General features: G+C 41.4%; 1 protein-coding gene across 1 annotated transcript; it reads right to left on the bottom strand.

Moving 5' to 3' along the window:
• Positions 1-2,684: 2,684 nt before the first annotated feature.
• Positions 2,685-38,453, bottom strand: LOC141116707 (high affinity immunoglobulin gamma Fc receptor I-like). Its single transcript, XM_073609099.1, is given in 10 exon segments — positions 2,685-3,046; positions 3,677-3,967; positions 4,060-4,323; positions 6,278-6,298; positions 9,897-9,947; positions 32,493-32,783; positions 32,867-33,088; positions 33,091-33,129; positions 36,079-36,099; positions 38,423-38,453. Coding segments are annotated over 10 exon segments (1,593 nt in total).
• Between the last annotated feature and the right edge of the window lie 19,979 nt (positions 38,454-58,432).

Here is a 58,432-nt window from a genome sequence, read left to right as displayed (position 1 = left end):
AATACTTCAATTTTAGCTGCCTTGGAGGGGACAGGGAGGGGGGCGGGACAAGTGCCATCAGATTACATACAGTGAGAATCTCCTGTTTACTTGGCAGCCTCTGTAATAGGAAGTCCTGTCTCCTGGGCTGCCATTGGACCACTGTTCTGCCTATCATAGGAGATTCTCACTGTATGTAAACTGTCGGCACTCGTCCCGCCCCCCTCCCTGTCTCCTCTAGGCTGCAGATGGGCATTGTTCAGGCTGCACTGATGGCAATGGTGAGGCTGCATTGATGTGGACTGATAAGGCTGCATTGATGGCACTTGTGAGGCTGCAGACGGGCATTGATCAGGCTGCATTGATGGCAATGGTGAGGCTGCAGATGGGCTGCAGATGGGCACTGACCCTTATTTTGCTTCAAATTTTTTAAAAATTTAAGTTTTTTTCCTACAACTTCCCTCCTAAAATGAATGTGCGTGTTATACGCCTGTGCGTGTTATATGCCGATAAATACGGTATATATATATATATATATATATATATATATATATATATATATATATATACACAACAATAAATATTAATAAATTAATATTAAGTATTTTAAAAGAAATACAGAAGCCAATGTTAGATCATATGGCAAAAAGTGTGCTCCGGATTCAAACGGAGATACAAAGTTGTAGAGGAAAAATACATTGTTTTTCAATAAATACAGATTTCCCCAAATCTCATGGCAGAAGAAAAAACAAGTATTGAACAATGGGGTTATTAAAACTCAGACGCAAATCTACACCACCCCTCCAAAAGTGTCACAGATGTGGGGAGGGTATTGAATTGGAACAGTATTGTGACAGAAGTAAGCCATCCCATACTCTACTTATTTAGTGGGGAAAGGCAATGCAAAAAGTATTATTTTACTGAAAGGGTAGTTGATGCTTGGAATAAACTACCAGCAGAGGTAGTGAGACAGTCAACAGTAAATACTACAAACATGCTTGGGATAAACATAGATCTATAGTCAGACAACAAAGATAACGAAAAAAAAAATTAAAACAAAACAAAAAACCCCCAAAACACCCCCCCCCAAAAAAAAAAATTGTCAGACTCGATGGACTACTCTGTCTTCTTCTGCTGTTACTTTTCTATGTTTCTATGTAATACACATCCAACTCAACTACATTAGCTAGGCTTCACTCTCACTGAGAGCAAACCTATGTCCATCACATCCTTCTCCTTATGCTGTAATTGTCAGCCTAAGAGCCATATGAACTATACAAAGAGAAGTAAGAAACAGAGAAAGGAACGGTTAGGAAAGAAAATAGGGGAGTAAAGTGCACCCTATCTGGAAGAAATAAGGGCAGTATCTTTTTTTTTTTTTTCCAGCGAAGCAGGCAGCAGGTACCCTCATGGGGATTTGCACAGGAGGAATTACCAACATCGGTTTATTAATGTCAACATTTGAGTGGGGCTCAGCCCGCCTTTCTCAAGATATGTGTTAATGTAATGCCCTGTACACACGATAGGATTTTCCGACAACAAATGTTGGATGTGAGCTTGTTGTTGGAAAGTCCAACCATGTGTAGGCTCCATAGAACATTTGATGTCGGAATTTCCACTAACAAATGTTTGAGAGCAGGTTCTGTTGTCGGAAATTCCGATCGTGTGTACATAAGTCTGACGCACAAAAGTCCACGCATGCTCGGAATCAAGCAGAAGGAGCCTCACTGGCTATTGAACTTCATTTTTCTCATCGCGTCGTACGTGTTGTACGTCACCGCGTTCTTGACGTTCGGAATTTCTGACAACATTTGTGTGACCGTATGTATGCAAGACAAGTTTGAGCCAACATCCTTTGGAAAAAAATCCACGGTTTTGTTGTCGGAAAATCCTGGGTACAGGGCATTACAGTTTGAAAACAGCACTTCTGATTTAGCATTGACAACATATTGATCAACAACCAAGGAGATAAAAATATATCTATTCAAATATGCTACTAGTTTTAGCAGTGACAGTAATCACATTTGCAACTCAATGTGGAAAGTTTTAAATATTCTCAAATTTGTAGAACGTTACAATTGTGTGGATGATTTTGAACGTTGTTGCAATGTGCTGAAGGCAACGAAAGAGCAACATTGATATGCTGCAAGGACCTTTTATGACTAGCAGGACTAGTAATAACATTGGTACCTGTTATAGTTATTGACTGGCTATGCTTTGGACATAGGCAAGGATAAGAACGCCATTTATTTCTGTATTTCCAGATGAGGACAGCAGAGACGGTCAAAATCAATAGAATCCCAACTATGGCCATGGGAAGTATTCTCAGAAGAAATTCTGTTTGTAGCAAAACAAGAAAAACATTAGTGAGTCTGTATGCCTAAATTAAAGCATGCCTATAAGGAGGTACGAAGACTATATGCCGGAACTTGCTTCAGAAGATCTGATGTAACTCATCGTTTGGGGTATGGAAGTTCCTCTATTTGTTTAGACTGAATCACCAAAGTGTCAGGGGTTTAACTCTCAAGCCTCAACAAGTTTTGGGTAGACTGACAACATCGAGTCACTATGCCTCTCTCTTGTTTTATCAGTGGCTGCAGCTGTCACTGTGCCCCCTTCTCTTTCTTTTTCAATGGCTGCAACTGTCACTGTTCATTACAGTGTGTAAAAATAAATATATTAATTTAAACATTTACAAACATTGACTAAAAAATTACACTACATTTTTGTTCATTTATCAGGTTAAAAAAAAAACATAAGGGTAAGATCAATTTTAGGCACTTACCTTTAATTATCTGGATATGGAACCCATTGCTCCTCTTCCTCACAGTGTCAGACGCCGTTCTCACTTCACAGGTATAATTTCCAGAATCCTCCAGCTCAGCTGACCGCACTCTGTATGTATCAGATACACTAAAATCCTGCACAGTCCGTCCATCTCTGTAGAAGGCAAAGTGCAGCTCTGTGCTGCCTCTGAGAGGATCCAGTCTGGTTTCACATGTCACTGTCATGTTATCTCCTTGTATTACCCAGTATGAGGCTTTTATTTCTGGAGGATAGAAGAGCTCTGCAAAGGGTAAGAACAAAGACAATGATGAATTATTGGATATGGGCAGCTGCGTGCTAGCTGAAGTTCCTCCAAAAGCACCTCACACAGTACATAGGACCACATCACTCTGTGCCCCACTAGAACCTTTATGGTCCAACATATGAATGGACACATCTTCCACCTATGAAGTCACTTAACATATTTTAATGTTATTGAATTGTGACACTTGGAAGTAACTCATACCAAACCAAAAAGGAACATACAAATGGCATACAGTTCATTACCCAAGTAGAACTAAACCCAAGGCCTTCGTACTATGAGATATGGGAAAACTTTTTTGTTTTGGATGGAGGCTTAGAAGCCCTGTTAGCTTGTTTTTTTGGTCTATGACCAAGTTGGGTAGACCCAACCTTTTTATATGTTTAAGAATCCACTGTCACCAAGAAAGAAATTTAGAAATTCCAAAATGTTGAGTTGTCATCAGAACAACAGGTGAAGTAAATCCACTAATGGGCACTTTGTAGAGATTTCCTCTTCTCTTCTTCAGGATTGAAAGTGAAGTGAGATCTTTCCAATGAGACAATGGGATTTGTCCTCTCTACTCTATAAAAAAAATGGATATGCATAGACTTTAAGCAGCTTACGTACCTTTCACAATGACTTTTAATGCATCTGATAAATTAAACATGGAATGGTCCTTCCCATGTATTACCACTTCATTACAGTTGTACCCCCCTACTGATTTTATATCTACTTCAGGACTATGGAGCTTAGAGTACTCAGTTTTCTCAGTTTTGGAGTCAGAGCAGAATGACTGTATCTCTGTGTCATCCTTATAAAATGTTGTGTTGAGCAGAATAAACCCGTAAGAATGGTGACATCTGAGAATCAGGAGGTCTCCTTCAAAAATGGAGGTAGGTTCCTGCAGAATTTCAAAGCCTAAAATTAAAAAATAACATGTACAAATATACATTTGTTATTATCTTTACAAACAAGAACTCATTATACTAGAAATAAGATTATTAGCTCACCCTCTAAAACATATATAGTGATGGGATCGCTGATATCACTGGAAATTATCTGGCACTGGTAATCTCCACTGTCCTTCACTGATGAAGATGTTATTTGAAGGGTCTGCTGACCTCCTTCTATCAGTGTCTTGTCTTTGTACCAGCTATAGTTCCAGTGGGTCCCTGGTGTAGTAGATGACACATTACATTTTAGAGTCATAGGGTCACCTGCCAGTATATTCCCGCAGTTGGATGTGAGGGTCACCACCGGTCTGGTGGCACCTCCTGCAGAAGACAAGAAAAGAAAGGAGCTTGCACAGTACAACATTAGTGTATGTTCAACTAAACGTTTTCTTAGTTTTAAATGGAGTTGGTAGGGGTTAGATCCCATACTAGGTTTTCATTGCTATCCAGGACTCTGTCGGAAAAAATTCCCTTTACCTCCTGTCCTGCGGAGAATGTTTTGAATTGCCTAGAATTTGGTATAAAGGTCAGGCAGCACAGATTTACTTAAGGTTCTACAAGAGCACTGCAGATAAGAATCAGATAATACAAGAATGTAGTATTGCATCCAAGATAGGAGTCCATATCCATATCCAAATTTACAGGTTTAAAGGGAACATATACTTGTGGAGAAAATACAGATTCCCTGGATCCCTACCCCCACTAAAACCTTCCAATCTGCACCATACATGAGGACAACACATTTCAGTTGTCAGGATATCATCATCGGGGCTCGGAAGACTGACAACATTGTAGAAAGGACTGTCAGAGTGCTTTAGGAGGAGAATGTACAGTGTACATTGGTGTTGCGCGCTCATTAGACGCTGGTTAAAATGGACCAATATGGTTTCAGCCACTTTTATTGTATTAATTTTTTACATAATTTTTTAAACCGATGTTTTATGTCTGCTTTCATAAATTATATATACCGTATTTATCGGCGTATAACACGCACAGGCGTATAACACGCACATTCGCTTTAAGAGGGAAGTTTCAGGAAAAAACTTACATTTTAAATAAGGAACTTTGAAGCACAATAAGGGTCAGTGTCCATCTACAGCCTCACTATTGCCATCAATGCCCATCTGCAGCCTCACCATTGCCATCAATGCAGCAGCCTCGCCATTGCCATCAATGCAGCAGCCTCACCACTGCCTTCAATGCAGCAGCCTCACCACTGCCTTCAATGCAGCAGCCTCACCACTGCCTTTAATGTAGCAGCCTCACCATTGCCATCAGTGCAGCCTGATTGATGTCCATCTGCAGCCTAGAGGGGACAGAGAGAGGGGCGGGACAAGCATCGACAGATTACATACAGTGAGAATCTCCTATGATAGACACAACAGTGGTCCAATGGAGGCCCAGGAGACGAGACTTCCTATTACAGAGGCCACCAAGCAAACAGGAGATTCTCACTGTATATAATCTGATGGCGCTCATCCCCCCCTCCCTGTCCCCTCTGAGGCAGCTAAAATTGAAGTACTGGCGTATAACACGCACACGCTATTTGCACCCGATTTTCATGGTGAAAAAGTGAGTGTTATACGCCAATAAATACAGTATATAGATATATATCTATATATATTTGTAATTTTTTTGTAAAACCATTTGCTTTTTAGATATTATTATGCTATATATACCCGTATATCTCTATCTATCTATCTATCTATCTATCTATCTATCTATCTATCTATCTATCTATCTATCTATCTATCTCTCTATCTCTCTATAGAGAGATAGAGAGATAGATAGATAGATAGATAGATAGATAGATAGATAGATAGATAGATAGATAGATAGATAGATAGATATTCCCCTATGGGTTAACCAAACAGAGAGAGAGAGAATAAACGTAGCTGTCTGTTTCAGACACTCTGGGGGGTGATTTACTAAAACTGGAAAGTGCAAAATCTGGTGCAGCTGTGCATGGTAGCCAATCAGCTTCTAAACTCAGCTTGTTCAATCAATCTTTGACAAAAAATTCTGGATGCTGATTGGTTTCTATGGAAAACTACACCAGATTTTGCACTCCCCAATTTTAGTAAATAACCCCCACTGTCTCTGAAAGCTCAAATAAGGCTGTAGGGAAGGGGGGATAAAGGGAGAGGGGGGAGTCACTGCTCTGACACACAATCAATAGCTGACACACATGTCCTATTTGTATTTTAGGTGGAAGATTTTTATAGTTGTGCAATATCTGTAATTTATAGCACCTTGCTATGCCTCGTGTACTCACCTGATTTTCCCATGTTTGTCCCTGAAAAAAAAAAAAAAAAGACATTTTTTTTGGAATTAAAGATATACATATTTATATAATTCAAATATTTTTTTTTTAGGGTAAGTATACTTGTGGTGGATAGACCGTGCAAACATGAAATGGGCATAGAGGATGGAGGTGAGTATACTTTTGAGCAGTGTGATTGGGGTTGCAGGCATAAAGGCATAACTCCACCTTTTTGTATCTTTTAATAACCAATAATGATCTTGCTCTCTTTGGGCAATGTCAGAAACACATCAGCGAACACAAAATGATAATATATGGTGAGTGTAAGCTCTGCAATCCTTCAAATAATAGAATTATTTCAAACATGGAACTATGTCAAAGGGACAGTGGAAGCAAAGTTCCACATTGAAGTTCACCAAAGATTGTAAATGGTTGTGGCAATGGAAATGACCCTATAATGGGGAGATTTACTAAAACTGGTGCACACAGAATCTGGTGCGACTGTGCAAGGTAGCCAATCAGCTTCTAACTTCAGTTTGTTCAATTAATTTCTGCTGATCTGCTTCCCCCCTCTGGTGCCACATTTGGCATCTGTTTTTCACAGGCACCCTTCCCCATTTCCGGGAAACGGCACAGGGATGCTGTTCCTCTGAAGTTTGGCCCCCCTTCTTTTTCCCCCGCCACCGGGCCAATTAGAAAGCGCATGCACAGTAGGTAATCGGCTGTGAAGCCAAAAGTCTTGACTGACAGTTTCCCTTCCGATGAATGGTGGTGGCAGCATCCGACAGCGGATCCGAAAATCGGCTGCATCTCGTGCTCCCTGGACAGTGTCTATATATTAAAAGTCAGCAGCTACAGTATTTGAAGCTGCTGACTTTTATTTTTTTTTCCCCCAAGCGGAACTCCTCTTTAGGCTTTGACAATAAAACCTGGCTGATTGGTTAATAAGCACAACTGTGTGCACCAGTTTCAGTAAATCCCCCCCTATGTGTTGAGTTAAGCTATGCACTCCTTTGAGTAGCTAGTTCAGGCTCATTTCAAACATGGAGCCACAAAATTCCAAATGGAAAGGGATGGTAGAAGCAAGGTTCTAGGAAAGGAAGCACAAGGCACCACTCTAAGTGCGGTAAGTTATGCAATTTTAATAAGCAAATGGTGCATATGTACTCACAAGAGTAGGTTAAAAACAAGCATGTCAGAAATGAAGGAACAGCCGTAGGGGAGGGAGTCCATCCGAGGCAGAACGCTGGTGAAGTGGAGCGGGTTGCGCCAGTGATTACTGACTCGAGCACACAGGATGCCGGGGGATGATGTCACTTCCAGTGGGACAGTGTGTCAATAGGCAGGCGAGGCCTTTGCGGAGCATGCACTCCTTCTGCAGGCCTGAAGCAAATGTGTCGCCTGCCTACTGACACACCGTCCCACCAGAAGTGACGTCATCCCCCAACATCCTGTGTGCTGGAGGTCCAGAAAACGTTGGTAACCATCGGTGCAACCCGCGCCACTTCACCAGCGTTCTGCCTCGGATGGACTCCCTCCCGGATGGCTGTTCCTTCATTTCTGACATGCTTGTTTTTAACCTACTCTTGTGAGTACATATGCACCATTTGCTTTTTAAAATTGCCTAACTAACCGCACTTAGGGTGTTTCCTTTCCCAGCCTTTCCTGAGTTTGCTTTTCATCTCCACTGGGCTGCCTTCAAGTGCAATACTACAAACTCTTATGGACTTTTTACAGTCACTTATTTGCAATTGTTTTTCCCATTAGTCCCTTTCATTTTTAGGTGTGTGATAGTCAGGTGGATTCTCACCAAGGTAGATGCAAGCATCAACTTTTTCTTTAGAGAAGCAAGGTTCTAAGCTAAAGTTCACCAAAAACCATAAGTGGTCATGGTAATGGTAATAACCCTATTTGTTGTGTGTAAGCTTCGTACTCCTTCGAGTGGCTAATTCAGACTCATTTCAAATATGGAACCACAAAATTTTGAACGGAAAGGGATGATGGAAGCAAGGTTCAAAGTTAAAATTCACCAAAGACCTTACGCTGTCAAGGTAATAGCAATGACCCTATGTGTTAAGTTAAGCTCTGCACTCCATTGAGTAACTAGTTCAGACTGATTTTAAACATGGAGCCACAAAATTCCAAATGGAAAGGGAGTAGGGTTCAAGGCTAATATTCAACAAAGACCGTAAGTGGTCATGGTAATAGTACGGACCATATGTGTTAAGTGTAAGCTCTGCACTCTTTCAAGTGGCTAATTTAGACTAATTTCAAGTATGGAGCCACAAAATTCCAAATGGAAAGGGATGGTAGAAGCAAAGTTCTAAGCTAAAGCTCACCAAAAACCATAAGTGGTCATGGCAATGGTATTAACCCTATTTGTTGTGTGTAAGCTTCACACTCCTTCAAGTGTACAATTCAGACTCATTTCAAATATGGAACCACAAAATTTCAAATGGAAAATGGTGGAAGTAAGGTTCAAAGCTGAAGTTCACCAAAGACCATAAACGGTTAAGGTAATGGCAATGACCCTGTGTGTTGAGATAACCTCTACACAATTTTAAGCAGCTAATTCAGACTCATTTCAAACATGGAGCCACAAAATTCCAAATGGAAAGGGATGGTAGAGCCTTTGTGTTGAGATAAGCTCTGCACACTTTTAAATGGCTAATTCAGACAGCAGCCACAAAATTCCAAATGGAAAGGGATGATAGAAGCAAGGTTCAAAGCTAAAGTTCACCAAAGACCGTAAGTGGTCATGGTTATGGTAATGACCCTTTTTGTTAAGTATAAGCTCTGTACTCCTTCCAGTGACTAATTCAGACTCATTTCAAACATGGAGCCACAAAATTCCAAATGGAGAGGGATGGTAGAAGCAAAGTTCAAAGCTAAAGTTTACCAAAGACCGTAAGTGGTCATGGTAATGGTAATGACCCTATTTGTTGAGTTTAAGCTCTGCACTCCTTCCAGTGGCTAATTCAGACTCATTTCAAACATGGAGCCACAAAAGTTCAAATGGAAAGTGATGGTAGAAGCAAAGTTCTAAGCTAAATTTTACCAAAGACTGGTCATGGAAATGTTAATGACATATGTCCTCTGCACTCCTTCAAGTGGCTGCTTCAGACTTTTCAAACACGGAGCCACAAAATTCCAAATGGAAAGGGATGGTGGAAGCAAGGTTTCAAGTTAAAGTTCACCAAAAACCGTAAGTGGTCAAGGTAATGGTAATGACTATATGTGATGGGTGTAAGCTCTGCAGCCCCACCTCATTGTAGATGAATGGATGCTTTTTCTAATCTTTGTCTCTGGGCTGCCTTCTGAGTTTAAAATGCCACCATCTCACCAGACTGCAGGATGGCGAATTACACCACCCAATAGTGACAGCATGTGTTCAATTTTACATGAACCAACATGAAGGGTTCCCAACAGACAACATTAGCAAGTATTAGAAGTACAAAAGAGGAGCCCAATTTTGTCTAATCATCACATGTAATAGATCATCTGTTTCAAAATGAAATCTATAGCTTGTGGTTATAGTTTATGTCTGGCTTTGTCTGCATAATACAAACTCACATGACGTCTCTCAGCTAAAAATCACATACTGTATATAATATAAGATATTTGTACTTACACAGTAATATGGCAAAAATGAAGACAGACATGTTGCTTCCATCCAGTACTGTGAGTGATAGGTATTTGTTTTACAACAGAATATATGATGGGTATTACACTTCCTGAGCCATTTCTGTAGAATATTTCATAACAGTTCAAACCAGTGAGAACACAGGCTAGAATATTTAGTAAGACAGCAAACTTTAAAGTAGTCAGATCAGTTAAAGCACAACTCCATCTACAGGGGTGTGTTTTAGGTTGGGATTACGTAGAAAAGAGTTTAATATTTCTGTAATTTATTTTTCTGTCTGTGACCCCATTGGGGAGATTTTCCCTCACTTTCTGTCCCTGTGACATCCTTACAACACATAGAGGGATGCCAACATCATGGGAAAAAAAAGGCGCCCCTTTAATCACATTAAAAAAAAATCCATATGCATTACAACTTTGACTGCACACTAAAATGCTGTCTTGTATTTGCTAGGTTCACATCTATTCAAGTTGGGGTTGGTGTGTTTTTCCTGGGTGTTTTGGAATGCGTTTTGCATTTTTTAATATGCTTTTTTAAGCATTATGCATGCGTTTGTGTTTTTTATTTATTTTTGCTAATAGGAAAGAAGTTCTGTTGATGTAGTGCGACTTTGATGCCACTTTGCAGTCTCTGGAACTCAAGTAGCACCAAAGTAGCATCAAAGTGGCACTCTATGAGCAGAATGGTCATGCTTTCTATGACGGGAGTCACTTTGGGTAGGGGGGCCGTGGAACCCAGCTTACCTTAGAGGGGTCAGTAAACTCCTGGTTCAGCTCCCCAGGTCTTTTAGGGACACAGGGTGACCTGAGAAGCCCAGTCTTGTCTGCACTAATCAGACTCAGTACAACCACACCGGACTCAGTGTTTCATCTTGCCCCGGAACCAGCCAGGTTGTCTACACTATGATTAGAACACTGACATTGGACATTTGAACTGTGTGCAGGCATGCATGCCCAAGTCATAGGAGAGGAGAAGCTCCTTTAACAGGTATCTCTATGAAAGAAGTGGTCTGTGCGCAAAGGTACTGTTTTAAAGACTTTATTTCTCTTTATTTCCCTGCAAAGGTAAAGCATAATGGGCTACCATGCATCGCATAGTAGCCCTTATGTGTCACTTACCTGAAACCGAAGCCTGCGATGTCTCCGTTGTCCCCACGAGCAGGGAGCATCCATCTTCGCCCCTTTTCCTTCCGGGGCCACGACCTCCGGCTCTGTGACTGGCCGGAGTCGTGTGACGCCACTCCTGCGCATGTGCGCGAGAGCTGCCAGTCACGGCATGACCCCTATTAGAAACGGCACCATGTGCCCTTTCTAAAGGGCGCATGTGACATAGTCATCGGCACTCATCTTTTTAGTAAATATCTTCTAAACCGTGGATGTTTCAGTACCACTAGTTGTTGACTGCATGCCCAGTTTTTGTTTATAGATGTGTTGAAAAGTATGAATGTACCTGTGCCTCATGATTGGATGTACAGTTTATCCCACCCTGTGTCTTTAAACCAACCAGAAGGGGGATTGTCTGCAGGGATATATACTTGTGTCTGTTCTTCAATAAAGTCTAATGTTTTTTTACCAGCCTACACTGATGTCTCCACAAGTGACTGGGTGGGTAAGGAATCTTGGATCAAGCTGGTACCAGGCAAGGGGAGCATATACGATGGACATACTCCTCTGGAGTATGGGGTCTGTTACACTTTCCTATTATAAATAAAACCCCATTTACACTTTCCTATAATAAATAAATCCCCATTAACATTGCATCAAAAATGCAACACTTGTGGGTCCATTGATGTCTATTACACGCAAAACACAATCTGCCGTAGGAAAAAAAGTCCCTGACCCTTTCCAAAAATTGTAGGGGCTCAAAATGCAGAGATGTGAACTAGATCCATAGGAAGCCATGTTAAATGGAATGTAGTGCATTTTTACAAAAAGTTTTACAAAAAGGTTATCAGTGGTGTACCCCAAGGTTCAGTGTTATTAGTGGTGTACACCAAGGTTCAGTGCTGGGACTCTTACTTTTTAATATCTTTATAAATGATATAGGGCCTGGAATTAAATGTACTATTTCAGTATTTGCAGATGACACCAAGCTATGCAGTGGAATAACATCCGTACATGTCTCCAACTTACAAGCTGACCTCAATGCACTGACTAATTGGGCAACTATGTGGAAAATAACTTTAATGTTGATAAATGTAAAGTTCTGCAGTGGAGGCTAAGAATATGCATGCCTCATACATACTAGGGGGAGTACAACTGGGGAAATCAATGGTAGAGAAGGATCTCTGGGTTTTGGTAGGCATAAGATCAATAATAGCATGCAATGCCAAGCTGTGGTTTCCAAAGCGAGCAAAGTCCTTTCTTGTATTAAGAGAGGTATGGACTCCAGAGAGAGAGATATCATTTTACCCCTCTACAAATCATTAGTAAATTGGGCTACACTTTATACAAATGCTTTTGTTCAATTTCCTTTAGATCAGCGGTGGCTCATCCATTAGGGGCGCACGGGCGCCACCCCCCTTCCATACGTCTAGCCCCCTGATCTACATGCAGGGAGCCGGGCGCATGGATTCCAATGGGGGTGTTTTTTTGAAGCACATGATTAGAGCCAGAGGTTCTAATAGGCTTCAAAAAAAGGTGCACCCAGATCCCACCCAGTTGTGTGACAATAGCGAATGAATATTCTCTATTGCCACACCGATCCTCCTCCCCGCCAATCAGGAAGTGGGTCTTGAGACCCGCCACCCAATTGGCTGAAAGAATAGGCAATCCTATTGGATGCATAGGAGGAGGAGGGAGGAGCTGCACGGCTAGAGCCGCCGTGATGCAGAAGAGGAGAATAGGACACAGGAGCCACTGTCTGCTGCCCATAGGAGCCTGTAACCCACCTGCTGTCTGCTGCCCATAGGAGCCCATAACCCGTCTGTGTCTACTGCCCGTAGGAGCCCGTAACCGGCCTGCTGTCTGCTGCCCGTAGGAGCCTGTAACCCGCCTGCTGTCTGCTGCCCGTAGGAGCCCGTAACCCACCTGTCGCCCGCCTGCAACCTAGATGGGGTAAGTACCAGGGGGGTGCCGCCGACAGTGGAGGATTAAGGTGGTCATGGGCCCCTAGGCTACTTTTTGTGTGGCCCCCTCCTAAGCATGCTTTACCAGAAAATAAATTATTTAGTGCCATGTGTAAAAGGGTAGACCTATATTACATGCCTCAAGTGCAACTCTCAGGTCTACAGCCCAAACACATTCAGACATGAGCCTACTATAAACAGCAATGCCACAGAAAAAAAGCATTCAAAATACACCTGCAAGCTGGTAACAGATTTTACCTTTCTAAACCAACAGTTAGGCCAAAAAATGTCTGCAGCAGCTCCTGTTTAACTGAGGCAAAATCACAACATCCTGACAGAGACCAATCGAAACGCTGTGTAATATTCCAATAAAATAAAAGCCATACAAATACCATAAACAACAGCAGCAGCACATAAAAGCAAGCAATAATCAACAGCAGAACAATCATATGTTCCAACGGCAGGAAGTGCCAGCATCCATCGGCGCAGCCTGTCCATCGGACATCACTGCAATCCAGGAAACGGGCCAGACTCACTCCCAGGATATCCGGCTGCTTTTGCCAACATGCTGTGTGAATTGGTAATTACTATTTCACAAAAAAGTGTCAAAAAGGTAAAAAAACACAAGAGATGGTTTTTGACAAGTCCTTTATTAATTTCTTCTTCTTCCATCTTCTTTATTCTGATCTTCCTTCGGGGTTCTCCTTCTTCCTCCAACTTCTTCTTCTCCAACTTCTTTTTCCTCTGCTCTTCTCGTCCTGCATGTTCCTCCGACTTCTTCTCTGCTCCGTCCGCATGATCCACCTCTGTCTTTCGCCATGTGACGCTTTGGTTTTTCTGAGACTCCTTTAATAACGAAGGGCGGGGCCACCGGTGACCCCGCCCTCCTCTGCCGCACGGGGTCTTCCCTCTGGCTTTCCCCGTGTTGTCAGAGGGGGGGCGGGGTCACCCGTTTACGTAACCGTTAAATAAGAAGTGACTGAAGAACTGAAGCGTCACAAGGTGGAAGACTCCCACTGAGGCGGATCGTGCGGACGGAGTGGAGAAGAAGGACTTGACACTTTTTGACACTTTCTTTGTGAAATGGTAGGGGTACATGTGTGCCCCATTACCAATTCACATGGGGGGGCAGGATCTGGGGGTCCCCTTGTTAAAGGGGGCTTCCAGATTCCGATAAGCCCCCCGCCCGCAGACCCCCACAACCACTGGGCAGGGTTGTGGGGATGAAGCTCTTCTCCCCATCAACATGGGGACAAGATGCTTTGGGGGGCTACCCAAAGCACCCTCTCAATGTTGAGGACATGTGGCCTGGTACAGTTCAGGAGGGGGGGTGCTCTCTCGTCCCCCCTCTTTTCCTGCGGCCTGCCAGGTTGCGTGCTCTGATAAGGGTCTGGTATGAATATTTGGGGGGCCCCAGGCCATTTTTTTTTTATTTTGGCGTGGGGTTCCCCTTATAATCCTTATCAGACCTGAAGGGTCTGGTATGGATTTTGAGGGGGGCCCCCACTCCATTTTTTTTTTAATTTTGGTCCGGGGTTCCCCTTAATATCTATACCAGACCTGAAGGGCCTGGTATGGAATTTATGGGGACCCCCACGCATTTTTTTTTTAAATTTTGGTTCGCGGTTCCCCTGTGGGGAAATTCCATGCCGTTTTTATCAATGAACTTTTATGTGTATTGTCGGATCGACAATTTATTATAGCCGGCGCTAGCAATAGTAGTTTTACATGGCTTTTTTTTCTTTAGAAATGTCATTTTGCTGTCAGATTGTTCTAAGCACGGGAAACATGCGCCACTTTACAGGCATACTATAGACAACCCCTAGGTATGAAATTTAAAGGAATATTACACCTTTATTGTTTCAATGTAAGCATTATTAAAATCACTGCTCCCGAAAAAACTTCCATTTTTAAAACCTCTTTTTGCATAGATACATGTCCCCTGGGGCAGGACCCAGGTCCCCAAACATTTTTATGACAATAACTTGCATACAAGCCTTTAAAATGAGCACTTTTGATTATTCATGTTTGTGTCCCATAGACTTTAACGGTGTTCGCATGTTCGAACAAATTTTTTGCCTGTTCACATGTTCTGGATGCAAACCGAACGGGGGGGGGGTGTTCGGCTCATCCCTAACCACTATGTATCAATACAGTATATAAGGGGCATATGATCACCATGTCTAAATGCATACAACAGCTCACAGCTCACGCCCCCAACCTCTTGGGATATCCACATTGATGTGCCTGCTACAACTCTCCCCAACAGACCAGCTGAGAAGCGGAGGAACCGTGACCTGGTTACCTATCCTGCTCCTGGGACGTTTCGACCCACAGATGTGCTCGTTTTATCTTCACTCATGTGAGTTACCCATTGTCTGTTACTATTAAAAAGTTTTTAAAATTCTACACTTAGAGGTGCCTCTCTTCCTTGTTTATGTATAAATACATAAGGGGGAATATGATCTCCATATACAAATACATAAGGGGGGATATGATCTCCATATATAAATACATAAGGGGGATATGATCTCCATATATAAATACATAAGGGGGATATGATCTCCATGCATAAATACATAAGGGGAATATGATCACCATGTATAAATACATAAGGGGGGATATGATCTCCATGTATAAATACATAAGGGGGATATGATCTCCATGCATAAATACATAAGGGGGGATATGATCACCATGTATAAATACATAAGGGGGGATATGATCACCATGAATAAATACATAGGGGGGGGTATGATCCCCATGTATAAATACATAGGGGGGAGGGGTATGATCACCATGTATAAATACATAAGTGAAGGGGACAGTAGAAGCAAGATTCCAGGTTCCAGGTTCCAGACTGAAGTTCATCAAAGACCATAAGTGGTCATGGTAATGGTAATGACCCCATGTGTTGAGTGTAAACTGTGCACTGCTTCAAGTGGCTAATTCAGACTCATTTCAAACATGGAACAATACTAAATGAAAAGGGATGGTTGAATCAAGGTTCCAGGTTCCAAGTTGAAGTTCACCAAAGACCATAAGCAGTTATGGTAATAGTAATGACCCTATTTGTTGAGTGTAAGCTCTGCAGCCCTGCCTCTTCTAATGATTGGACACGTTTTCTATCTATAATGCTGAGCTGCCTTCTGAGTTTAAAATGCCCCCAGGTCATCATACTGCACGATTGTGAGTTACATCACCCTATAGTCACAGGATTTGTTACATTTTACAAGTTCCAATGTAAAAAGTGTCCGACAGACAATTACATCAGTGGATATTTTAAGTACAAAAGAAAACTCCAACTTCCTCTAATCATCACAAGATATCAAGATCATCTGTTGATGTCTGTAGCATGTGGTTATAGTTTATGCATATGCATATCTGTGTAACAAACTCACAAACAGACATCTCTTGGCTAAAAGTCACATACCATATATAAAATAAAGATATTTGTACTTACACAGTGAAATTATAAAAATTAAGACAGACATGCTGGTCCCATCCAGTACTGTTAGTGACAGGTACATTTGGGGTACAACAGAACTTATGACAGGTATTGTACTTCCTGAGCCATTTCTATAGAATATTTCACAACAGGTTAGACAGGTGAGAACACGGGCTGGAATATTTAGCAAGGTAGGAAACTGATTCACTTCAACTCTATCCAAAATGTGTGTTTTAGTTTTGGATTAAGTAGGGAAGAGTTAAAATGTCTGTCCTGTTCTGTTTCATTGGGTAGGTTCATTGGGTAGGTTTTCCCTCACTTCCTGCCCTTGTGATACCGTTCAAGAGCACTGGCATCTTCCAATCCTTTGCAATTGTCTGTTTTGTAGTCATATATATATGGGTCGCTAAGATTCGTTCTTTCTTTGTTAAGTCCTCTATTGGTTTATATAACAGAACTTCCCAAGGATCTTTGCGCAAGTTTGAATCTTATGCCCTGTACACACGGTCGGATTTTCCGACGGAAAATGTATGATAGGACCTTGTTGTCAGAAATTCCGACCATGTGTAGGCTCCATCACACATTTTCAATCGGAATTTCCGACATACAAAGTTTGAGAGCAGGCTATAAAATTTTCCGACAACAAAATCCATTGTCGGAAATTCAGATCGTGTGTACACAAATCCGACGCACAAAGTGCCACACATGCTCAGAATAAATTAAGAGACAAAAGCTATTGGCTACTGCCCCATTTATAGTCCCGACATACATGTTTTACATCACCGTGTTCAGAACGATCGGATTTTCCAACAACTTTGTGTGACCGTGTGTATGTAAGACAGGTTTGAGCCAACATCTGTCGGAAAAAATCCATGGATTTTGTTGTCAGAATGTCTGATCAATGTCCGATCGTGTGTACAGGGCATAAGAGTGTTTTGACCATGTTATAAACTTGTATCCATAGGTGTTTAACTTTGGGACATGTCCACCATATATGTTTCATATGGCCCTGGACTGAACAGCCCCGGAAACAAGAAGGAGGATAAGTAGGAAGATACTTTGTGATTCTTGCCGGGGTATAGTACCATCTTGACATCATTTTAAAGGCGCTCTCCAAAGCCACCACATTACGAGAAGAATGAAATAGAGACTCCCACATTTTGTTCCAGTTTTCAGGGGATTACACCACGCCAAAGTCTGATTACCAGCGCTCACAATAGGAGGGGGCCTGGGTATGTGAAGAAACCAAAAGTGAGTAATATAACAAGGATACTAGGCCTTGAGTTGATGGGTGAGTGCTCCATCTGTTCTCGAAGGCTGTGGTAAGCCATGACCAATCATTCATAGTAAGGGATTACTCCAGGGACCTTCAAGGATACCCCATGCAATAGAGAGCCATCTTTCACTACCTGAATATCATTATTACTAGAATTAAACAGGATTTATATAGCAGCATGTGCAGAGCTTTACGAAGAGAGACATACATTTACAATACGATAAAATACAAGAGGGTTAAGAGGACCCTGCTCAAAAGAGCTTACAATCTAATAGGGTGAGGCAAGTGGTACAAAAGGTTATAACTGTGGGAGATGAGCTGATGGAAGTGATAAAAGATTAGTTGGAGGTGTGATAGGCTTCCCTGAAGAGATGAGTTTTCAGGGATCACCTAAAGGCAGCCAGAGTAGGAGATAGCTGGACAGACTGAGGTAGAGAGTTCCAGAGGATGGGAGAAGCTCTGGAGCAGTCCTGGAGATGAGCATGAGAGGATGAGATAATGAAGCTTGAGAGCAGGTGGTCTTGGGAGGAGAGAAGAGGATAGTTTGGGTGATATTTGGAATTGGGGACAAGACTGGTAATAGAGCTGACAGAGCTGTGGGTGGATTTGTAAGTTGTTGTTAGTATTTTGAATTTATTTTTCTTGGCAATCGGAAGCCAGTGGAGGGATTGGCAAAGTGGGGTGGCAGACACTGAGTGGTTGGTAAGGTAGATGAATCTGGCAGCAGCATTTATGATGGACTGAAGAGGGGATGGGCCTATGAGAAGGGAGTTGCAACAGTCAAGGCAAGAGATAACGAGGGAGTGAATGATTAGCTTGGTGGTGAATGGGAGCAATGAGATAAGTCTTAAGTTGTTCAAGTTGGTGGGTTCCAGTGAAGGCTTTCTAAGTATGGGGATGATCTATGCAAGCTTTAGAGATGAGGGGAAGGTGCCAATAGATAGGGAGAGATTGAATATGTGAGTGAGGGAGCATAGCGTAGAACAAGCGTGTGACCTTAGTAGTTGCGAGGGAACAGGATCCAGGGGACAATTGGATAGGTAGGCATCTGAAAAAAATTTGGTAACCTCTTCAGTAGTAGTTGGTTCAAAAGTAGTAGTCAGTTCAAAAGAGGAAAGTGTTGACTGCTGTTGACAAGGCATGTTAAGTGGGGAAGATATCTGTACAGTGGAGGTGTCCTTACATATAGCATCAATCTTGTTTTTGAAGTGATTGGCAATCTCATGGATATATCATCCATAATCTTCCCTTTAGGACCCAGAGCTCTAAACATGTCTTCTGTGACACTTAATCAGATTAGACATTGCTTCAGCTGGGTCAGTTAAAAGATGATATCTGGTGCCCTGTGTTGTTGCACTTTGCACCGCATTACTGAATAAGCCAGTTGGTGGTCTGCAGGGGTCTCCAATTCCAAATTCAAGGAATAAAACGTTCATACCTTCAAGGAAGGCTGCACACAGCCAGGCTGACTTTTACCATTGTTGAAGGATATGTTGTATTGGGTGGCATGGATCTGCACGTTTGATATTCTTTGTTAGTTGTTTTGACTTCTATAGCATATAATGTGCCTGGTTTGGGTGTAGGCCAGCCTTTTTTAACCAGGGTGCCTTCAGGTTTCTTCAGGGGTGCCTTGGCAAAATGCCTAAAAATGGCAAAAAATGGTATACAAACCAGCGGGTGGACCAAGCCTGCCTTTTAGTTACACAAAGCCTCAGGTTTTCTTTGTGCACCATTACAGCCTTCTATCTGCAGATGTTCTAACAACCAATGACATCATCAGTTGATAAGGACAATGGCGTGCGTCTGTACGGCATCCTTATTTGTCCCTCTCTGTCAGCACTGGAGTCACAGTCACAACTGGAGTTAGGGAGAGAAATTGAAGAAGAACATTAAAATACTAGTCAGTGTGCAAAGGTGTATTTGCTTTGGAAGAATAAATCACGTCTAACATTGGGTGTCCTTTGTAAGTGGATGTTGCTGCACTATTGGTTTAGTTCTTTGGATTTTAGAATGGGGTGCCTTGAAATTGTGTCAAATTTTAAAGGGTGCCTTGACTGAAAAAAAGGATGAAAATTACTGGTGTAGGCTACCTCAGGTATAGGGAAGAACCCAGATGGGGTTTCCTTCAAATTTGCTTAGCCACATAAATTCAGTAATTTTTAATATATACTAAATAATCAATATTTTATTGTTTTAATTATTATTATTATTGCATTTATACATCTAAAAATACATACAAATATGTTTCAATAACAATTAAATATATTACAATTCAAGTCAAGAAATTATCTGCCCAGATCCCTTTTGTAGCTCCTTTCTGTAACGTGTCACTCATTATTACTAAGAGAGGATTATAATAAAAAAATGTAACATAATGTGTTTCTCATGGAACAAGATAGTGTGCACAGTGCCCATAAGATGGAAGAAGAAGAAGGAGAAGGAGATGGAAAAGGAAAAGGAAATGAGAAGGAAAAGGAAAAGGAGAAGATGTCCACAATAGATGAAAATATAATAATGTGTTTTATGTAGAGCCTCCAACAGGTTTATAGTAATGAGTTGTTTTGTGTTTCACATCTCAAAGGAAAGACTGATACACAGAATAAAACAAGAGTATACTAAGAATAAAAAAAAGAACAAAAAACATTTTACTCACACAGGAACATAATGGCGAGGAAGACTGACATGGTAGTCGGGACCAGGAAGGGGTGACTGTCTTTCTAAGAATGTGAAGTTATGAACTTCTTCTCACTTCCTGAGTTTTATTTATAGACATTTCATCAGAGTTATAACCAATGTCATGAGAATGTAGAATGTGAAAGCCAATCATATCTCAGTTTTGCCTTATCTGATATGATAGTCTAGACAAACCTCATAGTACATTTTCGGGTGAACACTGCTGGCCTTATACCTGGCATTATTGGTCAAGCTGCATGATAGGATTGTAAGGACATTTGCTTGGAGTTGTCACTTGGGCAGGGTTTGGCTTCCATTGCTATCTTACTAAATAGTAGAATCAGGTGACACCATGCAGGCACTCATTTGGGGTAGATGTACCAATAAGAATTGTAAACTCAGTTTACACCCTAAAGGCAATCTATTTGTGATGATGTACCAATAGAATAGAAACAAGTGCTCTCTTAGGGAAGATGTACCGATATTAATTGTAAATTTGGGTTACAACCCACTGGCAATCCTATGCGGTAGGTGTATCAACAAGGATATAAACAGGTGCACTTTTGGGGTAGAATTACCCATAATAATTGTAAAGTTAGGTTGTAAACTACAGGAACTCCTATGGATTATATGTACCGATAAGAATAGAAACAAACACCCTTTTGGGGGAGATATACCAACAAGAATTGTAAATACTTATAAATAATATTTCCCCGCATTCCTCTCCCAGCTGCTACATAAAAGGTTTTCCAGAGAGGTGAAGGTTGGAGGAGCTGGGCCATCATAGACAGTAACTGACACTTCCAGAAGAGAGAGAGGGCTAGTCTGTGCAATGAGGGAGGGGGCTGAGCTATGGAATTGACTTTCCTGGAGTAGTCACATTTTTTTAGCAAATTCTTAAAGGCACCATGCAAGTGAATAAAATATATGTTTAGAACCAAAGAGAGTGGGGATTTTTAAGGTGCACATCAATTGAATAGATATCAAATATTTTTGTATAAAAAGATTTTTATTTTATTAGGAAAGTACAATAAAAATATATTTTTTTTCACATAAAAATGTAAAAAGGAGATTTGTATATGGAAGTGCCACATGTATTTAATTGCAGATGCAGTAACACAGCAAAAACGATGTACTTCCCAACATATTTCGCCCATCTGTTGGGCTTCCTCAGGGGATGCTGGTCACATGCAGAATACACTGCCTTCTGTATCTCCTAGAAGATGGGGGGGAAGAGGGGAAAACAGGGTAGGTCTGCCAGGATAAATGCTGCCGCCGTACCGAGGGAGCCCCGCGCTGAAGGTGAGCGTAGATGGTACAAAAAGGCCAGAGAGGCAGATACGGCAGCTGGCTTAATGCCAGGGACCACACACCTCCCAGGATACAAATCACTTTAAAGGAATACCTGAGTGGAGAGTTTGATGTGCATGGGTCCCTTGGTTTTTTTTGGCTGCAGAAACGTATAGAATAATGTCAAGTTTTTTTGTGAATATAAGTTTATTTAAAAAATGCTGAAGTTCCTTTAAATTCAACCAAGAACTTTTCCGTATTTACTTGTTTGATGCTTCATTGAGGTCCTCAGATTCCTAGAAGTTCTTCTTCTTCTCTACCACTTATTGTGGAAGTAGGTGAAACATACAGCAGCAGATAATATAAATCCAGAGATCACCAGCCGTGTTATATTCTGCACTGTGTAATCTGAGGAGAGAACCAGTGATGGATGTTATGAGAAATTTTTTGTGCAATTTTGAAGTGTTACAAATTCTGAGTGTACAGTTTATGAAGGTCCTGGATAAGCTTCCTTCTCATTGGACAGAAGCAATGATGTTTTATGTTCCAATAAAAGGAGGAGAGGTGACACAGGAAGCATCAAAACTGAGCTGGGAGATAAGTGCATCATCTGCTCAAGAGCATAAGTCACACAATGGACTGACCAAAATGACAAATACATTAGTAGAAAAACTTTAAACGTGTATTTCAATTGTATATTTGATTGTATTTTTTACCTAGAAAACCTTTTACTATATTGTTTTCTCTCCAGTGTCTTCATGCTACAGTAGGTAAAAAAATATACATTTTTTATCTAAAATGTTACTTACTTGGGATCAGTGGTTATATATAGTTGATGGTTAAAGAACAACAACATCAGAGCCTTATTTGGACACCATGCTGCTGTAGGTCCATCTGAATGATGAAGAAGAAGGTTCCCCATCAGCTCAGTGATCATAAGTGGTCACCGCAGGAGCTTCAGGAGCCTAAAAGACAATGCTGAAACTTGTTGTTCCAGAAGAACTTCCAAGCTCCAGTTGAAGGTTGGAAAGCTCCACCCTTTGTAGTGTGATCATTTCAGTATGAGCTAATTAGGGATGAGCAAATCTGCTTGGGTTTGGCTTTCTAACAGTTCATAAAATCTTGAAGTTCACAAACTTTGCAGCAAACACTACTGAATCTACTGTATTGTGGGGCAAATCTTATTCTACAATTCTACATGTGATACACCTAGAAGACATCACTACCACAATCTCTAATGCCGCGTACAAACAATCGGATATGCCTCTAGAAAAACTCTGTGTGTATGCTCCATCAGTCTTTTGCTGGCGGAATTCCAGCCAGCAAAAGATTGAGAGCATGTTCTCTATTTTTCTGTCAGGAAAAGTTCCTATCCGAAAATGCGATCGTCTGTATGCAATTCGGAAGCGCAAAAAATCATGCATGTTCAGAATCAAGTACGAGACGGGAGCGTTCTTTCTGGTAAAATGAGCGTTCATAATGGAGATAGCACATTCGTCATACTGTCAATTTTTGGATCTTTTAATGCGGCGCATTATTTTGTTCTTTATAATGCTAGAAGAATGAATTTGTTTTGCTGCTGATATTCACACACAAGTTCTCACAAACTTATTTCTTTATTATTTCTCATGATCTCCTGAATAATTTTTTTTGTTCTTAAAGCCAGATCTCCATAATAATGTTTAGAATTATTTTTTATAGTCATATTTTTTTTTTTTTTTTTTTATTGTGATCTCCTGTTTTTTTTATTATTTTTAAATTATTTTCTAGTGATCTCCATAATTTTTTGTGTGTGTTAAGTTTCCACAACAACATTATTATCTTGTATTTTTAAAGCTCAAGCAGGTTGGTTGTTGTCCCTTGTTAATTTGACATTGTATTTTTGAAATGTACCTGCCTACTCACAAACAAACTGTCCTATTTCAAGGAAAACACAATAGGCAAGTATTTTCATATAAAAAAAATCTACATTTATTCTGGCTCATAACAAAATAAAAAGGAACGATGGAGAAACTGCTTGAATTTGCGAAGCCTTTCTACCCCAGGGCACACATCAACTCTTTGTAAATAAAAATTGGTAGCCTGAGAAGTCCATATAATAGAGAGCACAATATGGTCCAGAACTCCCAGAGATCACGAACAGCCGCAGATGACACATATGTCCCCAGGCTATGTTACTACAACAGCCTGCGTCTTCTGTCAGACCAGACTGAACTCAGGCCATCACTTTCTTGTCTTCCCTGCAGCCTGACCTCCACGCTTCCCTGCAGCCTTCCTTGCAGCCTTCCTGCAGCCTTTCTTGGAGGCTGTGGCTCTGGAGGTGGACTTGTGGCAGGAGGAGGAGGATGGACAAGCGCACAGAAGTGCATGTTCTCTCTAATTTGGCCCCTCAACCTAAAAAATAAGATTCTCACACATGAAGCGTTGGCCCTCCTCCATTTGCTGCAATTTTGCAGCTACATAGCAGCCATAGGCCTCTTCAATATCGGGGGGTGTTTTCAGGGCCGCAATAGCCTCCTTAATGAGGCCCAGTGCTGCCTCCTCCACGTTACTCCCCTTTCTGGCCCTTTTTGTTGTAAGGTGGAGGGGAGGCACCTGGAATTGGGTGAGGCTACTGGACCTGGCCACCTCCTGGCTGAAACTTACCCCCGCCTCCTCCTGGCTGACACTATCCGCGCCTCCTCCTGGCTGACACTTAATCCCGCCTCCTCCTGGCTGCCACATTCCAGAGCCTCGTCCTGGCTGAGGTCTTCCTGCATATGAAAAAGTGACATAGATTTAGTTTTTGGTTCATCAATCACACACAATTTTCAGCTCATGACTGTTGCAAATTGAATGTTAATAAATAGAAAAGACTCTCATTCTGAGCCCAGCCTTTTTTATTCTTGTCACAATCATTTTTGGCCCCTACTGTCTATTGATACGTAAAACACTTTTTGTTAAATCATTCATTTGTTATCAATAATAACAACAACAATTTTCGGACAATAAATATGTTCAAAAATACTATACCTGGATCCAGCTGGGCTCCTCAACTTCTTCCAGGATGGACGGCCCAGGTTGGTCCTCAGAAGCCTCAGCTGGGGTTGAGGTAAGGGTGGATGGAAGTGTAGAAAGTGATCCCTGGCTTCAATTTGGTCCTCCAGAAGCAGCATCCTGTTGTAGTACCATAGACTGGGTATGTACACATCCTCTGCTGCTGCTTCTGATTTCATAGAAGCCTGGACCTTATTAAGCTCCTTCCTATACGTGCTTCTCAAGCTACCAATTTTCTTATCCACAAAATCGATGTCTGCATCGGGGACCTGCATCTTCACAAATTGCAGCAGTTTCTCCAGCAATGCCTTCCTAGCTGTTTTTTTTTTCGATATAAGGGGTTTTTAACCTCCCACAAATTTCTCATATTATTGTATCTGTCTATGAACTGGCCCATGAATTCAGGGTCTTTGAATTATTTCATATTTGCTGCAAGACAAAACACAAGACAAAAACACTAATATCAGGCTAAACTCTCCTAATCTTATCCCTATATAGGCCTCAATCTCGAATCAGTTAAAATGTTACCTTCGTTATAACATTTGGCGCTTCGTCCACTCACAGATTGTACGTACGACACACGCATGTTAGCTTTGTATACACTGCGCATGCGTGAAACTCCACCTGTGTCGCCCACCCCTGACATTCTTTCTCGAATATTCCCCGCCCCTTCTCTTTCATCTCAGTGGGAGAGGAACATGGCAGTAACGAGGAGGAAAGCCTGTAGCGGAAACATCCCGATCCTGCAGGAGATTTAAGGCCTCAAATATGGCCTTTATAGAGATGGTGGAGATGGTGGACATCTTGAAGAGGGCCGACTATGATGGGAAGTATGGACCATACCTAAACCCAAATGTGAGAAAGGCCAAGATGATGACTAAAGTTGTGAAGAGTCTGCACAGAAATTTTGGGGTACGACGATCCAAGGAGCAATTGAGGAAACGCTGGTCAGATCTGAAACTGAGGGAGCAGGATCAGTACAGAAGGATCAAGAAAGTGCTTCTAAAAAGTAAGTAGTTGTCGTGTGTTCCGATTATTATTATTACTTGCATGCTGCTCCATGTGCTTTTCTTTACTGTTGTACAGTTTAAAATGGCTACTTTCATGTTCATGGGCACAGTAATCGGTCGTAGTAAACATTGTTCGTTTGCCAAATAAATACGATGTTTTGGGCAGATACAGGGTTAACTACATTTGATCATGCTAATTTGTATTAAAAGAAGTTTAGGACATTGTTGTCTAGATGTGTTTGAAACTATAAAGATTTGCAAACTTGATTCAGTGTAATGTAAGGAGAGGACACTCAGCAGCTGTTTACACATCTGGACTCAGGAGCACTAGTGTGGGACACAAGAACAAACTTTTTAAGATGTCCTACACAGGTACTCCAGTGTGAAACTTGTCCAAAAAAGGTAAGTATTCCAGCTTTGGTAAGTGAACAAATCATGTCTTCAGCTTGGTACTCTGCCAAAACAGACAATTGTACCTCACTTCCAAACAATGTTTCATATTCCTATTTCTGTCCTCAAATATCTGTGTACTAAGTATACCTTTCGTTTCATTCTAATAGGGGTGAGAGTGACCCCTTGTTTCATTCTCATAGGGGAAAAAAGACTCCGGACGTCTGAGGACACCAGGAAACCCCCTTCTCCTGAAGAAGGGGAACAGAGGACACCACAACCTGAGGATGTGGAGGAAAGAGACATGGTTGAGATTGTCACCACAACAGGTGAGTGTCTGACACCACAGATTCAGGTAATAGATGTATGCCTGCATATTTATAATAAATGGTGTGTATTTTTTTTTTAAGTGATGTGCATGTTGTGGAAGAACAATCTACTCATTTCATGAGTGACAGTGCACAAAGGCTAATCCAGGACATAATGTTTTGTAGTCAGGATTTAGACCTCATCAAGCAAAAAAAAAATTACATAAAAAAATTGAAGAACATGATTGATGTACTAGGAAGAATCTAAAGAACAACAAAATGACACCATGTTCTATTTTTGGGGAGAGATTTTTCACATTTTTTACACATTTTAAAAGCCAAATTTTGAAGATGCAGACAGCGTGTCCACATATGCTATCTGCCATAAGGGGATATCAATGTACGCGTTTTGTGGGTGCAACCCCTCCCTCGTAACTTAAGTAGGTGAGAGGAAGTGGCTGCACCCTGAAAACATGTCCATTGATCCCCCATGATGGGAGATAGCACATGTTGACATTAGGCATGGGATCAGGGGGCAAATCCCCAGTTTGACTCCCAATTTGTGTGCATCTTCAAAATTTGGCTTTTACAGGGGAACATCACCCCATCTGATGAAGGCAAGATCAACACATTTTTGACACTATAATGTCTGATATTGCCTTCAGTTTTTCAATGTTGAACTTTATAAGTTCCTGAGTTGTGTATGTTATGTCTTGAAACATGCCTGTTTATGTACTAAAAAAATATTTTCAAGGTAAAACTTTAAAAAAAAGATGTTTTAAAAAAAATAAATAAATAAATTGCACAATGCACATTTTTTTTAATATCTAAAATAATTACAAATTTGCTGGCATAGCAATGCCCCCCCACCACCCATAGAATAATCAACATATTTTTGACGCACTTCACGGGCGCTTTGGGGGGGCAAGCCAGGACGGCCAGGTTCCAGAGCCGTCAGTGGATTTTCTGGAAGCCCGGACTCAGGCCCAACTGAGGAAACATAATTCGGAGCATTTCTCTTCAAAAAGTTGTGAAGTGCAGCATGCTAGAACTATGTGGTTAAGTTTGTACTCCGTCATATTTATTGCCGTAAGAAATAGGTGGAACTGGCTGGCCATTATCCCAAGGGCACTCTCCACGACTCTTCTGGCTCTGGCCAGCCAGTAATTAAAAATCCTCTTCTCCGGGGTGAGGGTCCTCTGGGGGAATGGCCTCATCAGGTGATCACCCAGACCAAATGCTTCATCAGCGATAAAAACAAATGGGAGTCCTTCCACGTTCTCTTCCACAGATAGCAATCCTAAGCCACCACTCTGGAGATGTCGGTAGAACTCGGTCTGGGCAAAGACTCCACCATCTGACATCCGGCCATTCTTCCCCACGTCCACATAGGGAAACTCGTATGTCGCCGATACCACCGCCATCAACATAATACTATGTAACCCCTTATAGTTAAAATAGAATGACCCCGAGTGGGGTGGTGGGTGATGTGGACATACTTCCCATCGATTGCCCCTCCGCAGTTAGGAAAATCCCAACAATGAGCAAATTGGGAAGCCACAGTCTGCCATTCCTGTGGCGTTGAAGGAAACTGTGGAGTCAAAAAAGAAAAAAAAATATTAGTAGTTTTGCACATAACATTGCAAGCAGATTCGACACAAACATTCTTGGCCAACATCAGTATAACATTTATTTTAAGGAGTATTTAAAGACAACAATATAAGGTCCACTTATCAGATTCCTCACCCCCTCTGATGGCCCATTGGAAACATTTGGGGGGGTTATAAATGAGTTTTGGACCCCAAAAAAAAGCCTCTGGCACTCTGCCTGAGTTTAAGGACAACAATAACATTTGGACACATTTTAGGGGGTGTTTAGGGTAAAGCACTACAATGGAGCTGACAAAATACATTGTTAAGTGACTAGGCTAGGTATATCTGGGCCCAGGATAGCGTGCTGGGGAGGTTAGTGAAGGCAAATATGCATGAAGGACAAAAAAGGAGCATTAAAAGCTTCCAGCATGCATGAGGACAAAGGGGGCATTCACAGCATATTACAATCATGGTAATTAGGGAATGATGAAAGAAATAAAAAACATTAGCATACATTAAATACATATGATGTGATGTTAAAGAAGAAAACTTACCCTAATATAGCCCTTCTGCAGGACCTGTTTGATGGCAGAATAGGTCTCTGGAATAATGATTCCCAGAGCCTGGGGGGAGATGCCTGTATAGAACTTGAGGTCCTGTAGACTTCTCCCCGTCGCCAAGTACTGACGTGGTGAATAGCCTCTGCTCCTGAGTGATGGCTTGCCACATGCAGGTGTCCTGCTTCGTAATATAAGGGGACAGCAAAGCCAACAGACGGTGAAAAAGGGGGTCCCACATCCGGAGAAATTTCCTGAAATCATCAGGGTTATTCTCCTGGATATTACGCAGCAAAGGCAACATGGCTTCAAAACGGTTGGCTGGTTAGAACGAACTAACAGAATGCACTGTAGAACAGAAAGGCCTCTGAAGAGCAAGCTGAAAATCAGAAACGAATGGACAAGAACGCACTGAAAAACAGATGCAAACTGACTACACGCACTGAAAACCAGATACAAACCCACAAGCACAAACTGAAGAGCAGTAACAGACTGAAAAGCACGAAAGCTGGAATACGTGAATCGTCTCTCACCAAACTTCTACTAACATGAGATAAAGACGAGATTAGCAGAAGGAGCCCAAAGGGTGGCGCGCTTGGGTATTGAACTTCCGTTTTCTAGTCCCGTCATACATGTTGTACATCACCTCATTCTTGATGGTCGGAATTTGGTGTGACCGCGTTTATGCAAGGCAAGCTTGAGCGGAATTCCGTCGGAAAAACCATCCAAGTTTTTTCGGACGGAAATACCGATCGTGTGTACGCGGCACAAGTGCTTTCCCGTCTCTTTCTCTTTTCTATTTTGGTGGACACTCTGAGCTTTTCCAGAGATCCCAGTCTGTGATCTACCACCACATCCTAGACCTAGATCTTTTTCTGGCCATTTGTAGTAATTAGCAAGCATTGTTAAACGAAAGGCATGGGAAACTGGGCCATGGGGGACATGTACCAATGGCAAAACTAAATATAATAATAATAATAATAATAAATAATTACAAAAATGATCTCTCCTTAAATAGAGTTGTTAACTTTCCCTAACAGCTTCAACATACACGGACAATATGGCTGCTGTTTTGAGTTCACCCTTTTATAGAAAGGGAACGGGGTAATCCACCCCTTCAAATATCGGCTCTCCTTATTCCTCATTTCTGGGGTTAAACCTGAATATGTTTGGCCAAAGGTTTGTGATTTGTGAACTTTGCAAATCCCAGGGACTCGCTACAAACCTATGATCACAGTAAGGGAAGGGAAGAAAGACTAAGGGAAAGAGAATAAGGAAAGGGAAGGATGACTAAAAGGAAAGAGAAAAAGGGAAGGGAAGGATGACTATAGAGAAAGAGAATAAGGGAAGGGAAGGTTGACTAAAGGGAAAGAGAATAAGGGAAAGAAGAAAGGCTAAAGGAAAGAGAATAAGGGAAGGGAAGGGTGACTAAAGGGAACGAGAATATGGGAAAGAAGAAAGGCTAAGGGAAAGATAATAAGGGAAGGAAAAACAAGACTAAGGGTAAGAGAATATGGGATGGAAAGAAAGATTAAAGGGAAAGAGAAAAATGGAAGGGTATAAAGACTAAGGAAAGTGAATAAAGGATGGGAAGGAAGACTGAGAGAAAGAGAACAAGGGAAAAGAATAAAGATAAAGGAAAGAATATAAGTTATCACAATGGGGCTGATTTACTAAAACTAGAGAGTGCAAAATCTGGAGCCTTGTTTCAGCCCTTAGCTAGGAACTCCCTTTTTCCTTGAGTGCCATGCTAGTTTCTTTTTTACTTTTGCTAAGTGAAGGAACTTTTAGAGAATTGGAGGCTTTTAGATCAATTTTTTTTTTTCATCTGCAAGAAAAAAACAAACATAAAAAATCGTCCATTGTATACGCCAGTCTGGAACAAGCTACACGTTACATCTGTGTCATCTTGGTGGGTTAACACTGCCTGTGGATTTCTCAAGTCAGCAAGCTGTCAAACTATCAATACAGACTGGATCTCAGGAGGAATGTCTTTTGTATAAAGTGATATTAGAGACAGAACATGTACAGATCAGAGGCTTATTTATTTCTTCAAGCTCACCGTGTATCTGCGTTATCTGTATATAGTGCCCATCACTCATCTTCCTCACAGTGTTAGACCTCCTCCTCACTTCACAGGTATAATTCCCAGAATCCTCCAGCTGAGATGACCGCACTCTGTATGTATCAGATACATTGTATCCCCGCACAGTCCGTCCATCTCTGTAGAAGACAAAGTGCAGCTCTGTGCTGCCTCTGAGAGGATCCAGTCTGGTGTCACATCTCACCGTCATCTCATCTCCTTCTATTATCCTGGACGCGGTCACTTTTATTTCTGGAGGAGAGAAGAGCTCTGGAAGAGGAAATTGATACAAAGGCAAACAATGGGATTGCATGAATTATACTTTAAATGTTGACATTCACACAATTCTTTGTAGCAGACATTAAATAATTGACATCAGTGTTTGGCTATTGTATCCACTACAATAATACACAGTAATAGAGAACCCGGTATGGTCAGCTTTATCACAAGTCACTTATTCTACCTGTATGTATATCTGGATGGTGAGTGATAAACCGAGACATGGGAGGAAACCAACACAAACATACAAACTTCTTACAGGCAATGGCCTGAGAGAGAATTGGGCTCAGGACCCCGGTGCTGCAAGGGAAGGCTGGTAATAAATTCAATTGATGGAGCTTTAGAGCTTAGCAGTCTACTATCAATCTAATCAGTTGGTTACTTTCTCATATTTTCCAGTTATATTTCCTGTTTCCTGGCTTTTGCAGCAGATTTAATCTCTTACTGAGTATGTAGCCTGTCTTTAAATCCTTGCCTATGTTCCAGTTTTAGATGGTCCCATGACTACTGCCCCCAGGTTTCCTGTTCTAGGGTGACTCCTCTCTCTTGTAGCGTCCTTTGGAGCCAGATTTGTATGCCGGGAGTTGTGTCTCTCTACACTTATTTTATATTTTTAGCGCCGCACATTTGGTATATCAGTTTGTATTATCACATTTGGGAAGTGTGGGTAGTATTGGCAGCTCTTTTATTTTAATTATTTTTTATTTATTTTTATTTGTATTTATTTATTTTTTATTTTTTATTTTTTTTATATTTATTTTTATTATCTATTATTTTTTTTTTCTTTAATACTTTTTTTTATTTTTACATGTAGTCTTTATTTATTTGTATTTAGGTTAGTAGCATGGCAGCTCACAAGGTTATACCTGCTACTAGTGTCAGAGAGGAGGTGTGTATTGCATCCTGATTTATTAAATTTTTAGTATCGCTGGGGCAGTATAAAAAAGAGTTGTCTCACAGCCACCAACCATTGGTCTTTGGCTCAAAAAGGTTGAAGACATAAACAAAATGGAGGATTTAATTCTCTCAGCACGACATCAACATGAACGCTATTCCAAAACCTGGACATTGTGGAACATGTTGGTCTTCACTGAGGAAGGGAAGGACCTATTTGGAAATTATACTACTAAATGAGAACCATTCCTGACTATTTATTTGAGATCTGGCAAGATTAGCATCGCCCACCTGTACCCCCCCAGCATCGCCCACCCGCACCCCTTTCTCCCAGACCTCTACTCTTCCCTCTTTCCCCCCCGATTTCTATTCTTCTAGTCCCCTCCTGTTCATCCTAATCATTCTTTCTTTGTATATGATTTACCCTTTTTTGAAAGAGTGATAAAAATGTTTAGATTGGCTTAGAATGTTTAGAATGTTGGATTGGCTCCTTGCCTGAATTCCGTCTCCCGATGGAATGCTCTATTTTGAAACAATGTTGACTGAGCGTATGCTATCTGTTTTGTTTATTTTATATTCTACATGATGTTATATTGTACCATTCCATATACTCCTCATACTATTGTTGTTCTGATACCATGGATTCTGTCTTTCGAGTAAAATAAAAGATTTGTTAAAAAAAAAAAGTTGGCTTTAATTTACCTTTCACAGAGATAAAGTATACATCTGAGAGCTCCATCACATTTGAATCAAAATGATGATGTATTTGTTTAGTACATTTGTACTGTCCAGACTGACTCATCGTTATATTAGGAATATGGAATGTGGAGTCATATTCTGATGATTGTATCTCCTGATCATCCTTGTAGAATTTTGTGTTTATTGCATTAAAATCTTTTACATGATGACATCTCAGAGTCAGGGGGTCTCCTTCATATATGACAGATGGAGGTCTCTGCAGGATGACATAACCTGAAATGTAATAAAATGATACTTTAGGTTGTTCTATTCACACCCAACAATCTGTAATGATGGAGATGAGATGGATGACTCACTTTCTGTAACATTTAGGAAGACGGGATCACTGATATCACCACCGATGGTCTGACACTGGTAATCTCCTCTGTCCTCCACTACTGAAAATGTTATATGAAGTCTCTGCTGATCTCCAGGTATTGGTCTCTTATCTTTGTACCAGTGATAGGTCCGGGACTCCTCTGGTACAGTAGACGGCACATCACATGTTAGAGTCACATCGTCAAGATATATTATATTCCCCAGTTGGGTGTGAAGGTCACCACAGGTTTGATGGCCCCTCCTATAGAAGAAAAGAGATCACACAGAACACATAGAGAGCACAATGTGCAGCAAAACACAGAGAGGTGATCGCATCTTATGTTAAAAAAAAGATGTTCTCATGTCAGATATTTGTGGTCCTGGGCACAGAGATTTTAAAACATGTTAGTAAATCTCTGTAATAAAGAAAACGACCTCCCTTAATTCTTAGGTTTGATTCAAGTTTTTTTTTTTTTTAACCACTTACAGTCTGCCCTATAGAAGTTTACTGCTACAGGACAGCAGCTGTGCACCAGATCATGGATATATACGTGATCCCACACTTCCACCTGCAAGGGGCGCGTGCACACCACTGGCGCGCTGCTTCTGCTGTGATCATTCACAGCAGAAGCCGATCTCTGGATGCCGGGCACTCGACGTCTGCTGGCACCCACCGATTGTCAGGCAGGGACTCAGAATAGAGCTCTGCCTATGTAAACAAGACAGAGGCCTGTTCTAACATGGGGGAAGGGATGAATTCTGTGTTCCTGCAAAGCAGGGACTCAAATCCATCTCTTCCCCTAGTAAAAGCAATACAAACAATGGCTAGGCACACATTTAACCCTTAGATCGCCCTAGATGTTTAACCCCTTCCCTGCCAGTGTCATTAGTACAGTGATAGTGCATATTTTTAGCACTGATCACTAAACATGTGTGCTGCCAAAAAAATTGTTTGTTTTCGTTTCATTCATTTTTAATTTTTTTCGGGTTATTTGTGATGATCGCAGTTCGTAATTTCTTAAATTTGAAAATCCGAAAATTTAAAAATCTGAAAATAAGAAAGAAAATCCAAACATTTGAAAAAACTAAAATCTGAAAAATCTAAATAATTACTAACTAACTAATAATAACTATTAAATTATAGGTTTGGGAATTTCCTTTCAAATTTGGCTGTTAGTGAACGGTGTACATCTTGCGGCATGTATGCGTTCCTTGATCATCCGATTGAGGGCGAATACTGCTGTACAAAATGTAAGCACATTGTTTCCCTGGAAGCCCAGGTTCTGAATCTGGGGAAGCAACTGTCAGCACTGAGAAGACCCTCCATACAAAAGGAGAGCCAGGAACGTACACGGCCGGTGCCAGCAGGGGCCAGCACAGAGGCGGGTGGAGACAAAGAGGTGCAGGCACTAGGAAAGAGTAGATGGGTGACAGTCAGGAAGGGTAGAGGAGGAAGTGCCAGGGAGGCTGATCCAGGGCTGGAGCATCCCAATAAGTACACTCTACTGAGTGGCATTGGGGAACCAGTCAAGGACCAGCACTGCTGGAGCTGAGGGACTCCCCTAACTGCCAGGGGAAGAACTCCTCCAGTGAGAGTGGGGGTGAAGCGAAGGGAAAGGAAAGACAGATTCTGGTGGTAGGGGACTCAATTCTTAGAAGGACAGAGAGGGCAATCTGTAACAAAGACCTGAAGCACCGAACTATATGTTGTCTACCGGGCGCTCAGGTTCGGCACATCACAGATCTGGTGGACAGATTACTGGGAAGCGCTAGGGAAGACCCAGCTGTCATGGTGCATGTTGGCACCAATGACAAAGTCAGAGGCAGATGGAGTTTCCTAAAGAATGATTTTAGGGACTTGGGAGCTAAATTGAGGAAAAGGACCTCCAAGGCAGTATTCTCATGAATACTACTGGTACATCGAGCCACACCAGAAAGGCAGAGGGAGATTAGGGAAGTAAACAAGTGGCTGAGGAGCTGGTGTAGTAAGGAGGGGTTTGGGTTCCTGGAGGACTAGTAAGAAAAAAATAAATAAATACAAATTTGAGTATTTTCCATAGTTTGTAGACGCTACAACCTTCACATAAACCAATCATTATACACTTATTGGGATTTTTTGTACTAAGAACATGTAGAAGAATACATATCGGGCTAAATTTATGAAGAAATTCAATTTTTTAAAAATGTTTTGGATATGTTTTATAGCAGCCCTATTTGTGGGGGAAAAAAGGACATCAATTTTATTTGGGTGACATATAAAGTGACCTGGTCATGAAGGGGGGGGGATAAATTTTCCAGAGGTCAAGTGGTTAAATCAGCACAAAAGACAATACTTACAATCAATTTGTTCCTTGTGCTGATGGCTGCAGATTGAGTGTAATTGCTTGTCCTCTGACCTCCCCTTCCCCCACAGTGTACTCCCATGTTGCTTTGGGAAATAATACAAGGAATGGAACCTATCCTGTGCGTTTGTCCAGTGTGCCAACTATGCCCGCCCTTTCCGTCCCCTCCTCCATTATTAAAGGTTGTATTATAGCTTTTGGCAAAAAAAAGGACTCCATGAATGAGGACGGGTGGGTGGATGAAAGGACCATCTCTTCCATTCGTGGATCACTTTTAACCCTAGAATTATTGCTCTCACTACAGTGTGCATGGAAACCTAATAGGTGTTGCAAATTATTGTTGTGTATACACTTGAAGCATGTGTCAGCATTTCTTTGTGCATGTACTGTATGTAGGATTGGGAGGCTTTATTTATTTTGTCTATTTTATGTTAAACTTTCATTTTACACTTTCTTCTTTTTTTATTTTACGTCATTATTATTATTTTGTTTTTTTTACTTAATTGCAATGCTATGACAAGGGGCTGATACCTGATTTGAAAGCAAGTTATTCTGCTGGTCTAAGCAGGACTAGCGCTTCTGCGTTTCCCCTACTACTGTGTCCATCCTCCCTTGTCATTTGGGTGAAAGTAGCTTGTCCAGAAACCCTCCAAAGAACCAAAGAACCAAATAGGACCATCAAAAATGGTCTTCTATTGACTTCAATGGAGGGGAGAGGAGGAGGAACAGCAGAAATTCCCCTTTTAAGTGAAGTTCTGCTTTATTGGCCCAAACCCCTTCACATAGATTAATCAGGAAGCTGTGGTTTCAAGTTATTATTTTTATATTATTTGTATTATTTGTGGTTTCAATATTAATTCTGTACTCACCGGACTTTCCGACATTCAATGCTGAAAATCCAAAACACACTTGTTAGAAAATATTATCTACAGTACATGTCATTAAAACAAATCGGATGTGTTTTAATCATGTTCTTTTCTTTCGTTATCAGTTGGAAATGATATTTTCTTTCTAATGAGAATATTGATCCCAATGTTCTCAATTCACCCAAAGAAGATTGCAACTGTCACTCTCACTTAGCACTGAGGTGACAAACAGACATGGAAAAACTAATGCTGTACTTTGAAGAGATCAGGTTAAGTATTTAGACCTTGACACTTTCCCATTGTGTAGGCACCAGTTGTCCATTTTTCACCCCATAAACTCCCACACAGTAATTAGACATGTTCATTTGCCCATAAGAGTTTTCCATGCATCCATCATAACCCCCCTTGCCAAAACATTTCTAGTATGCCTTATGTAGCCTCCAACCACCACCAACCATCACCACCTTCATGAAGCTTATTTCATTCAACAGCCAGAACTTTCCTCCTCATGCAGTTTCAGTCAATCAGCCATCAGACTCTGAACTATGTATCCAACCAATCCCACCATTTACTGAACAAGACACTCAGCTCCCTCATGGAATGATCAGACACCCCCAACCCCTCACAGCCTGTGTAAGTCAAAGGTTGGAAGTACAATTCTGGGATGTACTGGGAAAAAGGATATAACTTAAAACAACATTGTAATGACACGAGATAAAGGGCCACTCAACAATAGACCCAGGACACATATTCTGGGACTCAACCCTAGCATGGCCCCGACCTTTAACTACAGTTTTCTTTTTAGAGATGCCACTCAGCTACCTTTATCATTGACTTTGTAACTTAAAACAAAGCACATTTCGTCTAGATAAATGGGAACCTTCTAGCCTGTGTGAGAAGATTGTGAACAGAGTTTACAATACATATTCATAAAGCAAGTCAACAGAAGCCAACAGATTCACAGTAAAGTTATTTTGTGAGTTTCACACCATCTCAAAAGAAAGATACTCAACTGATATTTACGGTGCGCTCCCAGAGTTTCTTTATTGTCTTCACTGTGGGGTAAGCTATCTTTGGTTGCTTTTCAAGGCAGAGCACTTTAATATACATACCAGTAGTGATCTCAGCACTCACAAGTATAATTGATCCTCACTCTTGCGTATGTTTGTGCCCCAGAACTGCAGCATATACAAGCTCTCCCTATCTATAACTACCCGATGTGACTTAGCTGGGAGGCCCCGGTGTCCGTTTGCTGCTTGCCTGACCTTTACCAATTTATTCCTACCTCGATCGCTCTCTGCGACCCTTTGATTATACTCATCTATGTGAATACCATTCCTTTTTGACACATTTATTTGGTAAGCAATATTTTTTTGATTTATATACCCTGTTAACTTAGTCCACTCTTTGCCAAAACCTCTCCCCCTCCCCTCTTTCCCTGTCTCTCCCCCCCTCCCTCCCTTTTGCCCCCCCCTCCCCTTCTTTCCCCCCCCTCCCCTTCCCCCCCCTCCCCCTTTCCCCCCCCCCTCCCTGTCTTTTCCCTTCCTCTCCCCCATCCCAGCCGGGCTTTTAGTGAGATGAATTTCACATTCTGTATTATCATTACCGTTACCCATACTTCATATTCCATCAATTTGTGTGTCTCTCAGTGGGCTGTGGGTGTCCCCTTGTACGGGCTGTCCTAGACCGCTGCCTTATGCTGTCCTGCCACTTGAGACCTCTATCTTTTATAGGGCCTCTGCCATGCCTTGCCACCTGGGGGCCCCTTTTCTCTCCCTCTTTTTATCAAGTTACTATTTTTTCATGTAACACTTTGTCTTTATAATATATTCACTGAGAATAGTCTTTTAAAATATTGTGACTTTTGACACATGTTTTTCTTTCTCTGTACATAATTTTAATAGAACCTCTAGCTCCTGAAGAAGCGTTCCTTGTCAACGTGAAACATGTAGAGCAATGAGAAATTGGAGAATACACCATTCTGGGAATACCAGACCTGCAGTGCTCCCCCAATTTCAACCGTGTTAGGGGAAGTTAACCCTTTTTTTTTTTTCCTTTATTTGGATTATAACTGTATACGATTACTTGGGGATACATACCCAACTGCAGGATAGGATCCATAATGGTGTTAGGATATGCTATGTATGTCTAGATCTGATGTGTTTTTAATAATGTTTTGTCTATTCTTTTCGTGCCTTTTTGTATATGATAAATAAAATTCAACCTTTTTTATATACGTTGTGTAGCTCACTACAGTTGTGCCTTTAAAGTCCCAAAAAGTTTTTAGTCTCTTGATATTTTCAGCTGATATTTAGATAACATAAACAATAAAAGCAGTTTTACTTACACAGGAATATGATAGCAAGGAAGGCAGACATGGTAGCCGGGACCCAGAAGATGTGACTGTCTCTCGGAGAAGCAGAAGTTATGATCGTCTTCTAACTTCCTGAGTTTTATTTATAGACATGTTGCTCCTGAAAATGTAGAAAGTGGAATAATCTGTGATAGCCAATCAGATTTCACTTTACTGTGGCCAGTTCTGCCCTATCTAATATGATAGTCTGAAGGAAACTCATAGTACATTTTAGGGTGGACACTGCTGGCCTTGAACTTGGGATTGGTGGTCTAGCTGTATCACACAACAGTAAGGACAGTTCCTTGGAGTCCAGTGTTGTCACTTTGCCAAGGTACTACTTTTTATTAATGTATAATTTACTTGCATACTCTCTCTTGTAGAAAATCTATACCCATCTGAAATAATAACACAAACATCTGAAGAAGGACCTCTAGTCCGTAACATGTAAGGTGTTATATACACTGTGTTGACTGTCACTAGTCCTTCCCGCACCAGGACAGTGACCAGTCTATATAATTGTTCTAGTCAGGGTATTAGATATGGCTTTTACGCTTCACATGCTTTGTTCTTATATGTATATCATTGTTAAGTTGTAATAAAATGTATACCTTTTTACCTCTTAATTTGGTCTGTCTATTAACGACCCTAAAGGGTATCTCACCGTACCTTTGGTACCAGGTGTTTTGTCCACTTTTTCATTATTTGGGTCAGACAAACCAAACTTTTTCACACACAGTCCCATCCCTCTCCCTATTGCTTGGTTCACTTTGCCAAGGTATGTCTTCTCACTGAATAGTACACCCAGGCGATACCATACAATCACTCCTTTGGAGTAGATGTATTGATAAGAATTGTAAACTCAGGTCACACCCTACAGGCAATCCTTTTGTGTAGATGTGCCGATAAGAATAGAACACAAAAAATACAATAAAATAAGGTGGATGCGACTGGTAAATTGTAAGTTTCTACCTGTTAAAAAAATAACATAAACCTTCCTGAATCTGGCTTCCTGAGCACCTATAATGAAAGTTTCATGCTGACATGTAAAAATAACATATAGTCCCATGGCAGGGTAGCCAACCATCTGTAAATTTACAGACAGTTTATAAATATCATGCAATTTACAAACTGTCTGTAAATGTTCTTTCTGGACAGTGGCTGCCCATAAAATATGGCAGCGAGCCAGCTTCGGATCTTTACACTGTAAGGGAGAACCCTGCTTACTCTGATGTAAAGGGGAACTCTGTGGACTCTGTTATAAAGGGGAACTCTGTGGACTGTGATGTAAGGGAGAACTTTGTGGACTGTAATGTAAAGGAAAACATTGTGGACTGTAATGTAACGGGGAACTCTGGAGTCTGATGTAAAGGGGAGCTTTTTGGATTCTGATGTAAGGGAGGGATCTGTGGACTGTGATATAAAGAGGAGCTCTGTGGATTGTGTGTGTGTGGGAGTCTCAGCTGACCAGAGACCCCCTTACATCAGAGTTTCCCTTTACACCAGAGTCTGCAGCATTCCCCCTTACATCAGAATCAGAATCGACAGATTTCTCCTTTACATCACAGCCCACAGTATTCCCTTTTACATCAGAGTACACAGAGTTCTCCCTTCCACTGTAAAGGGGAACCCTGCAGTCTCTGATGTACGGGGGAACTCTGTCCTGAGTTATATTAACCTGACCTTCATGTAATTGGAAAAATATGTTTTTTGCCTTTTGTTATACTTTAATCACATTGCTAACAGCACTAGCTACATGTTTGTAGCTTTAATATTGATATGTGTACTGTTTTGCACTGAAAATTGGCACTTTGTGTCCTTTTTTTGAAGTGCCAGTAAAAAAAATTGTCTCTGTCAGTAAATGTCATGATTTTCGCCAGCAAAAAAATTTGTACTGTCAGTAAATTAATAAATGATATGGGTGACATTAGGGGCACAATTAATTTAAATAAACTACGTTAACGGGTGGAAAATTCCCCTTTCCTCCCCCCCCCTATCTCTCTCCCTTTCTCCCAGAACCTATTTTTGGATGAATTTAAGGTGTCCCCCTCTCCCTTCTCTTTATATGCATTATCATAGGATTTGACTTCCTTTCTGGACCCTTAATCTCCTTGTCAGATAGCAACACCATCCACCCCATGTCTTTTAACACCACACTAAAATGCATATTCTTAGGATCAGACTCTATAACTACTTTTTAAGTACATCTATATTGGCTTTTCAGGCAACTGCTCTATAATCCCTGATTGAATTATTGTTTCTTCCTTCCTAACCCCCTTTCTTCCTAAATCCCCCCCCCTCTCCTTCTCCCCTTCTCTCTCCCCCCTCTTCCCCCCCCACCTCTTCCCCTCTCCCCCCCCCCCCTTCCCTACCCCTGGAACAATGGCCTACCTACTGGCAGATGAGATTGACTTGGAAATACAGTCTGCGTTTTCCAGTGAATCTCCAGCCGTATCCGACCATGATGAGACCCTTAGGAAATTATTCAAGAATCATAAAAAACTAACAATAAAATATCTTAATAGGAAATGGGATATTTCCTCATTGAAGTCCATATTGAACATAAAGTTATACCCAGAGGACTGAGGGAAAAGGTAGTACCTGCTGCCCACCTACACACACCGAGATTTTTGGAAATATGGAAACAAAGTTGTCTTGAACGTGGACTAGCAGTTCTGCATATGATTATTAATGAGGAACAAACACAACTAGATGAAATTAAAAAAGAGATTGATATCAGTGCACAACTGCTAGAACCATATAAAAATGATCAGGACTTTAATAAATATAACGACTCGCTCAAAAAGGAGGTTGAAAAAACACAAAAAACCCTCAAATCCACCAAACAAGAGAAATTCAAACAGAATCTTTTAGATTGGGAGAAAGGAGATGTCTTTGACCCCACAGTACCTTGAGGGAGGAGTAGATCACGTAAGGGCAGGAGAAATCGATCAGGCACATCTAGACCCAGATACACATCCACTGATAGTGACCCTGAACAACCAGAAAAAACTGTGGCTTTTTTAGACCAGGAAGGGGATGCCATCCCCAGGACAGGCACCCAACCAACTACACCTATGACCAAAACCCAGGCTCAAACCAACAGAGGAAACCTGGGAAAAGGAAAAGAAGGAAGAGAAAACCAAAGGGAACTCAGGTCAGGGCCACGCAAGTTCTAGATAGCCAACAAAATCTACCCAGTGACCCCTCAGAAAAATCACAATTAGATCTGAAGGTTGTTAACCTATCAGATTTTCCCCTAAACCACCATCATATCTCCCTGTTACAAAAGGGTCTAACATTTTCTCCCACTACAACGATGAGTGAGTTTGAGGTTTTTAAAGATATCAATTTGTTTTTGAGGAAATTAATTTTTAGGTACTGGCACGCAAAGAGGGACACTCAAGATACAGATATGGACCAGCTAGATAAACAAGAGCGGGACTCTCTTGAGGCCCTGATTGCCCTTCTTGATGAAAATCAAGAATGGAACTTAGAAGGGGAAGCTATCCAGCTGTCACCGAGTTGCCCCCGCCCATCCCAATTGACGATTAAATCCCAAAAAATGCCCCCCCTGTCCAAACATAGACACATTCAGTTCTTCCTGGAACAGGTAAAAAGGGATCTTGCTGGGGTCAACTGGGAGTATAAAGGACATGACAATCTCAGTCGTGAAGAGAGAAGGGCCCTATGGGAACTAGAGAACGCAAAAGACATTGTCATTAAAGCAAGTGACAAAGGAGGCAACATGGTCCTCATGTCCCATACCTTGTACGAGGAACAAACCATGCGTCTCCTTCGTGATGGATCCACGTACTTAAGGTTACATCAAAACCCCTTTCCTCAAATGGTGTCAGATTTAAATTTTAAACTTGAATTAGCCCTTGAGGCAGGTCTAATTATTAAAAAAGAATGTGAATACCTCAGTGTTAGTGATTTCAACACCCCCACCCTATATACCATCCTCAAATTACATAAGTCCATCACCGACCCTCCGGGGAGACCGATAGTTTCGGCTGTGAAGGGTCCCCTTGAAAGGGTCGGGAAGTATGTGGACTCACTGATTAAAGAACTTGTACATGAACTACCATCATATGTTCAGGATACACGGGATGTTTTGAGGCATTTGGAAGACATATCATTACCCAAAGGCATGCTACTTGTTGGAATCGATGTAGAATCGTTATACACATCGATTCCGCACAGATGGGGGTTAGCAGCGACACAATTCTTTTTAGACAATAAATTCCCATTACTAGCAGGGCAAAATGAATTCATTATTGAATTGTTGCAATTCATGTTAGAAAATAACTATTTCCAATTTCTCGGGATATACTACAAACAAATTAGAGGCACATCGATGGGTGCCCCATGGGCCCCATCATATGCATGCCTGCACCTTGGCCTCTGGGAATCTGAATGCGTGTACCCCTCGCCGATGTACCTCAGCCACTGTCGCTTGTGGCTGAGGTACATCGATGATGTGATCATGATTTGGGACGGCCTACCATCTGAATTGACACAATTTATTGAGGAACTTAATGACAATGATCGTAACATCAAATTAACATATACGTATGACACCAATGAATTGTCATTTTTGGACCTCACGGTATTTGTAAAGGATGATAAGCTGCATACAAAAACCTTTCGAAAAGACACAGCGGCAAATACTTTGCTGTTGGCATCCAGCCACCATCCCACATCCCTTATACGGGGTATTCCCGTGGGACAGTTCCTCCGTGCAAGAAGGAATTGCACGGAGGAAGGGGATTTCCACAGGGAAATGTATGACCTATATGGGAGGTTTCGCGACAGGGGTTACTCGCATGCATGTATCAGACGTGCTAAAAAAAGAGCACTGCAAACAAATAGATCGTCCCTATTGATGAACTCTACCAAAGAAAAGGGAAAAACCCCAAGTCACCCTCCGTTAAGAATTATTACCAAATTTGGTACCCAGTGGGACCAAATTAAAGAAATCCTGAGCCGTCACTGGCATATCTTGTCTGAGGCCCCCATTTTGGGAAAGCTTGTCAGTAAAAAACCCCTGCTCACTGCTCGTAGAGCAACAAATCTGAGGGACCGTCTGGTACATTCAGAGTACAACTGCCCCAAAAAACGCAGCTGGCTTACTGTCCTCCCACCCTTGAGGGGTATGTACAGTTGTGGCAGATGCCATGTATGTAGGTATGTGGACAGAACGGATGTGTTCGCCAGTTCTGACAATAAAAGACAGTTTAAAATCAACAGTTTCATTAACTGTACAACCACACGGGTAGTCTATATGTTGACTTGCCCGTGTGGTCTTATCTATGTTGGTAAGACCAAAAGAGAACTAAAAATCAGAACTGGCGAGCACATCCAAAGCATCCTCAATAAAGATGATGATCGGCCTCTGTCCTTACATTTCCTTGAAAAACACGAAGGTAAACCAGATGGCCTTAAAGTCAAGGGTATATACAGACTTAACTTACCCCATAGACGTGGAGATTTCGATAAGATCCTATACCAGAAGGAGAAGATGTGGATCTTCTATTTAAACAGTATGCAACCTTCCGGATTGAATAATGAATTTAATTTGTCCCCTTTTTTGGAACAATGATTTAATAGTAAATAATCTAATTGCACTCTCCCGGAGTCTAATAAACTGCGACTGGGGACCTACATCTTCTCCTGACTGTGATCGGCATTTTCTAAGAAAACAGACTGTATGCAATTTGATTTACAACAATATCCTTGCCTTCCACATGGATGATAGTATCTAATGTGTGAGATGCAATCTATGTGAAATGACAGTCTATGATCTCTCTTTATTTTAGTCCGTGTCACTCATCTGGCCAAATACTAACCGATCAGATTGATGCTGCAGTGCCCTTTGACTATGGGTTTTATATTTCAACAATAATCTGCATAACATACTACCTTGTCATCTCAAATAGGGGCAATGATATTGGAATGTCCAAACGTAATTGTATATCTAGATCGCTTGGAATTATTCTATATCCAGCTATCATGTGCGATTTTACTTGCAATTTCATTAGTAATAATATCTTTGTCCCATGCATGGATGACAATACACAAGATGTAAGTTGTAATTCAATCTAATTGGAATGATAGACTGTTACGCTCTTTATTTCAATTGTCTCATTCCTTGTGTGTCCACTATTTGACCATATATTAATCGATTACCTTACTCAATTGCTACGATATTTTTGCCTTTTGGTTTGGATGATTGTATATAATGTGTGAGATGTAATTTAATTGAAATAACAGATTGTCCCTTCTCACCTTTATATAATGTTATCTTTATCACTTTATTTTTTTTGTGTCCACCATATGGCTATATATGCACCGATTAGATCGATAATGCAGCACCCTCTGACTATGGGCCCCATGCATTAACAGCGATTGCTTGACAAGTCTCCCCCCTACCATCTTTATAATGGTGGGAAGTGTAATATTTGAATCTGACCACATACACAAGCCGATCAGATTGAACCTCTATGTATCCACTACCATCAATGGTTTGTCTGAATTCGTAACATAGATGTATGCATGAGTGTGATTGGCACATTTTGGTGAATGCAATTAAGGTTAGGCTATGATATTCAGGTGCTGACCATGATGACAGGAAATTGAATACTATTTAAACATTCAGCTACCGATACCACACTAGCTCTGAAGAAGCTTGGAAACAAGCGAAACGCGTAAGCGCCTAGCATCTGACCCATGTGCAGGTGGCACACAGACTCTCACACATCAATGAGGATACCCCCGTAACTGGATGTGAACATCCTGATTGTCTCGATCGGATCTCGGATATCAGGTTGAGTCCTTGCGGTGAACACTGACGTTGAGCGTCTCTTTTGATTGCCTAACCTACTAGGTATGAAACGCCGATACGTTTGAACCCTGTGACTCACCTTACATCTTGCTGGAGGAGACCCGGAAGCAACAGCTCATGTCCATAATAGACGAACATGCCGCATGAACGTGTTCTCAATCCACACTAGTGCGGCTATCAGCAACTCTCCTGGGCTCTATCACCTCTCTATTGAAGACGCCAGACGGTGAGCTAAACTGTACCTTTACATATAGGAAGCATCTTATCAATGGCCATTCTCCGTCCATCTTCTATGTACTCAATGTGAGTTTGCCCCCCCCCCCCCCCCTTGGAGTTGCCACTTTTTTACCAACCAACCAGGACACTCTTGCTTTTCACCTTGTCGGTTTTGATACATACATATGTCTAACTGGCTATCGGTTCACATCTGAAGGGACCCTCATTTATCATTAGCACTTGCACTTTACTTAAGAAGGACCGAAAGTCTATTATTCATGCAGCCATTCTGGCTTTGGAAATCCATGAAAATTGCAGGGACCCGGGTCCTCAGTGACATTATTCTGATGAGTGTGAGTGCATGAATTTATGATGTATGTGTAATGTCTGCGGTGGCCACCAGCACACAATAGGACTTTTTTGCCCTATTTTTTAAATACACATGGTTAGTGGATTGTTCTATTTAGTATTATGACACAATAAAGTTTTTTAGGTTCATAACAGTTTGTTCTTGAGCGGACCATCTTTTTTAGGGGGCTTTCTTCCGCCCCCTTTCTTTTTCTCTTTATATATGCCTTTATGGTCCATTGAACAACCATTTGATTGCTTGTCAGCTATACACTGTTGAACCAATTAATAAATGATATGGGTGACATTAGGGGCACAATTAATTTAAATAAACTACGTTAACGGGTGGAAAATTCCCCTTTCCCTCCCCCCCCCTATCTCTCTCCCTTTCTCCCAGAACCTATTTTTGGATGAATTTAAGGTGTCCCCCTCTCCCTTCTCTTTACTGTCAGTAAATTGTTGGCGTCCTATCAGTAAATTTCACTTTGGGACAACACTGTCTCGTAGTTATATTTATGGAAACCTGTGGCACCCAATCAGATTCTGAGCACAGTGTGAAAGATGAAGGGAGACACACGTTTGTAATAGGCCCAGTAAACATTTATAGAATAGTTTCCAGCGTGAGCTTCTATTACAACCAGCACCCAAGGCCTGAGGAAGGGAGAGTTTTGTGCCCCTGAAACATGTTAACATTATCGCATGACGTTTAAGGAACTTCTACTAGATCTGTGATAAAAGTGTAGCATTCTCATCTTCTCACTGTACTCAGACTACTCCGGGAACCTTCAAGGATACCCCTTGTAATAGAGAGCTGCCACTCACTACCTAGATATTACATACAATCTTTCTTTTAAGGCCCAGAGCTAAGAGCATGTCTTCTACGATACCTAATCCAATTAGACGTTGGTAAAGTTGGATCAGTTAAGAGAAGATATCTGATTGTTGGTGTTCTGTTGGAATCTCCAACAACAAATGCAAGGAAGCTTGTGCACACCTTCAAGGATGGTTGCACACAGCCAGATAAGGCTTACTTCAATGATTGTTTTTTGTTTGTCTTGCCTTCTATAGCATCCAGTATGCCTGATTTGGAAGTAGGTGCAGGAAAAAGCCAAAATGGGTTTTCCTTCAAATTTGCTTAGCCAGTTGATTTTTGAATTCAGTATGGGAGCTCCCTGATGAATGCATCTTTAAACTATTCAATCCTAGTTAATTATTTATTGGTTAATAGTCATGTAAAATTATGAGCCAATGAGTAAATGCATTTCAGGGGTCAGAGAGCAACACGAGCAGCCAAAAAATTTTCTCTCTCACTTTCTTATATATTGGAAATTGGTTTCAAATGGTAGAGCTTTAAGGACACGCACACTCTCCAACTTTTAAGGGCTTTTCTCTCCCACCTTTTGAAAAAGACCAACCAAGACCAACAACACATGGTTTACCCTCACAGGGCTTTCTTCACTTTCCTCTTCCAGTGAAAAAAAAACATGAATCCTCACACCAGCCCCCTGACTGGCTCCTACAGCATGGCTGCTCTGGCAGCAATTGTCAGGCTGTTGTCTGTATCCATCAGTCCTACACAAGCTATGTGCTCACATACACAACTGCAGCTCCCTTCTGCATTGACCCGTACTCTGACTTCTGGGCAGAGACCTCCTGTCTCCCAGGTGGAGTCTTGAACACTAATCAACTCTCTAACAAGAGCCATGCACACACCTGTACAATCAGTGTGCTGGTTCTCCTCAAATGTGAGTCCAGACCTGGAGTCTTCATCCCAGCCAAGACTCCAATAAAACCTCCATGCTGCAGGACCCAATCCAGGATTTACTAATAACTGAGGAAACAGAAAATCCAGACACAAGCATCCTGAAATCCCTCAAACTGCATGGATGGGAGCTCTGGGTCACAAAAAAGAATAGGTTCACTAAGTCCTGAGCACTAGTCAGTTCTCTAATAAATGTTCTGCATACATCTGTAGGTCCAGTGTGCTGATTTCCCTCAAAATGTGGACCCAGACCTGGAGGCTTCATCCCACCTAGGACTCTACAAAGCCTCTGGATCCCAAGACCCAATCCAAACACAAACATTGTGGAGTCCCTCAACAAGATAGATAGATAGATAGATAGATAGATAGATAGATAGATAGATAGATAGATAGATAGATAGATAGATAGATAGATAGATAGATAGATAGATAGGTAGGTAGATAGATAGATAGATAGATAGATAGATAGATAGATAGATAGATAGATAGATAGATAGATAGATAGATAGATAGATAGATAGATAGATAGATAGATAGATAGATAGATAGATAGATAGATAGATAGATAGATAGATAGATAATAGTGTGCTCAAATCAAAGAAATAGATAATGTATAGTTATCTACTGTAGACCTGGATTATTACTATTGGTAGATCATTGTAAGTATATGTTATAAATCACTCTATTTCTTTACAGCCAAAACATCATTCAACGTTTCAAAAGCTCTAAATTTAAAGAGTGGTAATGTAGTTGCTTAAGGGTTTGTTTACAACATCAGCTTTAATAGAACACAGCCACTGGTGTGCGTTAGGATCACATCAATGCTGATTTACCAATCTTTGCACATTGTGTACTTTTTTTAATATGAACTTTATTGAAATTTCACACATTGACATTTCATGGAGTTCTATTGGCCCCAGCATTGTGCAAGGCCGTGGAGTGCCTCACACTACTCTGCGCTGAAAAAAAGTACTGCATGCTGTATTTTTTATCAGTACACACCACCGCAACATGGTGGTGTGAATTGGCCAGGTAGGAGACCGGGCACTTTGTCTTCTCCTGTGGTAGGACTGCGCTTGAATAGTTACCCAATGCAGTCCTACTGCACACGGTGTGAATAGACCCTAACAGTGTTATTGTTTATTATAATCTTAGATAGAAGTATTATTTTATTCTTGTTATTCTTGTTGGCCTTCATCAAATGCCGACTTCACAGGAACCAACAATATCATCTGGTGAAAAGTGTAGAGTTTGGTATCATCCATTCCAGGTCTGGTATCCTTTCTTAGATATTTGCATTACTCACAGTAGCGTATATAACAGTCAGATCATCCTGGAAATAATTGAAACGGATAATATAACTGGATTAGTGCTATAGGAATGTTTTTACAATTCCATCATCTATCTATCTATCTATCTATCTATCTATCTATCTATCTATCTATCTATCTTTATATCTAATCTCGTTTTTTTCTGCAGCCAATAAACTCCTTGGGATGTTATCCTATGTGTCCATGCATACATAGGCTGTTATCAGCAATTTTTGTCAGGGGCTTTTTCTGGCTGGAAAAACCTCCAGGACTAGTGGGTTTTGAGAAGAGTTTTTCAGCTGTAAAACAGCTCTTAAAGTGGAGTTCCACCAACTTTTTTAAGTCCTCAGCATCGCAATCTGCTCTGGGGGCTTAAAACAAATTGGCATATATTCTCTTTCTTTTTTAAACATTCACTGTTTTATTTGAGAATGAAATATCCATATCCTCCTTTCTGCCGCGGCCGAGCGCCTTTATTTCCTGTCTGTAATGCCTTCTGGTACCTCCTGGGAGATGTTTGTCATCAATCCCAGGAGGCAATAGGCGTCACTGGGGCGTAGCATCGCGTTATTTCAAAACCGGAAATGACGCGATGCAAGGCAACGGCCAGCGCCATTTTAAATAAGGGCAACCAGGCTTTTGTTGCCATTGTTACCTTAGTATCCTAAGCAACAAGATCGGCGGCGGTGGTGGAGAAGTGCAGCATCGTATATTCAAATTCAAAGCATGTTAGCAGAGCCAGGGGGACACCACAGCTTTTGGAACTATTGTAAGTGTGATGTGATGGGGCAATGTTAGAACAGTGGCAGTGTGATCTGATGGGGCAATTTGATGTGATTGGGGGAAATTTTGATGGGGGCAATTTTGATGGGGCAGTTTTGATGGGGGCCGTTTTGATGGGGCAATATGATGGGGGCAGTTTTGAGGGGGGCAGTTTTGAGGGGGGCAATATGATGGGGCAGTTTCGATGGTGGCAATATGATGGGGCACTTTTGACGGTGACAATATGATGAGGCAATTTTGATGGGGGCAATTTCGATGGGGCAGTTTTGATGGGGGCCTTTTTGATGGGGCAATATGATGGGGCAATTTTGATGGGGCAATACCATGGGGCAGTTTTGATGGGGGCAATATGATGGGGGTCGTTTTGATGGGGGCAGTTTTGATGGTGGCAATGTGATGGGCCAATTTTGATGGGGGCAGTTTTGATGGGGCAATTTTGATGGGGCAGTTTTGATGGGGGCTGTTTTGATGGGGGCAGTTTGATAGGGGCCGTTTTATGGGGGTAGTTTTGATGGTGGCAATATGATGGGGCAGTTTTGATGGGGCAATTATGATGGTGGCAATATGATGGGGCAATTTTGATGGGGCCATTTTGATGGGGCAATTTTGATGGGGCAGTTTTGATGGGGGCAGTTTTGATGGTGGCAAAATGATGGGGCAGTTTTGATGGGGGCAATATGATGGAGGCCGTTTTGATGGGGGCAGTTTTGATGGTGGAAATATGATGGGGCAGTTTTGATGGGGACCATTTTGATGTGGGCAGTTTGATGGGGGCTGTTTTGATGGGGGCAGTTTTGATGGTGGCAATATGATGGGGCAGTTTTGATGGGGTCTTTTTGATGGTGGCAATATGATGGGGCAATTTTGATGGGGGAAATTTTGATGGCGCAGTTTTGATGGAGGCCGTTTTGATGGGGGCAATATGATGGGGCAGTTTTGATGGTGGCAATATGATAGGGCAATTTTGATGGGGGCCGTTTTGATTTTACCATAATCAGCTCATGAGGTTATTGGAGGATCAGTCCAAATATAGAAGGCTTGGGTCTGATCCTACTGATAGCTACAAGACACAATTAAATTCACTAGTTGAGTGGGGGTATGGCCTCAATGCCCTAAATCTCAAGGAGAAGAGATATCTGGTCCCGAGTGCCTGCAGAATTCCGGTGATTTATACATTACCGAAAATTCATAAGAATGCAGAACTCCCGCCAGCACGACCAATCGTGAACGGCATAGAATCAGTAACAGCCAGATTGGGGGAATTCTTGGATAAGCTCCTCCAACCTAGTGTAAAGGCCACTAAGGCATATCTGAGGGATACGACAGACCTCTTGCGATCCTTAGAGGGTGTTAAATTAAATCCAACCTCTGAGGCCTATTTGGTAACTGCCGATGTTGCCTCGTTATACACGATTATTCAGTATGAGGATGCCGCATTGGCACTACATTGGGCACTCAGTAAGAGGGATGATATCCTCCACATGCAGGAAGTTTTTTTAGGTCAGCCATTAGAATTTTGCATGACACATAATTATTTTTGGTATAATGGCCATTTTTTCTCTGAACAGGTTGGCGTGGCTATGGGAGCGAAATATGCTCCCAGCCTTGCCAACCTGTTTATGGCGGAATGGGAGGACGGGCATGTGTTTGGTAGGCAGAGACCCCAGCTGAGGTTCTACCGCAGATTCAAAGACCTCCTGTTCATTTGGGAGGGGTCTGAGGAGACTGTGTTGGAATTTTTGGGGTATCTTAATACCAATACAAACAATATTAGGTTGGATTTTGTGATTAGCGATAAATCTGTAAATTTTTTGGACTTAACTATAGAAAAAGAATAGGAATAAGCTGAGCACTAAAGTGTATTTCAAGTCGATGGATCAAAATAGCTTTTTGTCCATCAGGAGTGGCCACCACCCGGCTTGGATTAAAAATATTCCAAAGGGACAGATGCTCAGAGTCCACCAAAATTGTTAGAATGAAAAGATTATGTCTCTCAAGCACATGTACTTAACCTCCCTGGCGGTAATCCTGAGTCTGGCTCGGGGTGAGATTCCAGTACCAAAAGAGGTAACCCCCGAGCCAGACTCGGGATCGCATCGCAGGATCCAGGAAGAGCTTTCTTACCTTGTCCCCTGGATCCTGCGATGTCTCCCCACTGTGATCTGCGAGCCGCCATGTCTCGCTCGATTCACAGTGCCGAGCTCCATTCCCTGCGAGCGTTGTGATGCACGGGGATGGAGTTTGGCACCAAATTCAAAAAGTAAAATACACAGAATAGATATAGTATACTGTAATCTTACAGATTACATTACTGTATCAAATAATTACACATCCCTTTTGTCCCTTGTGGTTTGTCCAGTGTCCTGCATGCAGTTTTATATTATAGATACTGTTCTTTCTGCCAGAAAACTGGAGATTGTCCATAGCAACCAAAAAATGTCAGTTTACATCAAAAGCGCTTTTAGACCATCTAGAAAACAGAGATAATAAATTAGAATCACTTGCAGAATCGAGTGATAGTGATTTGTGGGGAAATTCGTCATCAAACACTGAAAGTAATGACAGCGACAATTCTGCAACTGAGCAAATTTCAGTGTTTTTGATTTGATTACATTATTGAATATTTTTTATTATTATTATATTATTATTTCTTATAATTATTTATAGTTATTTATTATATTATAATTTATGGTTTCGTTTTTCAAACTTTATCATACCCGAGATGTCTACTAAACTCTGGTTTGGACAGATTTAAGTGTGTTATTCCTAAGAATTACAGTCCTACAATATAAAACGCCAAATTTCCATACAAAATAATTGTACCGCTTTCAGCACCTAAAATCTGAAATAATCATACCGCCAGGGAGGTCGAGGAAAGATTTCTCCAAAAAGGGTATAAGGAACACGCTTTAAATGAAATCATTCAAAAAGTAGCAAATATCATTCCCAAGAGAACAATGTTTAAAGGAAAAGGATGATTTAATACCAAAAAATACCAAAAATGACCAACACCAGTGGGGATTTATATTGAATTTCCATTGCCAATATAGGGACATTGAAATGATTTTTTAAAAAATATTGGCATATTCTTTGTAGAGATAGACATTTGGGGGCAGTTTTAATAAACCAACCAAAGTTTATCTACACATGAGCTCCTAATTTTGGGGATAGGGTGGTGAGAAAGATATTAAATCCACCTAGCCAACAAACCATCAGAATAGATCTAAAATGGTTTTTATGCATGCAGGAAATGCATCTGCTGCAGAACGGTGAAAGTGAGCAACAGAGGCATGACTAAAATTACAAATAATGATAAAGAGTCCTTTGAAATAAGGGAATTCATTACATACAATTTCTCATTTGTAGTGCACCTCCTGTGGTGCCCTTGTGGATTATTCTATGTGGGACGCACTAAAAGACTCTTAAAGGTTCGAATCCCAGAACACGTAGCAAATATAAAAAAGGGTTGTAAATATCACAGCGTGTCCCTCCATTTCAAAGATGAACACAATCAGGACCCAAGTCTACTTAAATTTTGTGGAATAGATTGCGTTTACCCAATTGGAGAGGATCCAATCGGGTAAGGGATTTATCCCAGAGAGAAACCCGATGGATCTTTTTGTTAAAATGTCTCTCTCCCAGGGGGATGAATATTGAAGTAGACCTTAATTGCTTCATTAATAATTTCTGATTAGGTGTTATTATAGTGGGGATGCTTTGATTCACCCACATATGGGTTTGATGCTATAAATCTATAGGCTATAACTGCATAATTCAGGTGTGCCGCGAATGTGTCTGGATCATTAAGCAGCAATTCATTATTATTTACTATCATTTTTTGTATTTTAAATAATATAATAAATATGGTTAAGGGGAAGTAGGATGCAGATTGTTATATGACAATTATTGTAGTAACATCATCCCAATCCATTAACCTTCTCCATCCTTATAATTACATAAGAAGCTATTACCAAGCTATTTTATAGTTCATTTTAATTTAATTTTAAATGTAACTTTTATTACCTTATTCAGGCAGTATACACTATATTTGTCTCTAAGGAGCAATGCTATGCTGTTTAAGGAGATCATTAGGCATGTTTTTATTGATACTGTTCTTTAAATAGCATGTGAATAACATTCGGATGAATAGTAAAGTTTATATTCATTCACCTACTGTTGTTTTCACACTATATGAGCGTATCCGTGATTTGAAGATATAATGTCGATATATTGTATGGTATGGGGACACAGGGAGCACGCAGATGCAAGGGGGATTCGTTACCACCCATTCTGGGTATACAAATGAATAAAGGGGGGATTGCCGTGCCATGCAGCCAATCCCATGATTAAGTCCTTTTGTCGAAACATGTCAGGGCATGGCTATACGGCAATCATCTACGCGTGACGTAAGATGTTGTGAAGTGACACGCTGCATCGGGAAGTGGAGGCTCGGGTTGAGGAGCGGGTGAGAATATCATTAGCCACCATATCTTGGGTCCGCCGCGACCGCAATATATCGCTCAACTAGTGCATGGAATTCCTTGCTGTGATTTGTCTTGCGGTGATTGCTTTTTGCTTGCTGTGAATTTGACATATGTGAGTACAATGGTGATGGATTTTTGAACCTTTTAATAAATCGTTTGAACGGCATCACACTATTGGAGCGTTTTTGTCATTTACATGTGGAGGAAGCACTACATGGATAGTCTCTTGAGGCACAGAATTGGAGTTTGGAGATCCCCATTTATAAACCCCTATATGTGCGGGTTGAGGCGAGTTTGGCCAAACACGAGAGTGTGAGGCTAATGGAGCTGGTGAGTGCGTTTCTTTGAGGGGAGTGGAATCACGAGCACTGTGGTGTGGTGGATTATTTGAAGAAGTGCACATTGAATATTTGGAGAATTATCACTCATCGATTTTTTCATCATGTTCATGAACTCTTTTTATACACACATATTGTTTATTTAAAGAGAGACTTTAATAGGTTGCACTTGTCACAGGGTGATATTAGTTTTATCACGTTGTTTAGTGATGTAGTAATTGATTTTTACATTACTTGTTTGCTTACTAGTCACAGGATAACATTCACCTTCATCACATTATCCCGTATCCATTATTTTCTCTTCATTGAGAAACATCATTTCAACATTTTATCATCATTTTTTCACATTAATGATATTTTATTTGAGTGCCACTATTTATTCTACTATTTTTCATTTAAATAGAGATATAGATACTGTGTACATATTTGTTTTATTTAGGTGGCAGCTGTAGGAATTTCTTTACATTAATCCAGGAGTGCAGTGGTGGTAACACAAGTGAGGGCGGGTTGTTCTTGTGGACTGGGGATGAGCCGAACACCCCCCTGTTCGGTTTGCACCAGAACATGCGAACAGGCAAAACATTTGTTTGAACACGCGAACACTATTAAAGTCTATGGGACTCGAACATGAATAATCAAAAGTGATAATTTTAAAGGCTTATATGCAAGTTATTGTCATAAAAAGTGTTTGGGGACCTGAGTCCTGCCCCAGGGGACATGGATCAATGCAAAAAAAGTTTTAAAAATGGATGTTTTTTCGGGAGCAGTGATTTTAATAATGCTTAAAGTCAAACAATAAAAGTGTAATATTCCTTTAACCATTTCCATACAGGGCATTTTCACCCCCTTCCTGCCCAAGCCAATTTTCAGCTTTCAGCGCTGTCGCATTTTGAATAAAAATTGCGCAGTCATACAAAACTGTACCCAAATAAAATTTTTATTATTTTTTCCCCACTAATAGAGCTTTCTTTTGGTGGTATTTGATCACCCCTGCAGTTTTTATTTCTTGCGCTATAAACAAAACAAGAGTGACAAGTTTAAAAAAAAACAATATTTTTTACTTTTTGCTATAATAAATATCCAAATTTTTTTTTTTAAACAAATTTTTTCCTCAGTTACATATTCTTCTACATATTTTTGGTAAAAAATATCGCAATAAGCGTATATTTATTGGTTTGTGCAAACGTTATAGCGTCTAAAAAAAAAAGGGAAAGATTAATAGCATTTTTATTATTAATTTTTTTTACTAGTAATGGCGGCGATTATGCAATTTTTATTGTGACTGCGATATTGCAGCGGACACATCGGACAATTTTGACACATTTTTGGGACCATTCACACTTATACAGTGATCCGTGCTATAAAAATGCATTGATTACTGTATAAATGTGACTGGCAATGAAGGGGTTAACAAGGAGGGGGCGCTGTAGATGTTAATTATGTTCCTAGGGAGTGATTCTAACTGTGGGGGGAGGGGACTCACAAGGGAAGGAGACCGATCGGTGTTCCTCTGTACAAGGAACACACCATCGGTCTCCTTCCATCTGACAGGACGTGGATCTGTGTGTTTACACACACAGATCCACGGTTCTGCTCAGTTACTGGGCAATCTCGGGTGCCCGGAGGACATCGCGGCCGCCGGGCACATAGACTGGGACCCAAGTGACGCGGCGGGCACGCGCGCACCCCCTGGGGGGCCTGGAAGGCCGTGCCGTCATATGACGGCAGCCCAGGATAACAGCTGCACCGTCCCGCCGTCATATGACGGCAGCAAGTGGTTACATTTCATACCTGGGGGGTGTCTATAGTATAGTAGTTTCCCATGTTTAGAACAGTCTGACAACAAAATGACATTTCAAAGGAAAAAGAGTCATTTAAAACTACTCGCGGCTATTAATGAATTGTCGTCCGACAATACACATAAGAGTTAATTGATTAAAATGGCATGGGATTTCCCCACAGGGAAAAAAAAAAAATGGCGTTGGGGTCTCCCTAAATTCCATACCAGGCCCTTCAGGTCTGGTATGGATATTAAGGGGAACCCCGCGCCAAAATTTTTTAAAAAATGGCGTGGGAGTCCCACTCAAAATCCATACCAGACGCTTCAGGTCTGGTATGGATTTTAAGGGGAACCCCGTGCCAAATTTCTTTAAAAAAATGGCGTGGGGTCCCCCCAAACAGCCATACTAGACCCTTATCTGAGCACGCAACCTGGCAGGCCGCAGGAAAAGAGGGGGTACGTGAGAGCGCCCCCCCTCCTGAACTGTACCAGGCCACATGCCCTCAACATTGGGAGGGTGCTTTGAGGTAGCCCCCAAAGCACCTTGTCCCCATGTTGAAGGGGAAAAGGGCCTCATCCCCACAACCCTTGGCCGGTGGTTGTGGGGATCTGCAGGCGGGGGGCTTATCGGAATCTGGAAGCCCCCTTTAAAAAGGGGATCCCCAGATCCCACTCCCTGTGTGAAATGGTAATGGGGTACAAAAGTACCCCTACCATTTCACAAAAAAAGTGGCAAAAATGTTAAAAATGACAAGAGACAGTTTTTGACAATTCCTTTATTTAAAGTCTTCTTCCATCTTCTTCAGGTCTTCTTCCTTCTTCCTTCCTTCTTCCTTTGGTTTCTTCCTCCGATCCTCTGCTTCTTGCTCTGGTGTTCTCGTCCGGCATTTTCCTCAGCAGCGTCTTTCTCGCCGCTTCGTTCTTGGGCCACTCCGCATCCATGGGAGTCTCCCGCTGTGACGCTTCTCTTCTTCTGACACTTCTTATATAATGGAGGGCGGGGCCAAATGGTGACGCACGGGGACTTGACGGGGATTTCCCTATGGCTTTCCCTGTGACGTCAGAGGGGGGCGGGGTCACCCGTTATGCAACCGGGTAGTTTTAAATGACTTTTTTCCTTTGATATGTAATTTTGCTGTCAGACTGTTTTAAACATGGGAAACATGCACCCCTTTACAAGTACGAAATTTAAAGGAATATTACACTTTTATTGTTTCACTTTAAGCATTAATAAAATCACTGCTCCCAAAAAAACGGCCGTTTTTAAAAACTTCTTTTTTGCATTGATACATGTCCCCTGGGGCAGGACCCGGGTCCCCAAACACTCTTTTTGATAATACCATGCATATAAGCCTTTAAAATTAGCACTTTTGATTTCTCCCATAGACTTTTAAAGGGTGTTCAGTGCCTTTCGAATTTGCCGCGAACACCCCAAATTGTTTGCTGTTCGGCGAACCGGTGAACTGCCGGTGTTCCAGTCGAACATGAGTTTGACTCGAACTCAAAGCTCATCCCTATTGTGGACCATCAGTTTAAGTTAAGAGCATAATGTGCTAGTATGCATCACATAGAAAATTATGAAAGACTTACCTTGAAACTAAGCCCTCCAGTGGCATGCTATCACCGCTGACAGGGCTTCCATCTTTTCCCGGTCTTCCTTACAGGTTTGTGGGCTCTGGCAGCTTGAATGGCCAAGCCGTGATGATGTTTAGGGGATATTAACCACTTCCCGACCGCGCTACAGCCAAATGATGGCTACAGCATGGGTGGCCAGTTCTGGGATGGTGTCATATGACATCCTCCCATGATCGCGCTCGCCGCACGCCCACTGTGGCACATGGGCAGGATGCTCTGTGATCGTTGTGTCCCTAGGACATGGCTGATCACAGAATGGGGTAAAGGGCCAATCACAGCGGCCCTTTACCTTGTGATCAGCTGTGTCCAATCACAGCTGATCATGATGTAAACACAAGCCGGTTATTCACATTCCTTGTCGATAGAGGAGAGCCGGTAACTGGCTTGTGTGAAAGGGACATCTACATTGATAATCAGGGCACCGATTATCAGTGTCCTGATTATCAGTGCATCCCTAACAGTGCCCATCAGTGCTGTCTATCAGTGGCCCCAGTGCTGCCA

This window comes from Aquarana catesbeiana, linkage group LG13 (genome assembly GCF_042186555.1).
Source record: "Aquarana catesbeiana isolate 2022-GZ linkage group LG13, ASM4218655v1, whole genome shotgun sequence".
NCBI classification, from domain to species: Eukaryota; Metazoa; Chordata; class Amphibia; order Anura; family Ranidae; genus Aquarana; species Aquarana catesbeiana.
The sequence above is the reverse complement of the archived record's forward strand: the minus strand, read 5'-3'. Positions and strand labels throughout refer to the sequence as shown.